Source organism: Oncorhynchus kisutch, linkage group LG5, assembly GCF_002021735.2.
Source record: "Oncorhynchus kisutch isolate 150728-3 linkage group LG5, Okis_V2, whole genome shotgun sequence".
Classification (NCBI taxonomy): Eukaryota; Metazoa; Chordata; class Actinopteri; order Salmoniformes; family Salmonidae; genus Oncorhynchus; species Oncorhynchus kisutch.
The window spans coordinates 33,080,952-33,153,040 of NC_034178.2; the positions used below are offsets into that span (position 1 = coordinate 33,080,952).

Here is a 72,089-nt window from a genome sequence, read left to right on the forward strand (position 1 = left end):
TGGAATTTTGGAAATGATGAGTAAGGTGAACATTTGTAATCTAAATACAAATGATCATTCAAGGTGAATGTTTAGTGTCTGAGGTAATCCTTTCTTTGTTCTACGTCTTATTTGAAACATAAGGCAATTTCCTTTGGTCCTTTCAAATGTTAGGCAGTGTGGGCACACTACAACCACAGAAGATGAAACAACTGAAACATGTCCGTCTTAATGCAAAGACAGTAGGCTAATCTCACGGACAGGTATGATAGGGACAAAAGCCCTACAGGCTAAATTGACTGGACTGCTCTGATAGCACTCAACATACATTTTTGCATTTGGTTTATTAGTAGTCCTAGACATTTTGACTCTTACACCTGTCACGATTGAAAAGAGATGATGGGGAATAACTTTCTATGCACCTGTGTCCCAAGATGAACTCCACCAGCTACATCTTCAATGTGTGTAGGGATAAAATGCAATGACACCAGCTCATGCTGTGGTACTGCACAGTATGACACTCACGAAACCTGCGAATACATTGGGCTGGCACTCTTATTCCTCAATTTCGACTATAAACCGCATCATCTCATTTCGATACAGAATATTTCGGGGAAATATATAGCGAGCTACCTATTTCTCTTATTTCCAACCAGACTTTTAAACCGAGGCATGCGGTGATTGGGCGTCTTGGAGTCACGCGGTGTGCAGTCGCCCTGCCGCTGAATGCGAGCTTAACTGCCAGCTTTAGCAGCGGTTCTATCTGGATCCTCCGCGCAGAACCTACAACAATTACTGATTATTACTGAAGACCTTTTCTTCTTTTGGAAGACAGTTCTTCACCATGGGCGACAAGAAAAGCCCTACCAGGTATTTAACCGTATACCCCAGTCGGTTTTGTGTCGATTTAGACTTGTTTCGCGATAATTCCATGGCGTTTGCGGTTGATATTCGGATGATTTCTCAAGGAGTGTTTCTCCCTTTTTTCAGTTTGTATGCCAGAGCTAGAATAGTGCACAGGCACTATGGCGGCTTCTCGCTCCCTACTCTCTACCAGTCACTCTCAGACAAAGGGAATTTTTCAGTGGATATGCCTGCCATTCTAGAAAATTATATTAAATGTCAACAGAAGTCGTTCGAAGATCAATGTCGAATGGACATTATTTGACATTCGTTTTGCTAGTTAACATGCTTAGCCCCGAACAGACATTAGGCTAAGCCGCGATACAATCGAATGTTGTAACGTTAGCTAGCTAGCTAACCGAAATTCGAGCTAGGTCGCTTGATTCTAGGGTTAGTGCTATCCAGAATCCTTGGGTCAACCCTATCCTAATCTTAACTCCTACCCAAACCATAACAACCCTTACCATAACAATTTTAAACGTCAACTTCAATGGGATAGGGACGTCCCAAGGATCCCAGATAGCAAGGACCTTGATTTTAGCTAGTGACTGATCTAATCGAGAAACTCGCGCTGCGTAGGTTATTCGGGATTCGAATGGATAACCTGACAGCGATTTTTGTTTCTTCTGTATTGGTTTAAGTTAGACGATTTTTAATTTGGGTGGTATTGCATGTCGCCAGCACTAACAACAGTCATTATCAAATTAATTATATGTAATAAACTAACTTGACTTTACATTTTTATATTTCTAAGGCCAAAAAGACAAGCTAAACCAAGTGCTGACGACGGATATTGGGACTGTAGCGTCTGCACCTTCAAGAACAGTGCAGAGGCTTTTAAATGCAGCATATGCGATGTGAGGAAGGGCACATCCACAAGGTATGTCTGAACGGGTGTTGTTTTACTCCTGCAGTAAAGCATCGCAATTGATTGAAATCAACATTAATCGTCTACCAATTTCCGTAGTAATACTTTGATTTATTGATTGACGTAGGCATGTTGCATTGTGTGGCCATGCATTTCATTATTGTATGGATAGTGAGTGAATTGAGTCGTCTAGGTGTGCTGTTGGTAGCCAGAGAGGGGGATGGGGTGGGAATGAGGGACCTTACATCTTCATAATAGCTGTACGAAGCTGCTAGAATAAAGCAGCTCCCAAGTGAATCTCTGAATTTGACATTAGTATCACCAGATTGAAACAAGACATCTGTAGCTTGAAACATCTGTTAGAATATATCACTTAGGCTACCTGTAGGATTAAAAATTAGTAGTTGGCATAGCTGTGGGAAGTAGCTAGGTGTGCTGAGGTGCTGCAGCACCCCCTGAAAAAAAAAAAATATATATACAAATAAATTGAATTATTCCCTCTCCCCCACCAAATTAGTGCACTAGGCCTTTATTACTCCTGTATGAGTGGAGCATAAATACTTCTCAGCAGAGTGGGAGAAATGACCCCCCACATTAGAAACCTATTTCTGGGCTGTCACTGCAATGGGAAACTAAGATGACATCATCACGATATGCATTCAGAATTTTTTACGTGATTCCCTTTAAATTTCATGTTTATCACTCCAGCCTGAGTTCTTGGTACTGCTGATCAGTTGTCAGTGTGAGTTTACAGGCACTTATCATCAGCTGCCTGATAAAATCTAGAGATAGATGAGTCATTTGTGAGCCTGCAGAAGAGTCCCTCCATGCTCTAACCTTTCCAGCTGTGGTTTTAGAATGAGTGTTCTGCTGACACCTTTGGTCTGCCACTGGGAAAACACTGACCGGTTTACTGCTATTCGAAATGTGTGTTGTGTACTGGGCAATTCCACATTAACGGAATTATGCTTTGACTCAGATTTTTTGTTTTAAAATGTATGCCAAGCAAAAAACATTGATTTCAAAGTTTAACAAACCATACAACTCTAAGCACAAGACCTACTTTGATCAAGTTACACAGAGAATGTCATAACACATTTACTGGAAGAACTGTGTAGATGAGAAGTTTGGTAACAGAATTATATCAGAATCTCAGATTGTACGACATGATACCTTGAGTTTAAAAAAAATTATTTTGGTTATTCAACTATAGGAGGTGAATTTACATCTGGTAACGAAATGACGGCAACGGAATGACATCATAGGTCCCTTATCTGTACTATACAGAAATGCATTATAATGAATATCATTCTCTTCATGGTGCTGTATCCTGAATAGGTACAAATATGTAATATCCTTCTTTTGCGTATTTGGGTATTATTCTACACACTGGCTATTGTTGTAATGAGCTCCGCTCCCAAGGCACAGGAGGCTGCTGAGGGGAGAACCGCACATAATAATGGCTGGAACAGAGCCAATAGAATGGCATCAAACACCTGGAAGCCATGTATTTGATACCATTCCGCTCCAGTCATTACCATGAGCTCGTTTTCCCCAATTAAGGTGCCACCAACCTCCTGTGTCACAAAGACCACATTTGGTTGGTCCGTACCAGACCAAATCGGAACCAATCATGGACGTCCATGTTTCACAATTTTGGACATCACAGTGCAGCAAAGTAGATAGCCTATGTATAATATAGTACATTATACTGTTCTCTACTGTGCTGTCCAAACTTGTGAAACATCTACGTCTGATTGGTTCAGATTTGGTCCGGCCCGGGCAAGTTAACAGATACTGGTACGTCACAGTGGGGGTTAGCATGCTTTATGTTAATGAGGGGATGTCATGAAAAGTATGTCCAAGCCCCTTACCATGGAGCTTTTGGCAACAGCCCAATTGCCTCTATTTGGTAAATGGAATCGCATGACATCATTGAAGTGGGTTGTCACATTCCCATTTGATATGAATTGTTAACCTTTGATGCAGTTGTTTGCTTGTTGAAAGCCTGGCTCTTATTGTAATGAGTACTAATTAGGCATATTTTCTCTCTGTTTGATGCAGTATGCTCTCAGCCAAATCATTCACACTTTAACAGTGTGTTTGTGGTAGGGGTGGGCGACATGAACTGAAGTTTATTTCACAATATTTTCCACTTTCTGGACGATTACGATATATCATGATATACTGTACTTTAATAAAACAAACATTTTATGAGCCCTTTAAAGTTAATAAATGACTATTGCTTTTAACCCTATAGAAACAGAAAGCATTGCACTTTTTTTTTTACTTCTATGGTAAACCTGTGCAAACACGAAACTTATGCAAAGGTATTAGTTAAATATATATGCAGCACAATTAAATAAAACAAATATTTAAAGTATTCAGGATGTAAAGGAAATTAAATGATTTTTTTAAAGCTTTGTCCTGCCAAATATAAGTGCAGTCTGTTTTTTTCAGCATAATACTGGACATTATGAAGTCAAGTTGTAAACCTTCTTCAAGCATTCACCAGACTGTCTATGTTTCTCAGTTCAACATGTAACAATTCACTGCCTCCCTCTTCACAAGTTCTGTGCCAGGAACACCAGCCTATTGACAGTTTCTGGCTTCAAAGTTGCCTTGTGGCATGTGACCATATGAAGACAGCCATGCAATCTTCATAGACAAACATTGGCAGTAGATTGGCCTTACTGAAGAGCACAGTGACTTTCAACGTGGCACTGTCATAGGATGCCACATGTCCAACAAGCCAGTTCATCAAATTTCTTCCCTACTAGAGATGCCCCTGTCAACTGTAATTGCTGTAAGTGGAAACGTTTAGGAGCAGCAACAGCTCAGCTGCAAAGTGGTAGGCCACAAGCTCACAGAACGGGACCAGTGAGTGCTGAAGTGCGTAGTGCGTACTCGGTTGACACACTCAGTTCCAAACTGCCTCTGGAAGCAACGTCAGCACAATAACTGTTCGTAGGGAGCTTCATGAAATGGGTTTCCATGACCGAGCAGCCGTGCACAAGCCTAAGATCACCATGCGCAAGGCCAAGCGTCGGCTGGAGTGGTGTGTAAAGCTCGCCACCTTTGGACTCTGGAGCGGTGGAAACGTTCTCTGGAGTGATTAATCGCGCTTCACTGTCTGGTGTATGAATCTGGGTTTGGTGGATATCAGGAGAACGCTACCTGACCCAATGCATTGTGCCAACTGTAAAGTTTGGTGGAGGAGGAATAATGATCTTGGGCTTTTTTTCATGGTTTGGCTAGGCATCTTAGTTCCAGTGAAGGGAAATCTTAACGCTACAGCATACAATTACATTCTAGACAATTCTGTGTTTCCAACTTTGTGGCGACAGTTTTGTTTCAGCATGACAATGCTCGCTGTGCACAAAGCGAGGTCCATAAAGAAATGGTTTGTTGAGATCGGTGTGGAAGGCCTGCACAGGGCCTTGACCTCAACCCCATCAAACACTTTTGGTATGAATTGGAACGTCAACTGCGAACCAGGCCTAATCGAAGTATGTGGCTGAAATAATAAGGTGACGGGGCATCATATTGTTTTAGCTTTCTGCCATGTTGAAGTAAAAGCCTTTTGCATGAGTTATCTGTACAGCTGCCATTGCTATGTTGATTTCCTTCCATTTTTTTATTCTCTGTTCTCGGCCCACCTGCTCTGCCCCCCTCTTCTCCAACCAGAGCAGACTCCACACAGACGCAGTGTGTTGACACAGATGGGGTTAGTTATAAAATCTTTGGTGTAGACATGCTGCTCGAGAGCCAGTACTGCATGCGTCTCAACTTTCTCTCGTTCACATTCGCTTGTAAATGTCTAAACTCACCAAGAATGACATTCGGTATCTCCTACCTATGTGTAAAACTTTGTGAGCCGGATTGCCTGTCTTTGCAATTTATCACATTTAGCTAGCAGGCTCCATGGAAATTTGCTATTACTTGTGCTAATTTTGTTAGCATTCTGGTAATAGACCCCCAATTGGGTTTTGGGCTTTTTTTTTTACTGTCACATTATTACCATTTTAGTACACATGCATCTCCCGGGGTGAGAGCATGATGGATGGTATGACGATATGAAAACCAGGATACCACCCAACCCTACTCCTGACCGGGCCCTAATCTCTGATTTGAAAGAAGAAGCAAGAGAGGCAGATGAGCTGGCATCCAGACGAGACTACTTTGATGAGACTACTATACCCTACGTTCTATTGCCAAATGTACAGCCACTAGAGAACAAACTGGACGAGCTCTGTTCGATACTATTCTATCAACAGGACCTAAAGAAATGTCATATTCTATGTTTATCTGAGTCGTGGCTGAACAAGGACATGGCTAACAAATCTAGCTGTTTTTTTCCATGCATCGTCAAGACCACTCAAGACGAAGAGAGGAGGGGTGTGTATCTTTTAACAGCTGGTGCATGATCTCTGTTAAAGGGTATGTAGCATAAATATAGCATATGTATTTGAATTAGTATACACCTCAAAAGTCTTAATGCAAAGTCACACCTCACTTTTCTATTTGAGTTATTACATAAAACTGATCAGAATGCCGAAGTCATGTCGGAAAATATTCTTCCGTAAGGTGATGTTATGTGGAGGACCTGGCAAGCCGGCCTGTCTTCTATGATGTGAACTCCAACAGAAATAACTTAAAATTAAACCAAATTGTTTGCGGTCATGAATACTGGTTTCAGTGTAATTTTCAGGCAACTTACAAGCAATTGCTAAATTAATTTATTGTTACAAACCAACTTGCAGGGCTGATAGCCAACTAGCCTGCTAACGTTAGCCCTACTTGCCTGCTAATGTTATGTTAGCACTACACGAGTCAGCCAGTTGCTATCAACACCTAGCTTACAGCTACATTAAAGTAAACCAAAGTTTTGGGAATGCATAATTATTTTTGGATCTGAGTTAGCTACCAAAGCCAGGAGGAGGTGGGTGCTTCACTGGCTGATGGAGAGTCTCAGGGAAATCCCAAATAGATAGATTCCAGATATCCGTCAGCTATCGTGCTCGCACTAAGCCAAGGTGGAAAAGTTACACAACTCCTATAGCGTACTAAACAGGGAATATGCTGAAAAGTTGACAAAACAAAAAGGAGAACCGATGAGGTACTATAAAATTTGATTTTCTGTATCGATTTGAGCCCACGGGAAGAAGGCACCAGGGCCTGCCATGCTAACGGGTTCCAAATAGATAACACAGCCACAAATTCTGTGAAGAGCATGCTTCATGGCCGCATATGCCCCATCAACTTCTTGTTTACATCACACTTCCTGCGTTTGGTGGATTGTAGCTCACCACCGCCAACACTTGATTTGGAATGAAATTACATGCTGTCATTGCTAGTGGCTAATGTTGGCCAGCTTGATCTAGCTGCTCAGTAGCACAAAGCAGATCCTCCACTTGATGTTGAGAAATAGTGCATTGTGGGTAGTTTAGAAGATATCCAGAAATATTGAATATGTAACAACTTTTTGCACATATAGGTAACCAGATCATGACTACATCTTAAGTTACTAAGTCTTTGACTACACTGTGTTGCGTGTTTCCTACCCTTTAAGGAAGTATGATGTTTTTGCTTGCCTGATTTAGAATACCTTATGACAGGCTGCAGACAAAACTATTGACCTATTTATCTATATTTTTTTGTAGCTGTATATTTACCACCACAGACCGATGCTGGCACTGAGACCACACTTGACAAGCTGTGTAGGGCCATAAGCAAACAAGAAAATGTACATCCAGAACCGGCGCTTCTCATGTCCGGTGATGTTATTGCAGGGAAACTGATCCGTTTCACAACATTTTAACATTTGCATAATTTAGCAGACGCTCTTATCCGGAGCGACTTACAGTAGTGAGTGCATACATTTTCATACTTTTGTCGTACTGGTCCCCTGTGGGAATTGAACCCACAACCCTGGCGTTGCAAGCGCCATGCTCTACCAACTGAGGGACCAGCGTGAAAGGCTCGCCCTCCCTTTGGCAAATCTGACCTTAACTCTATCCTCCTGATTCTTACAAGCAAAAATTAAATGCCTTTTATGCTTGCTTTGAAGCAAGCAACACTGGATCATGCATGAGATCACCAGCTGTTGCGGATGACTGTGATCTCGCTCTCCCTAGTCAAGGTTAACATTCACAAGGTCGTGGGGACAGACGGATTACCAGGATGCGTGCTCAGAGAATGCGCTGACCAGCTGGCAAGTGTCTTCAGACATTTTCAACCTCTCCCTGACCCCGTCTGTCTCCCTGATACCTACATGTTTCAAGCAGACCACCATAGTCCCTGTGCCCAAGAACGCCCAGATAACCTGTCTAAATCACTACCACCCCTTATCACTCAGATCTGTAGCCATGAACTCATTTGAAAGGTTGGTCATGGCTCACGTCAACACCATCATCCCAGACACCTTGGACCCACTCCTTTTTGCTTACTGCCTCAACAGATATTCGGATGACACAATCTCTATTGCACTTCCCTCTCCCACTTGGACATCCCAGACACCTTGGACCCACTCCTTTTTGCTTACTGCCTCAACAGATATTCGGATGACACAATCTCTATTGCACTTCCCTCTCCCACTTGGACAAGAGGAAAACCTATGTGAGAATACTGTTCATTGACTACAGCTCAGCGTTCAACACCTTGGTGCCCTCCAAGCTCATCACTATGCTCAGGACCCTGGGACTGAACCTCTGCAACTGGATCCTGGACTTCCCGACTGGCTGTCCCCCAGGAAGCGAGGGTAGGCAACATCTGCCACGCTTTATCGTCCTACACAGTTACATACAACTCCATTCAGAATATAAAGTAGCAGCTGACATTTTAATTCCATCTTCCTCCATTTATTAGATACAGTGTATATACAAAAGTAGGTGGACACTCCTTCATATTAGTGGATTCAGCCACACCCATTGCTGACGGGTGTATAAAATCGAGCATCCACCCATGCAATCTCCATAGACAAACATTGGCAGTAGAATGATCTCACTGAAGAATTGAGTGACTTTCAACGTGGCACTGTCATAGGATGCCACCTTTCTAACAAGTCAGTTCGTAACATTTCTGCCCTGCTAAAGCTGCCCCGGTCAACTGTAAGTGCTCTTATTGTGAAGTGGAAATGTCTAGGAGCAACAACTGCTCAGCCGCGAAGTTGTAGGCCAACCAAGTTCACAGAACAGGACTGCCAAGTGCAGAAGCGCATAGCATGTAAAGATTCTCTGTACTCGGTTACAACACTCACTACGAGTTCCAAACTGCCTCTGGAAGCAATGTCAGCACAATAACTATTCGTCGGTGGTGCTTCATGAAATGGGTTTCCATTGCCGAGCAGCCGCGACAAGCCTAAGATCACAATGTGCAATGCCAAGTGTCGGCTGAAGTGGTGTAAAGCTAGCCGCCATTGTAATCTGGAGCAATGGAAACGCGTTCCCTGGTGTGATGAATCACGCTTCACCATCTGGCAGTCCGACGGACAAATCTGAGTTCGACCAATGCCAGGAGAATTCTTAACTGCCCAAATGCATAGTGCCAACTGTAAAGTTTGGAGGATCCGAATGCTACAGCATACAATTACATTGTAGACGATTCTGTACTTTCAACATTGGTAATAGTTTGAGGAGTGCCCATTCCTGTTTCAGCATGAGTACCCACCCCCACCCACCACCACCACAAAGTGAGGTCCATACAGAAATGGGTTGTCGAGATCGGTGTGGAAGAACTTGACTGGCCTGCACAGAGCCCTGACCTCAACTCCATCAAATTGTATGAATTGGAACACCAGCTGCGAGCCAGGCCTAATTGCCAAATATCAGTACCCGACTTCACAAATGCTCTTGTGGCTGAATGTTCCAACATCGAGTGGAAAGCCTTCCCAGAAGAGTGGAGACTTTTATAGCGGCAAAGGGGGACCAACTTCATATTAATGCCAATGATTTTGGAATGAGATGTTTGATGAGCATGTAGTGTTTCTCCTAACTTTTGCCCCACGTGGAGGATCTATGTCTAGCCTAACGTTGCTTTGATGATTTGTGATTGCCGCGTGTAGCTTGTTGTTGGTCATTCTCGTGAAAAGCACAGAGCAGCAGCATGATTTATACAAATTCTCTCTCTACTGCAGCAGGTGCATTCGGCTCTGTATGGGTCCTTCTGGACAAGTCAGTTAAAATTACTCATACCCATGACAATTAAATCAGGGTTTTGGATCTGGTCTCGGGTACAGGTGAATCCGTGAAGACCTCTAGTGCTAACATGTGCTAGAGAACCAATGTCAACATGCATGGGGAGGCCCAACTCTCACCCAATCTCACACAATGCCCAAGTAGGCTAAATCTGTGCACTGCCACTGCACTCACTTTGGTTCTCCAACAAGAAAGCACTGTGTGTTGTGACCTGACCTCCCGAGTTCTGCTGTTAATAGTTGGAGTACGTTTTTGAAGCATTCTTATACCAGAAGAGGCACATCTTTGCGTTAGCAGCATACACCTGACACCAGTGATCAGCTATCGTATTCTAAAGTAGCCAGCACATGAAACCAATCAGTGCTAGATTGTGACATCTTGCTGCTGGATCAGTACAGTTTTCCTGATGGCTGTGCTGTGTGTTGGTATGCTGCACCGTGAGCTGCTCCAGCTCCTGGCGGGGCCTTTTTGACTTGATTAATGGTCGGGATCAGGTGCTAATGCTCTTTGGTTGTTGTGACGCCTCAGGCTGTGGTTTTGGGGGACGTGACGTTCCTTGTTGATTGTTTCTTGCCACTTTGTTCCAGACATGTTTGTGCAGAGGTAGGATTTTTGGCTCACTGCTGTGCGTCGCGCTGGTGATTCTCATATTCCAAACCAAATTATTCGAATTGCGATAACTCGGCTACTGTTTGGTATGCAGACTAACCTGTTGATGCCTAGCATCGACATTTTGATGTCCAGATTAGAGGTCGACCGATTAATCGGAATGGCCGATTTTAATTAGGTCCGATTTCAAGTTTTCATAACAATCGGAAATCGGTATTTTTCGGCGCCGATTTGCCCTTTAAAAAATGTATTTAAAAAAATATATTTTTAACTAGGCAAGTCGGTTAAGAACACTTTCTTATTTTCAATAACGGCCTAGGAATGGTGGGTTAACTGCCTCGTTCAGGGGCAGAAAGACAGATTTTCACCTTGGAGCAAGGAGAGGGACGGAAGCTATACTGTTACACTGGCAATACTAAAGTGCCTATAAGAACATCCAATAGTCATAGGTTAATGAAATACAAATGGTTTCGAGAGAAATAGTCCTATAATAACTACAACCTAAAACGTCTTACCTGGGAATATTGAATACTCATGTTAAAAGGAAACCACCAGCTTTCATATGTTCTCATGTTCTGAGCAAGGAACTGAAATGTTAGCTTTCTTACATAGCACATATTGCACTTTTACGTTCTTCTCCAACACTTTGTTTTTGCATTATTTAAATTGCATTATTTAAATTGAATGTTTTATTATCTACTTGAGGCTTAATGTATTTTATTGATGTATTATATTAAGTTAAAATAAGTGTTAATTCAGTATTGTTGTAATTGTCATTATTACATTTGCAAAAAATATATACATTTAATCGGTATCGGCTTTTTTGGTCCTCCAATAATCGGTACCGGCATTGAAAAATCATAATCGGTCGACCTCTAGTCCAGATGTTTGAGTGTTTGTCAGTTTAGTGTGATGGTGTTAAACTGAGGTTTGCAGTAGCACTGACTGAACTAGCACACTCACAAATGCTCTGCTCGGCAAGAATATGCTTCACCTAAGTGCATGTCTGTTAAAATGATGGAATAGTCATTTAGGGCGATATGGCCAAAAAGGTCATTTCATATCACGATATAGCACATTTTCTGTAAATTCAATGAATAAGTAGTTTATATAAAATGACTACATATAAAGGCCTATTTCTTATTACATGTTGAATTATACTCAACAAATAAAAGGTTCTTACTCTTGATTATTATTTCTCCTTTTATTTAGAACCTTTGCAAATTAAATTAAGCGTGTAATAAAATTATTAATCTAAAAAGGTAAATAGAAAACACTTAAATTATAGTTGCAAAAAACATAAATATTGGCCTGTTGCATGTTATTTTGGCATTAATATGCGTCGCATATCAATTTGCATTTGGTGCCTTGGGTCGAGTGTTAGCACCAACTCACGAAACCCTCGTTTCTCCACCGTGTAAATTGGGGCCATGTCTTTGCAGATGTAAGTTGTAACAGCAGCTGTTACCTCCTTCCGTCTTTTGTGATTCTTTGCCATATGGTTTGCCGCGGGCAAAAGTATCTTGCAACGTTTTGAACACTCGACTGTACTTTTTTGTTTATCATCCATAGACTTTCTCTGTACTGTTTCACATGATTCTTGCGTAGGTGTTTTGAGCCTGTTGTCGGGACTGGCCTGCGGCATATTTTGCAGAGGACGGTTTTCTGGTCCGTGTCAGACTTTTCTCTTAACCAAACCACGTCTATGTGACTGAAGGAGCCACTCTTCAAGGTACGAGCTCCGTGTCACGTTCACTGTCCTCCATGTTTGTTTGTGTTGCAAATTTCCTTCCAATTGATTACAAATATTTCCGTAAAGAGTAAGATTCGCGACATGAAATAAACGATAGTGCATAATATGAAACGATAGATATTTTTCTATCATCACACGATATACATCGTCATATCGCCCAGCCATAGTCATTATAATCTGTGGATTTTACCGCTGTCACATTAACACAAATTGTCAAGACTAATGGAATTACTTAAGAAGGACGTGCTTGCACACTCCATTTTGTATTTGTAAAGGCTTATGCTTATCAATCATTATCAGGATCTGCATTAATCCTTAAGCATGAGCAGGTAGGCCCTAATCTTAATGTGTTAATTGGCGGATTTCAGAGTATTTAATTACTTCATGAGATTTGAGAGAATGTGAGTGATTTTGAATGGCCCATTTGGCAGTCTGACAAATGGCGAAACGTTGATAGAACGAGCTGTTGACTTGAACTTGTCCTCAGAGGGTGGAGTGAGGGAGCGAGCAAGTGAGAGAACGAGACAGAGAGACGTGTAGAGTGACAATGGGGAGGCAAAGTAGCTGGAAGAAGAACCGAGAGCAGAGGGTACGGAGGGACAAGGGGATTCGGAGGGTACGGAGGGACAAGGGGAAGCATACGGGATACAACAGTGTGAGCTGGAGTGGCTGGGCCCGGTCGTGCTGTGACGGGGGCTGCTGGGCGTGATGGACTGTGGAGGGGGGATGTGTTCACTCAGCCAAGAGTCTCCTGGGGATGACAGAATGGAGCACATAATTACCCAGGGAGCTAAGGGAAGGTAAGAGCTGGGCTGGCCCTCACACACGCCTCTTTCCACCATGGCCATCCCTCTGGATCACAACTCCATCCGTGTATGTCACGAGACGGGGAAAGAAACAGCTCAGCGGTAGTGTCATCTGGGGAAGAATATATATATTTTTTATTTTACTAGGCAAGTTAAAAATTGTCTTTTTATTCAGGTAAGATTGTGACATGATTGTCTTTTGTGTATAGAATATTTTGTAATTGGGAGACTGACTGTGGTATTTCCATCAAAGCAAATTTGTGACGTCCTCAATGTTACATGTAATTTTTGGGGGCACTGAGCAGTGTAGGTCTTGTGAGCGGAAACTTGAATGTTGTGAGAATTTTGCAGTGAGGCTGTAACCTTACAGTTTTAGACAGTAGCCAATAGGTGATTGTGGCTATTTGAGCATAATGTAGGTCTACCAACAAAACCAATGGAGCAAATCACATAACATTTTTAACTTGGAAATAGCTTTTGATTTCTATGATATAGCCCATAGTAGCCTATATGTGGTGTTGAATGCAGGCCTACATTGCATACTTAATTTTTTTAATTTTTTTACTTGTCTGTAATACCATGGGCCAAATGGGTGACTAAATTGCTTTGTACCTTGTTGTATGATGCAAGAAATCACTTTACAAAATGCAATTATTATTACCATATAGTGAATTAGACAATGTAGGCTTCCCCTTTGCCTATTGGCTTATTTGCATATTCAAGCCTGTCTTAAAATACAACACTGCCGCTTTAATTAAGGCATAAGCTTTTTACCTGACTGGCTTTTCAAAGACCACTTGAAATGTGCTCTTGTTGGAAGCAGTAGCTTCCCATTACTGACCTATACTTACCTATAACTGGGCTAATAACTCTTTAACTAGCAAATAATAACAAATGTTCACGTGTGGCTCTGATCTGAAGAACACGTTCATTCACTCGCTGGTGATTGAAAGACCCCTAGTGTGCTACAGTGGTTCCTCTAAAAGTTGCGAGCTTTGTAATGCGGGACTTGGAGGTACCCAGCGTCACGGCTTCAATGCTCCAGACCACCACAAGGGGGAGTTGGAGCACTCGTTATGCAAGGTTTTTATATGACCAATCATATCGAGTGGTTCCAATGATGAATTTTGTCGCGAGCCAGACTTGCCTTGTGGCGTTCTTCAACAAAGATGCTATGCTAGTTAATGTAGAGACCAACGTTTGTGCATATTTTTTGGGGTTATAAAGCTAATTCACAAATCACTATTTAGCAAGTTATCTGACTAGCTAACATTAGCCAGCTTGTTAGTGTTAGGATAATTCATTTGTATTTAATGTTTTAGGGACTCCTAAGAACCAGCAAACCAGGCTGTCGTCTTGTGAAACAGTGGATGTAAAGAATCTAGCTAGTTAAAGCATTTCCTGCAAATTGAATGTACAATTGTATACGCTTGCCTTGCAATGCAGCTGAAGTAACACAGCTAGCTAACTATTTACTTGCTTATTGTGTAGTGAAGGATGAAAATAACTGAATGCCCTAGGATTCGTAGCTAGCTACAGTATGTAGCCAATCTGTGTATGGACCCTAAAACATTAGTTCTGAACTCCTATTCATACCAATCAATGAACCACAGCTATTATAGTTGTATCAATTTCAAGTCTGAATGGCATTAATGAAGCCTATGGATAGAGTAGATTATAATAACTTTATTGTGCCAAGGATGCAAGTCCTATATACACATGTACTGTAGTTATTACCACGTATGAGATTCCCACATTGTAGCCTGTACATTGAATACATTCACTGATCATGTACTCTTCCTTGGCAAATAAAGGTGTGGTTCAGGTATGAATCTCGGAGACATTCTTTTTCAGTTATATCAAACTCCATTATTTGAATAATGCTGTGTCTGCATGAATGTTTTACAATTATACACTTCAACAGTGTTGCTGCTCCTGGGACATCACTGATTACATATTGTAACATGATTGAGTTGTAGTTCATATATACAGAAAAAAACTATGCATAACTCCCTTCATCTGCATTTAATCTGAGGACACAGGATAGTATTTCAACCAGTGGAGAATGTGAAAAGCTTTACTGAAAAGTTCATTATCCAGGTGTTATAATTATAATGCATTTATGATAATTGTAATATTTATAAATACAAGTTCAAACTGTACTTCAATGCACATATGGTGTGCATTATAAAATGCGGAAAGACGAGTTGGGGAGAAGTGTAGAAGGGAAAGGGGTAAGAACAGCGGCAGACAGAATATGATTCATTAATTACAGCGCTACCCTAATATTCACTCAGTTCATCACAATTGCTGTGTCTCCTAACCAGCCTTGGGCTCCCAGTTGGCCCGACGGTTATCTTAGGTGGTGAGGATGGGACTGGCTTCCTCTCTCACATCAAAACATTCCTGCAGACGAGTGACAAATGGATAGAGAGCCAGCATGATTTTTTTTATTCTGACACTCATCTTAAATCAGAAGGTGAAATGCAAAACTGGCCTTGCATCATTAACTCTGGGACTAAAACATCTGTCTGTATTTCAATGTAAAGCATCTCTTTAATAATACTTCCTGTTGACCCGACCAAGTGACATCTCACCTATGATCATGCTGCCCTCTGTCAGCCTGTTCAGATGCGGGAGGGGTTCACCAAAACAGCTGATATAACCTAGAGGATTTAGGGAGAATGGGCAGAGGGATGAAGTGAAGAGAATGTTATTGTGTGGTACTTTATGCTGAAAAACAGACACATGATGGCAAACAATAAAGATAATGTCAATAGAAGATACTGTATGTGACGCAGACACCTATCAGAGTGTACCTGAAACAATTAAATATAGAGGGCTATGTGTCTCACCACTTGGTTATTGCAAGGCTAACCCCCAGGAAAATCATGAATTGGCTGCAATGGATAGTCCGGTGAAAATGGCTGTGTTTATGTGGTGTAAATCTGAAAATTAGCAGCTGACATCTTAAGGTACTTTTTTTTTTTTTTTATCCATGTGAGGCAGGTTCCATGTACAACAAGACAGGCAGAGATGGAGAAAAATAACAACAGTTTAACTACCTCTGGTTATGGACACTTGCCAGCCATAAAGCCTCCACGGCCTGTTCCTTGGACAGTGAACATCTGGCAATAACTACATTTTCGACCCCTTGGTCAGCTCGTTCTCTGAAAGTAAAAACTGCTTGTTTTTTTATAGATATGTAAACAATAACTGAGATGACCGTTAAATCTAAAGCAGCAGATGCCATTTTTAGGATGCATCAATACCATCGATGCCATCTTCGCAGGTGTCCGCTTTGACTGACTTTGTGTCGGAAAAAAGTTGCTTTCAGAACAATTATTTTTGATTGAAAATAAAAAAGGTTTTGCTCTCTACAAAAATACATTTACCTCCATAGAATATAACAATTTGCCTATGAATAACCACACCTTCATACAAACGTGCTACTATATGCAGAATTCTTGACGCACAACCGAAGATGCTACCATATCCTGCCATCACGCCCACAAGCGAGCCACTCGGGAGCAGAATGATGACGCGTGAAAGAGGGAAAGGAATGAGATGGGAACAGCAATTTTGTTGCAACTTGGGGAGGAGGGCTAATAGCTGAACAATAGACTATTCAACCTTTACTAAAGAATAGCCTAATAGCGGAGCGAGGTGTGTGAACCCCCCGCCTATCACAGACCAGATTTGCCCTAACGACCAAGGGGTAGCTTGCTACTCAATGTAATAAAGTAATGACTTCAATTACGTTACCTTACACGTTATGTTGGCTGACAATTTGTTAGCAACGCTGTCCTTACGAACCACAGCATATCATTACAGCAGTATGTGCCGGTATGTTAGCTAGCTGCCTAACGTCAGTAGTCATACATCAATCTTGTTAGTAATGTTAACTATAGCCTAATCGAACTACCCAACGTTTATTGACTTATTCTCGTCATTCTTAGCTTAGCTAAATGGTATAGTCGTTGTGCTTTCTCAATGGATATTTGAGTGCTTTCGTAAATTTGCTCTAGCTATCTATAGGCTGGACAATAGAACGGGTCAAAATTCACCCAAGGCTGAAAAACGTCTTAAGAACGTTGGCTAAACTGGAACACTAGCGCGAGCCCATAGCAAATTAATTGAATTTAACATTCGCAGAGCCTGCCTTTGACAGTAGTGATGCTAAGAATTCTATTTTAAAAAATGTTTAAAAAATTCTGACTATTTCTGGTCTAGCGATCGATGACAAATGAGCTCGCTGCCCAGATTTACGTAATTACAAAGAGGAGATTATCCAGATTTTTAAAATAGTGCCAGTGTAACATTATAGCTCCAGTCCCTCTACTCGCTCAAACCAGGGACCCTCTGCACACACAGACAACAGCCACTCTCGGAGCATCGTTACCCATTGCTCCACAAAAGCCGCAGCCCTTGCAGAGCAAGGGGAACAACTACTTCAAGTTCTCAGAGCGAGTGACGTCACCGATTGAAATGCTATTAGCGCGCACCCCGCTAACTAGCTAGCCATTTCACACCGGTTACACCCGACATGAAAAAAACTAAATATATTGCCAACAATAGTGAAGCAGTCATTGTGACGTTGAACAATAAGCTGGGAATAGAAAGTTCAGAAGGTGAGTTGGTGCCACGGTGCTCAAAAGAACTAATAGGAGCTGGCAGGGTGAGAAATACACTAAAATAAGGCCTGTTTTTTCGCGATTACTTCAAAACGACGGCAAGCAGCTGGGAAATATGGTCATATTATGGAACTGGGCTCCACGGCGGATGCAATGAACTAGTTATCAGAAAAGAACGTTGTTAAAAATGTCATGTGTCCAGCCTACTTTCTACACAGATTTCAGAACACTCCTCTGAGTGTACCAGAGCGCAGAATAATTACTTTATGAGCACTCAACAGCTGTTGAATATGGCCGGTGTCAGGAAAAATTCAGAAGAAAATGGTAATTAAATTGTTTCCAGCAGCACATTCAGTCACCAACACTCTGGTTAACACAAACTGCCTTTCCAGCTCTGCTAGGGTGAGTAAAATGTTCAAAGTGGTCTCATTTGTGTCTGGAAGAAGCTAGACAACGTTAGCTTCGGTGCTTGACTGCCGTTGTAAAGCAAGCACGCAGGGTGTGCCGCAGTATGACGCAACTTTTAAAGGAGTATACTGGAAATACTGTACCTGCCAATAGAATTCTACTCTGTTGTGCTCTGGCTCTGCCTACAACAAAATCAGACTCAATCTTGCAAAGTTCGATTGGTTTTGTTTTGCATCGAAAAGGGGCTGATATAATGTTGATACGATCACAGAAAAAAAAACATATCTATATAGGGCAAACTAATAGGGTGAACTCAGTGAAGTTCAATCTCTTGGGTCTTCTCTGTGCTGCTTGACATTTTCTTCTGTGCGGCAGTCCTAGAGGTGCGCTTAGAGTGAACATTGGAAGTCACCCAATTATTGCAGTTCGTGTAGTGTTTGACTAGCATTATGAAGTGTCAGGATAGGTTTCTCTGATTGTAATGTTTTTTTCCCCTTTTGTATAGTTTACGCTGCATTCGGAAAGTATTCAGACCCCTTTCCCACTTTTCTTTTCTACACACTATAATGATATTTTGCAAATATATTAAAATAAAAGTGTTAAGACCCTTTGCTATGAGACTTGAAATTGAGCGTCTTGTTTCCATCCTTGATGTTTCTACAACTTGATTGGAGTACACCGGTGGTAAATTCAATTGATTGGACATGATTTGGAACGGTACACACCTGTCTAATATAAGGGCCCACAGTTGATAGTGCATGTCAGAGCAAAAAACAAGTAATGAGGTCTAAGGAATTGTCCGTAGAGCTCCGAGACAGGATTGTGTCGTGGCACAGATCTGGGGATAGCTAACAAAAAATGTATGTAGCATTGAAGGAACACCGTGACCTCCATGATTCTTAAATGGAAGAAGTTTGGTATCTCAAAGACTCTTCCTAGAGCTGGCTGCCCGGCCAAAATGAGCAATCTGGGGAGAAGAGCCTTGGTCAGGGAGGTGCCCAAGAACCCGATGGTCACAATGACATAGCTCCAGAAGGACAACCATCTCTGCAGCACTCCACCAGAGTGGCCAGACGGAAGTCACTCCTCGGTAAAAAGCACATGACAGCCCGCTTGGAGTTTGCCAAAAGGCACCTAAAGGACTCTGACCATGAGAAACAAGATTCTCTGGTCTGATGAAACCAAGATTGAACTCTTTGGCCTGAAGGCCAAGTGACACCATAAGGAGGAAACCTGGCACCATCCCGACGGTGAAGCATGGTGGTGGTGGCAGCATCATGCTGTGGGGATGCTTTTCAGCGGCTGGGACTGTGAGACTAGTCAGGATTATTTATATATATGTATATATAACCCCCCCAAAAATTGTACAACTTTATTTAACGAGACAAGTCAGTTAAGAACACATTCTTACTTTCAATGACGGCCTAGGAACGGTGGGTTAACTGCCTTGTTCAGGGGCAGAATGACAGATTTTTACCTTGTCATCTCAGGGATTCAATCTTGTAACCTTACGGTTTAACTAGTCCAATGCGGTAACCACCTGCCTCACGAGGAGCCTGCCTGTTACGCGAATGCAGTAAGAAGCCAAGGGAAGTTTTACGTAATTATGACATACATTGCACAACCTTCAATGTTAACAGCAATATTTAGACTTATGGATGCCACCCGTTAGATAAAATACGGAACGGCTCCGTATTTCACTGAAAGAATACACGTTTTGTTTTCGAAATAATAGTTTCCGGATTCGACCATATTAATGATCTAAGGCTCGTATTTCTGTGTTATTATGTTATAATTAAGTCTATGATTTGATAGAGCAGTCTGACTGAGCGATGGTAGGCACCAGCAGACTCGTAAGTATTCATTCAAACAGCACTTTCGTGCGTTTTTCGTCAAGCATTGCGCTGTTTATGACTTCAAGCCTATCAACTCCCGAGATTAGGCTGGTGTAACCTATTTGTAATGTTTAGCTGGGTGCGTGCTAAAAGCGTTTCAAACGTCACTCGCTCTGAGACTTGGAGTAGTTATTCCCCTTGCTCTGCATGGGTAACACTGCTTCGAGGGTGGCTGTTGTCGATGTGTTCCTGGTTCGAGCCTAGGTAGCGGTGAGGAGAGGGATGGAAGTTATATTGTTACACTGGCAATACTAAAATGCCTATAAGAACATCCAATAGTCATAGGTTAATGAAATACAAATGGTTTCGAGAGAAATAGTCCTATAATAACTACAACCTAAAACTTCTTACCTGGGAATATTGAAGACTCATGTTAAAAGGAAACAACCAGCTTTCATATGTTCTGAGCAAGGAACTTAAACGTTATCTTTCTTACATGGCACATATTGCACTTTTACTTTCTTCTCCAACACTTTTGTTTTTGCATTATTTAAACCAAATTGAACATGTATCATTATTTTTTTTTAGGCTAAATTGATTTTATTGATGTATTACGTTAAAATAAGTGTTCATTCAGTATTGTTGTAATTGTCATTATTACAACAACAACAAAAATTTGTCCTCTAAATCGGTCCTCCAATAATCGGTATCAGTGTTGAAAAATCATAATCGGTCTACCTCTAGTCAGGATCGAGGGAAAGATGAGCGGAGCAAAGTACAGAGATCCTTAATGAAAACCTGCTCCAGAGCTTTCAGGACCTCCGACCGGGTCGAATGTTTACCTTCCAACAGAACAATGACCCTAAGGCACAAAGCCAAGACAACGCAGGAGTGGCTTCGGCACAAATCTCTCAATGTCCTTGAGTGGCCCAGACTTGAACCCGTCCGAACATCTCTGGAGAGACCTGAAAATAGCTGTGCAGTGACTTTCCCCATCCAACCTGACAGAGTGTCAGAGTGTCTGCAGAGAGGAATGAGAGAAACTAAATACAGGTGTACCAAGCTTGTAGTTTCATACCCAAGAAGACTTTGTTGAAGCACCTTTGGCAGTGATTACAGCCAAGTACTGAGTAAAGGGTCTGAATACTTATGCAAATGTAATATTTCCGTTTTTCAAGGGTTCTGAATACTTTCCGAATGCACTGTACAACATGAAACGCCTACTGTCAACCACTGTGTTCCCCTGAGCAGTATTGCTTGATGACTTGTTGAGCTAATTTGAAACGGGCCATGTTTACACAAGCGCAAGTATGACAACGCATGACCGCTGCAGGGTGACTGGTTCCAACAGACACGGGCAGACACCCCTCACATAGCAGGGAGGCAGACTGACACAGAGGAGATGAGCTTGAGGTGAGAGCCACGGAATGAGAAACAAGGGAAGAAAGAGTGGAAAAACAGTGTTACTGACAGCACAGAAAAGGCATAGCAGGGAAACAATGGCTACATATTTAGAATGGGGACTGGAGACAAAGTGGATGATACATTTGACTAGAGGTGAAGAGACAATGATTCAGCAGGGAAAGCGAGGGCGGAGAGAGCACAAGTGATACAAAGAGGACTGTCATGGAGCCTCTGATGGAGGGAGCTCATGCATGCTTAGTGCTGTCACAATGGCGGCTGTCAATCACCCTGATGGGAAGCAATTTGTAGCCTGGAGGTCAGACATTGGGGGGAATATCTCAGTGGGAGGCCACACACACTCAGAAGCCCCACACTGGTTTAGGTTAAAGGGTTCTATTTTTTTTTAAGGGTGAGGAACTTATTTCTTTCCCCATTTTTGTTTTTAAGATTTTCATTGATTTGTTTCTCTTTTGTCAACTGTCCCAAATAGTTGTCACTGTACATCACCGTAGGACAGAAATGTCATGCTCAGCTGCCTTGTTGTGCTCTTTTCCTCTGAGGGAAGATGACGGAGGGCTGCGGAGGAGGAGGGCTCTGCTGGGGCCCACTGTGCTCACTGAGTACCCGGGGGCATGGGGAGGCATGCAGGGGCATCCCCCTTGGGGGTGCAGGATTTTGTGTCTGGATGAATGTTTAATTCAAAAAATGCCCTTGGCTCTAGCCAGCAGTGAGTCATGCAGACAGTGCTGCAGTCTGGAGCTGCTCTCCACTCCAGGTTCGGTTGCACGATGTCTAATAGCAAAACATTTCTTTTGGGCGGGGGGCACAGATTGTGATTTTCAAACACTTGGGTGAAAACTTGGTAATATCATTAGACATTGTAAAACCATGTCAGGGTAGAGAAAATGACTTGTAAAATGAGATCCTATAAATACATACTGTGCTAACTGAATACAAAACCAAATGAAACTAATAATCTTTCTCAACATTGTTTTATAGGCTACATACAGTACCAGTCAAAAGTTTGGACAAACTTACTCATTCAAGGGTTTTTCTTCATTTTTACCGTTTTCTACATTGTAGAATAATAGTAAAGACATCAAAACTATGAAATAACACATGGAATCATGTACTGTAGTAACCAAAAAAGTGCTAAACAAATCAAAACCTTATTTATATTTCCGATTCTTCAAAGTAGCCACCCTTTGCCTTGACAGCTTTGCACACTCTTGGCATTCTCTCAACCAGCTCATGAGGTAGTCACCTGGAATGCATTTCAATTAACATGTGTGCCTTGTTAAAAGTTCATTTGTGGAATTTCTTTCCTTAATGAGTTTGAGCCAATCAGTTGTGTTGTGACAAGGTAGGGGTGATATACAGAAGATATCCCTTTTTGGTAAAATATCAAGTCCATTTTATGGCAAGAACTGCTCAAATAAGCAAAGACAAATGACAGTCCCATTACTTTAAGACATTGTCAGTCAATTCTGAACATTTCAAGTACTTTGAAAGTTTCTTCAAGTGCAGTCGCAAAAACCATCAAGCGCTATAATGAAACTGGCTTACATGAGGACCGCCACAGGAAAGGAATACCCAGGGGTCTCTGCGACAGAGGATAAGTTCATTGGAGTTACCAGCCTCAGAAATTGCAGCTCAAAAAATGCTTCAGATTTCAAGTCACAGACATATCTCAACATCAACTGTTCAGAGGAGACTACGTGAATCAGGCATTCATGGTTGAATTGCTGCAAAGAAGCCACTACTAAAGGACACCAATAAGAAGAAGAGACTTGCTTGGGCCAAGAAACACGAGCAATGGACATTAGACTGGTGGAAATCTGTCCTTTGGTCTGATGAGTCCAAATTTAGATTTTTGGTTCCAACCGCTGTGTCTTTGTGAGACACAGAGTAGGTAAACGGATGATCTCCGCATGTGTGGTTCCCACCGTGAAGTGTGGAGGAGGTGTGATGTTGTGGTGGTGCTTTGCTGGTGACACTGATTTATTTAGAATTCAAGGCACATGTAACCAGCATGGCTACCACAACATTCTGCAGAGATACGCCATTCCATCTGGTTTGCGCTTAGTCCCACTATCATTTTGTTTTTCAACCGGTCAATGAACCAAAACACAAGGAGAGTGATGCTGTACTGCATCAGATGACCTGGCCTCCACAATTACCCAAGCCTCAACCCAATTGAGATGGTTTGGGATGAGTTGGAACGCAGGGTGAAGGAAAAGCAGCTAACAAGTATTTAGCATATGTGGGAACTCCCAAGACGGTTGGGAAAGCATTTCTCATGAAGGTGATTAAGAGAATGCCAAGACTGTGCAAAGCTGTCATCAAGGCAAAGGGTGGCTATTTGAAGAATCTCAAATATAAAATATATTTTGATTGGTTTAACACTTCTTTGGTTACTCCATGATTTCATGTGTTATTTCATAGTTTTGATGTATTCACTATTTATTCTACAATGTAGGAAATAGTAAAAATAACAAATTCAAGGGTTTTTCTTTGTCAACTTTTGACTGGTACTGTGATAATACATTGTATTATTACACCTACCTCTTAACTAAAATACATTTTTAACATGATCATCAAAATGGTGCTCCTCTATCCCAGCACTTATTAATTCATATCATTGGGTCCTATTTCTTATTTTACCATTTAGTTCTTAAATTACCTAAGATAATTGTTTATTCAGGCAGCCATAGGCTGGTTATGGAATAGGAAACTTGTTTGTGTGTAAATTATGTATAAGTATGCCCAATAATTATTATAATTGAAATTATGAGTCAAAGTGCCATAACATGTAACACGTAGCCTACCAATTGCAAGGTGCAGCCTGTGTCCAAAAACTGTCTGGTCCAGTCATTCTACTCGACATGTTTCAACTTTTACCCTTTTTAAAATTTTATCTTATACAGTGTTGGGGTGGCGACTTGGGGATATGTGCAAGATGGAATCTTGTATGTCCTGTCCAGCTTGTTTATATTCTTTTTGAAGCCATCTTTGCTGACAGTGTAAATAGGAACCATGTCTTTGGATATGTGATGGCCTCTGTTTTCTGTGTGTCTGCAGGAAGTTTTTCATAGGACGTTACACTTGCAAATACATGGACAATCGATGCCTGTTTAACATAGGTGGTTGATTGTGGTTTAGGGTGCTTTGCTGCTGTCCAGGCACTTTAAAAAAAGGTGAACGGAGGATCTGCAATCATCGCAAAGTGGGTGTGGTTATTCTTCAAATGATTGAATACATTTGTTGTGTTACCTCTTGTCACCACAGCTCGGGGTTATTTTTGCCAAAATACTGCTGAAGATGAGCCCTTCTTTGGCACCAAATTGAAATTTTAATTAGCACTTGCAGCATTCATGTTTGACACACACTTTGAGGTAAAGCCACAGAGTTTCTGAACCTCATACTGTACTGTCTTTGGTGAAGCCCCTTCTCTCCTCACCAGCGCGGATGCTTGTGATTGGCCAGCATGTGCATGCCGTGCAGAGCGTGGGAGAGCCCGCTTGTGATTTGGTCAGCATCCTTTGTGCATGTAGAGGGTGAGTGAACGGAGTCTAGCGCCTCTCATTGGAGGTGGTACCATAGTCTAGTTTTTCTTGTGTTAAGTGTCAAAGAAAGGAGAAAATTGTGATATGGATATTTGCACATGTCAAAATCGTAATTCTGATCTGAATACGATTAATCATGTAGTCCTAAAGTGCACAGTATTTTTTTATATATATATATTTTTTAGATTCAGATGAAATCTTACTGTCTAACTACAGTTGGCTGTCCCTGTTAGAGGGGACCTTTTTGTCTAGGCCTCTCTCTTTGAGCTGCCGCTGCTGCATGCTCTGGGTCTGTGGCTGGCTGGGAGTAATTGCCTGTCCTCCAATTATCACTCAAAATAAAGAGCCGTGTTAATGAGGGCTTTCCTGTGGTCACCCCTCTCTCCGTGTCTCTCTACAGAAGTACTCAATATCTCAATTCTGTCACAACACTGCTTGGTTTTAAGTTCAACAGTATGTTATTGGCATCTCTAGGTCTCCACTTGCTATGCTAGGCTAATATTGACATGCATGAGTAGTTCCTTGGAAGTACTTCTTATGATTGACAATATAGTGGGTGTGGCTGGCAGCATAACCATAGGTCTCAGTCTGCCTGGGTTTAGTGTTTAGTGCTGATGACAGTCATTTCATAGCCGCCTGTGGGGTAAGAATCCACACCCCCATATCAAGGGGAGTTTAAGGGGCAGTCAGCAGAGACAATCATTATCTATGGAGGTGAGAAAAGGAGGAAAAGCCTAGACCGATTTATCTGGCGTTTCTCAGTGAGAAGTGGCTTGGAACAGATGCTGTTTTCCTGCCTACCAGCAAGGTGAGTGTGGCCAGCCCAGTGGTGTGGATCTAGCCAGCCAGCCGTGTTAATGGGTCAGAGTGGTGGTGTTCAGAGCAGCAGTGACGTAGCTGGTAAGTGTAATAATACACTGTAGAGTAAGCGCACCACAGGGCAGGCCAACAGGGATCATGCTGGCAACAAGTCCATGGCTGAGTTACAGCTGGCACTGAATCACAGCTTAACTACTGGGGCTGTTCCTGCTGCTTCCCTCTCTCTGGACTGAGCTCTGCTGCGTCTGACACAAATCTCTGGGTCTGGGGTGATGGGCCAAGGAGGCGGTGAGCCAATCAATCAATCAATCAATCAATCATGCTCACTTTCTACCTCCAGCACTTTGCTGACAGCTTAACCTGCCACGGGAAATTATTTCTGGGCCCGTCAGACGTGGGCTGCGCTGAGAACCCGTTTACGAGTGTTTGGTCTGCATGCGTCCTGCCAAATCCTGTGATTGATTGGCGACAATATTCACTGCCGTTGGAGACATAGTTTTGGTGTGTTTGAGTGCTTGTTGCAAAGTGACCTCGGGCGCCAGTCTGAGAGTACAAGTGAGGCTCCTCAAGGGTATTGAGAACTGCCATTGATATGAAGTTGCTCAAACCTTGTCAAGTCACTTAAGTTTTTTTTTGAGTATCTCATCATCCAGGTGCTGCTGAACGTGAGCATGTCAATCCCTCCTCTCCTGTGGAGTGTGACTGGCATTGATTCTGCAAGAGTGAGTGAGTAGGCTAGCTTTATGCAGCAGCTCCAGAGCCATGCCAGCTGTGCTGGGTGGAGTCACTACAAGGTCATCAGCATTCACCACAGCCTGCCTATTGATTGGAGCGTGGCGCGAGCGCTACGACATGATGCCATATTATGAAGCGATTGATTGCCTTCTGATCGACTGGTCCCCCCTGAGGGAGAGACGGTGGGTTCTCTATCTCCTGCAGAACAGGGATAGAGAGACAGGGAGAGGGCGGGAAAAAGTAAAAGGGTTTATATCTAGGATGTGCTGTTTCTAAGGTAAATCACTCCAGCAGCCTTGTGAAAAACACTCTCCTCTCCACAAATAGACCTCATCAGCCATGCATCATAATCAATGTACCCATCGTAATCAGACAACCACATCTGAAATGAACCGTAAGTAAAGCCTGGGGGCCATGTTGTCTAAAATGTCTTGAGCAGCACCAGCTGTATCAGAACAGTCCCACTCAGTATTGTCATCAAGTTTCTGCTCATGTTCTGACCAACTTAATGATAACAGACTCTCAAAGAACGAGTCAGCACCTCATTGGTATTCTAGTCAACAGGTAGGCTCCATTTTCTAGGAGCCAGACAGAGCTTGTTTATCAGTTCAGTCTAAGGCTCAGGCAGGTGGATCAGAAAGCATGGAAGTGCCCATCTGCCCTCAGACCCGCAGAGTTTCTTTAAACATGACACACTCTGAACAGCTAGACAATAAACAGGACCTCTTGGCAATGCAGTAGATGAGATGTGGAGGCTATGCCATAGTTGGATTGTGCCCCCTGAGTAGCTTGCAAACCATGTACCTCTCAGACGTGGTTGAGTGTATATGTGTGTGTGGTATACTCTGGTATTTTTCACTGATCTGGCCCAGTCCAGTGATGTGATTATCTGTGCTGGTGAGAGCCAAATCTAGGCTAACCTTGTGTCTGTGGCACTCTATTCTCTCGCTCTCTCTCTCTGCCTGCCCCTGAGACCCCCCCCCCCCCCCCCACTGCTGCCAGCTGTTGTCCATTAGGGAGGCAGGCGGGACACGCAGCACTCAACCCTGACATCTTAGACGTCGAACTGTGTGTGTGTGGTGCGACACTTGGGGGTGGGGGGGGGGGTGATATTGGGACTTAAAATCTGTTGTAAAACAGGTTGTATGGATGCTGATTGGTTGCTAGCAGGAAGTTTTTCACCACAAGCCCCGGGTAATGCCTGTTAACAGTTCCACTGTCCCACAGCCCAGCCAGGCAAATCATAAACTTAATCTCCCCTGGAAAAATGTGTCTAGACATTATTTCCCTATGCTTCTAGGTTAGCATATGCTTTTCAACAGTTGGGATTAGTCTAAATTAGAGGTCGACCGATTGTGTTTTTTCAACACCGATACCGATTATTGGAGGACCAAAATCAGGCAATTTTTATTTATTTATATGTAATAATGACAATTACAAGAATGCTGGATGAACAATGAACACTTGTATATTTTAACTTGATATAATACAGAAATAAAAATAAATTTAGTCTCTAAATAATGAAACATGTTCAATTTGGTTTAAATAATGCAAAAACAGTGTTGGAGAAGAAAGAAAAAGTGCAATATGTGCCATGTAAAAATGCTAACGTTTAAGTTTCTTGCTCAGAACATGATGACATTTATGAAAGCGGTGGTTCCTTTTAACATGAGTCTTCAATATTCCCAGTTTAGAAGTTTTAGGTCCTAACCGGCTTGCCAAAACTACAGTTTGTTAACAAGAAATTTTTGCAGTTGCCCAGAACAACAGCAAAGGACCTTGTGAAGATGCTGGTGGAAACAGGCACAAAAGTATCTATATACAGTGGGGCAAAAAAGTGTTTAGTCAGCCACCAATTGTGCAAGTTCTCCCACTTGAAAAGATGAGGCCTGTAATTTTCATCATAGGTACACTTCAACTATGACAGACAAAATGAGAAAAAAAAATCCAGAAAATCACATTGTAGGATTTTTTATGAATTTTCAAATTATGGTGGAAAAAAACTTTTTATTGACCAAATACTTAATTTCAATACTTTGTTATATACCCTTTGTTGGCAATGACAAGAGGTCAAACATTTTCTGTAAGTCTTCACAAGGTTTTCACACATTCCTCCATGCAGATCTCCTCTAGAGCAGTGATGTTTTGGGGCTGTTGCTGAGCAACACGGATTTTCAACTCCCTCCAAAGATTTTCTATGGGGTTGAGATCTGGAGACTGGCTAGGCCACTCCAGGACCTTGAAATGCTTCTTACGAAGCCACTCCTTCATTGCCCGGGCAGTGTGTTTGGGATCATTGTCATGCTGAAAGACCCAGCCATGTTTCATCTTCAATGCCCTTGCTGATGGAAGGAGGTTTTCACTCAAAATCTCACGATACATGGCCCTATTCATTCTTTCCTTTACACGGATCAGTCGTCCGGGTCCCTTTGCAGAAAAACAGTTCCAAAGCATGATGTTTCCACCCCCATGCTTCACAGTAGGTATGGTGTTCTTTGGATGCAACTCAGCATTCTTTGTCCTCCAAACACGACTAGTTGAGTTTTTACCCAAAAGTTATATTTTGGTTTCATTTGACCATATGACATTCTCCCAATCTTCTTCTGGATCATTCAAATGCTCTCTAGCAAACTTCAGACGGGCCTGGACATGTACTGGCTTAAGCAGGGGGACACGTCTGGCACTGCAGGATTTGAGTCCCTGGCGGCGTAGTGTGTTACTGATGGTAGGCTTTGTTACTTTGGTCCCAGCTCTCTGCAGGTCATTCACTAGGTTCCCCCCGTGTGGTTCTGGAATTTTTGCTCACCGTTCTTGTGATCATTTTGACCCCACGGGGTGAGATCTTGCGTGGAGCCTCAGATCGAGGGAGATTATCAGTGGTCTTGTATGTCTTCCATTTCCTAATAATTGCTCCCACAGTTGATTTCTTCAAACCAAGCTTCTTACCTATTGCAGATTCAGTCTTCCCAGCCTGGTGCAGGTCTACAATTTTGTTTCTGGTGTCCTTTGACAGCTCTTTGGTCTTGGCCATAGTGGAGTTTGGAGTGTGACTGTTTGAGGTTGTGGACCGGTGCCTTTTATACTGATAAGTTCAAACAGGTGCCATTTAATACAGGTAATGAGTGGAGTACACAGGAGCCTCATAAAGAAGTTACAGGTCTGTGAGAGCCAGAAATCTTGCTTTTTTTGTAGGTGACCGAATACTTATTTTCCACCATAATTTGCAAATAAATTCATTAAAAATCCTACAATGTGATTTTCTGGATTTTGTCTGTCATAGTTGAAGTGTACCTATGATGAAAATTACAGGCCTCATCTTTTTAAGTGGGAGAACTTGCACAATTGTTGGCTGACTAAATACGTTTTCCCCCCTGTACACAGTAAAACGAGTCCTATATCGACATATCCTGAAAGCCGCTAAGCAAAGAAGCCACTGCTCCAAAACCGCCATAAAAAGCCAGACTACGGTTTGCAACTGCACATGGGGACAAAGATTGTACTTCTTGGAAAAATGTCCTCTGGTCGGTCTGATGAAATATAAATGGAACTGTTTGGCCATCATGACCATTGTTATGTTTGGGGGAAAAAGGGATGCTTGCAAGCCAAAGAACACCATCTTAACCGTGAAGCACGGGGGTTTCAGCATCATGTTGTGGGGGTGCTTTGCTGCAGGAGGGACTGGTGCACTTAACAAAATAGATGGCATCACGAGGCAGGAAAATGATGTGGATATATTGAAGCAACATCTCAAGACATCAGTTAAAGCTTGGTCGCAAATGGGTCTTCCAAATGCATAATGACCCCAAGCATACTTCCAAAGTTGTGGCAAAATGGCTTACGGACAACAAAGTCATGGTATTGGAGTGGCCATCACAAAGCCCTGACCTCAATCCCATAGACAATGTGTGGGCAGAACTGAAAAAGCATGTGCGAGCAAGGAGGCCTACAAACCTGACTTGGTTACACCAGCTCTGTCAGAAGGAATGGGCCAAAATTCACCCAACTTATTGTGGGAAGCTTGTGGAAGGCTACCTGAAATGTTTGACCCAAGTTAAACAATTTTAAGGCAATGCTTCCAAATACTAATTGAGTGTATGTAAACTTCTGACCCACTGGGAATGTGATGAAATAAATAAAAGCTGAAATAAATCATTCTGTCTACTATTATTCTGACATTTCACATTCTTAAAATAACGTGGTGATCCTAACTGACCTAAGACAGGTAACTTGGCTCCTTGCATTCACAATGTCCTTTTGATGCTGCACTTGCGTAACAGGTGGTCAGCCTTCCACGCAGTCTCCTCGTGGATTGCAATATAATCGGTGACCAAAAAGTCAGATTACCGATTTGTTATGAGAACTTGAAGTCGGCCCTAATTTAATCGGCCATGCCGATTTAGACCGCTAGTCTAAACCTTGCTGCTTGTCTCGTTGACCTGTGCAACAACGTTGCATTTTTTTTTTGCGATCTCCAACTGCCATAGAAAGAATGAACGTGAAGAGACTGACATCTTCTGATCCGGATGAATTTATTTATCAGGATGATTATAATGGATATATCCAAAGAAATGGCAATCGAAACTAAGGTAAAATAAATTTGCTGTCATTTCAGCTGCTTGCTGTGATTGTGTTTTGATCTAGTTGGCTAGCTAGCAATGGATGAGTAGCTACTATAGCCTGCCTGGCTTCCTTTTTTGTTTAGAACATTTGGAATGGACAACCAGTTCATTTGGCTAATGACTTTCCCCGGACAATATTGTGGAAGGATGGAAAAAAATGAATTTACTAATTAAAATATATTTGTACTTTTTGCACCTTTTTTTCTCCCCAATTTCATGATATCCAATACGTAGTTAGTTTTGTCCCATTGCTGCAACTCACGTACGGACTCGGGAGAGGCGAAGGTCAAGAGCCATGCGTCCTCCTAAACACGACCCTACCAATCCACACTGCTTCTTGACACACTGCTCGCTTAACCCAGATGCCAACCGCACCAATGTTTTGGAGGAAAAACTGTCCCAACTGGCGACCGTGTCAGCATGCATGCGTTCGGCCCGCCACAGGAGTCGCTAGATTGCGATGGGACAAGGCCATCCCGGCCGACCAAGCCCTCCCCTAACCTGGACGACGCTGGGAACGTTGTGCGCTGCCTCTTGGGTCTCCCAGTCGCGGCCGGCTGCGACACAGCCCGGGATCGAACCCGGATTTGTAGTGACGCCACTAGCATTGCGATACAGCACCTTAGACTGCTGCACCACTCGGGAGGCCCTTAAATATTTGAATGAAAACATGTAATCTTTAGAAAAATATGATAGTAACTGTTTTATAAAAGCAATAACCTGGGAATTATTGTTAATATCACCCTCCAAAGGGCTGTTTCCCTGGCCCTCTGCTTCGTGTCGGACTAAGAACAGCCCCTAGTCGGGAGTTATTCACACGATAATCCTCGCATTCTCATTCAGTTGCCTGAAGTGTTTGGTTTTTTCCCCCCCATGAAGTACCTCTTCTAACCTCTCAGGATGAAGAGTGATGAGCTCCCAATGAGCCCTTTATCCTAGATCTTTTTATTCATCCACCAAGGCACTCATTTGTCTCCACCTCTCACTCACAACGCATTTGCCTGCTGAACGAGAATGGTTTGGCTCAAAGAGAATAGGCTAGGTGTGTCTGTGTGTGAGTGACGACAGAGAGCCACAGAGAGTGACTTCTTTCTGCTCTGGTGGGCTAGCCAGCTAGTAAGTGAGCGGCTGCACGTCTCTGTGTATCCCAGTCTGTGAAAAATGGGGCCAACGCTGCAGTAATCAGATTAGAGGACGTAAATGACATGCTGCAACTGTCCCACCTTGTGATCCCCACATTCATTTTATTATAGCACTGAGCTAGTGAGATTACTCTTCAAACAGACCAGCCCGACCAAGAGCTGTCACTTGCATCCAGTCAGCCAGCCGTGTGTGTACATTAACCCTTTCACTCCACAGAGGCACTGTGACTCAATCCAGCAAACTCCTTATAAGATGATGCAGAGAGGGTGTGTGTGTTGCTATGTGGTCAGGCAGGGGCTGCTCATGGTCATCTTGTCCTGAGAAAGCTGAGCCTGGAGTCTCTGCTGCCTGCTAATCCCTATTTGTGCCCTGGCCTCTACAGGAAACCCAGGATCAACTCCCAGCTGGTGGCCCAGCAGGTGGCTCAACAGTACGCGATGCCTCCCCCGCCCAAGAAGGAGAGAAAGGAGAGGCCTGAGAGGGAGCATGGCCCGGACGGGGAGCTCTTGGACGGGGAGGGGGAGCACCCCGAGGGAGAGCTTCTGGAGAGAGTGAAGCCAGAAGTAGAAGGAGAACCTCCCCTGGATAAAGACGAGAGCAATAAGGAGAAGCCGGAAAACGACCAAGCAGAAAAGCCAGAGCAAGAGGAGGAGAAAGAAAAAGGGAAAGAGATCAGCCTAGCCAGGCCCATCGCCAAGAAGCCCAGCATCAAAGAGATCAGCCTAGCCGGGCCTATAGCCAAGAAACCCAGCATCAAAGAGAGCAGCCTAGCTGGGCCCATCGCCAAGAAACCCAGCATCAAAGAGAGCAGCCCAGCCGGCCCCATTGCCAAGAAACCCAGCATCAAAGAGAGCAGCCCAGCTGGCCCCATTGCCAAGAAACCCAGCATAAAAGAGAGCAGCCCAGCCGGGCCCATCGCCAAGAAACCCAGCATCAAAGAGAGCAGCCCAGCCAGCCCCATCGCCAAGAAACCCAGCATCAAAGAGAGCAGCCCAGCCAGGCCCATCACCAAGAAACCCAGCATCAAAGAGAGCAGCCCAGCCAGGCCCATTGCCAAGAAACCCAGCATCAAAGAGAGCAGCCCAGCCAGGCCCGTTGCCAAGAAACCCAGCATCAAAAAGATCAGGTCAGTGCGTGTTTATAAAGGAGTAAGATGTCTGTTCATTGTCTGTGTAAGCATCTTTCCTCTCCAGACATGAACTTTACTAATAAACTCCTCTGTGGTCAGACCATCAAATAAGCTGAAAGAGACATTACATTACTCTTACTGAATTTCCACCTGGGTGAGTATATTGGAAATTGAATCAAAGCCTATTGGATGATAACTTGTTTTTAACTAGGACAGAGGAATTTATAACATGGCTACAGCAAATCCGCTTATTGTATGGGCCACTTAAATATGCCTTTAGAGGCCATGCAATTCAGTACTCCTTTCTAAAACAAAAGCAATTTAGGTCAAAGGCATCCATACTAACAAAGGAAATTGAAGGTCTAACAGAACAGATAGATGGCAATGAAAACTGTACCATAGAGGCTCAGAATAAGTTGGAGGAAAAAGAAATGGAATTGGAAGTGTAATATATTAATAATAATAATAATAAAGCAAACTGAATGGAATATGGGGGAAAATGCACCAAATAATTGTTTAATCTTCAACATCGAAATGCTCCCAAAAATAATTTACTGTAACTTGTTACAAATGACGGAGTCACCAATGATTCACGAAATGATATTTTGGAAGAGGAAGCAAAGTACTTTAAAGCATGTGTTTTCATTTGTCTCCTTCAGCGCCTTTTAACCGAAGCTAATTGTATGGACATTTTTTCTATTAATAACTTTAAATGAACAGCCATACAGAAAGACTCATGTGAAGGTGAAATTATAGAGAAGGAACTTCTTGATGCAATTAAAGCCTTTAACTGGGATAACTCCAGGGCTGGATGGCATATACCATTTCAGGTATACCAAACCTTTTTTGATATACTCAGAGGACCGTTATTAGCATGTTTTAACCACTCCTATGTAAATGGTAGATTATCAGACACTCAACAAGGTCTGATTTCATTATTACTGAAACAGGATACAAGTGGGAAATATAAAAAATTGAGGCATCTTACACTTCAGTGATTTATTGTCAGACATTATTTATTGTCAGACATTATTCATTCTAATCAGACAGGTTTTTTTTTTTTTACATTGGAGATAATATAAGGCAAGTACTGGAAACACTATGAAAAATCTGGGAAACCAGGCCTGCTATTCATAGCTGACTTTGAAAAGGCTTTTGATAAAGTATGACTGGAGTTTTTAGAGAAATGCCTGGAACATTTCAATTTTGGAGAATCTCTTATAAAATGGGTTAAAATTGTGTATAGTAACCCTAGGTGTAAAATAGTAAATAATGGCTACTTAGAAAGTTTTAAACTGTCGATAGGAGTAAAACAAGGTTGTCCACTATCAGCATATCTATTTATGGCCATCGAAATGTTAGCTATTAAAATCAGATCCAACAATAATATCAAGTGAATAGAAATACATGGCTGAAAAACAAAGGTGTCATTGTACGCTGATGTTTTTTAAAGATCCACAACTTGGATCACTCCACAGCCTCAGAGGATCTATATCATTTTTCTAACCTCTCTGGATTACAACCAATTGATAAGTGTACTAAATTACATATCGGATCACAAAAAATACAACTTTTACATTACCATGTAGTTTACCAATAAAATGGTCTAATGGTGTTGTGGATATACTCTGTATACATATCCCAAAATAAATCATCTTACTCCAATACATTTTTATAAAAGGTTATAAATTCATAAAAAATCCTACAATGTGATTTTCAGGATTTTTTTTTTCTTCTAATTTTGTCTGTCATAGTTGAAGTGTACCTATGATGAAAATTACATGCCTCTCTCATATTTTTAAGTGGGAGAACTTGCACAATTGGTGGCTGACTAAATACTTTTTTGCCCCACTGTATATACAGTTGAAGTTGGAAGTTTACATACACTTAGGTTGGAGTCATTAACTTGTTTTTCAACCACTCCACAAATTTCTTGTCCTAACCGACTTGCCAAAACTATAGTTAACATCTACTTCGTGCATGACACATGTTGTGGGGGTGCTTTGCTGCAGGAGGGACTGGTGCACTTCACAAAATAGATGGCAACATGAGGAAGGCAAATTGTGTAAATATTGAAGCAACATCAGTAGATGCCTACTGGAGAACTTATTTGTATTGCTTTTAATCTTTTTAATGAATTTATCTTATTAACACTTTGTTCTAGCTAGCTATTTGTGTAGGTAGCTATCAAGTAAACGCAATGAGTTAAAGCTTGGTCGCAAATGGGTCTTCCAAATGTACATTGACCCCCAAGCATACTTTGAAAGTTGTGGCAAATGGCCTAAGGACAACAAAGTCAAGGTATTGGAGTGGCCATCACAAAGCCCTGGCCTCAATCCCGTAGAAAATGTGTGGGCAGAACTGAAAAGGCGTGTGTGAGCAAGGAGGCCTACAAACCTGACTCCGTTACACCAGCTCTGTCAGGAGGAATGGGCCAAAATTCACCCAACTTATTGTGGAAGGCTTCCTGAAACGTTTGACCCAAGTAAAAAAATTTAAAGGCAATGCTACCAAATACTAATTGAGTGTATGTAAACTTCTGACTTACTGGGAATGTGATGAAAGAAATAAAAGCTGAAATAATAATTCTCTCTACTACATTTCACATTATTATTGTGAAACTGATTTTAAATGTATTTGGCTAAGTTGTATGTAAAACTTCCGACTTCAACTGTATGTATGTGTATTTGCAAAAAAAGATAAGGAGGATTGGAAGTGATGCAGACAATTACATTGATGGAAACGACAATCTGCAATATTAAAGCTGATCTACCCCCTAAAGAAAAAACCCATATATTTATATACACTGCTCAAAACAATAAAGGGAACACTAAAATAACACATCCTAAATCTGAATGAATGAAATATTCTTATTAAATACTTTTTTCTTTACATAGTTGAATGTGATGATAACAAAATCACACATTATCAATGGAAATCAAATGTATCAACCCATGGAGGTCTGGATTTGGAGTCACACTCATAATTAAAGTGGAAAACCACACTACAGGCTGATCCAACTTTGATGTAATGTCCTTAAAACAAGTCAAAATGAGGCTCAGTAGTGTGTGTGGCCTCCACGTGCCTGTATGACCTCCCTACAATGCCTGGGCATGCTCCTGATGAGGTGGCGGATGGTCTCCTGAGGGATCTTCTCCCAGACCTGGACTAAAGCATCCGCCAACTCCTGGACAGTCTGTGGTGCAACGTGGCGTTGGTGGATGGAGCGAGAAATGATGTCCCAGATGTGCTCAATTGTATTCAGGTATGGGGCACGGGCGGGCCAGTCCATAGCATCAATGCCTTCCTCTTGCAGGAACTGCTGACACACTCCAGCCACATGAGGTCTAGCATTGTCTTGCATTAGGAGGAACCTAGGGCCAACCGCACCAGCATATGGTCTCACAAGGGGTCTGAGGATCTCATCTCGGTACCTAATGGCAGTCAGGCTACCTCTGGCGAGCACATGGAGGGCTGTGCGGGCCCCCCCCCCCAAAGAAATGCCACCCCACACCATGACTGACCCCCTGCCAAACCGGTCATGCTGGAGGATGTTGCAGGCAGCAGAACGTTCTCCACGACGTCTCCAGACTGTCACGTCTGTCACGTGCTCAGTGTGAACCTGCTTTCATCTGTGAAGAGAGCACAGGGCGCCAGTGGCGAATTTGCCCATCTTGGTGTTCTCTGGCAAATGCCAAACGTCCTGCACGGTGTTGGGCTGTAAGCACAACCCCCACCTGTGGACGTCGGGCCCTCATACCACCCTCATGGAGTCTGTTTTTGACCGTTTGAGCAGACACGTGCACATTTGTGGCCTGCTGGAGTTCATTTAGCAGGGCTCTGGCAGTGCTCCTCCTTGCACAAAGGCGGAGGTAGCGGTCCTGCTCCTGTGTTGTTGGCCTCTTCCACGTCTCCTGATGTACTGGCCTGTCTCCTGGTGGCGCCTCCATGCTCTGGACACTACGCTGACAGACACAGCAAACCTTCTTGCCACAGCTCGCATTGATGTGCCATCCTGGATGAGCTGCACTACCTGAGCCACTTGTGTGGGTTGTAGACTCTGTCTCATGCTACCACTAGAGTGAAAGCATCTCCAGCATTCAAAAGTGACCAAAACATCAGCCAGGAAGCATAGGAACTGAGAAGTGGTCTGTGGTTACCACCTGCAGAACCACTCCTTTTATTGGGGGTGTCTTGCTAATTGCCTATAATTTCCACCTGTTGTCTATTCCATTTGCACAACAGCATGTGACATTTATTGCCAATCAGTGTTGCTTCCTAAGTGGACAGTTTGATTTCACAGAAGTGTGATTGACTCGGAGTTACATTGTGTTTAAGTGTTCACTTTATTGTTTTGAGCAGTGTATATAATATACTCCTCTGTGTTTTCTGTTTCTGTGCAGACCCAAGACAGACATTCATCAGAGCTTACCCAGCATACAGTCTGGGGAGTCAACAACCAAGATCAACAACTCTCACATCTCCAGGTGGGTGATTCTCCTCTTACAGATGTCTTCCACTATTAGTACTGACCTTATCTTCCAGTTGGACATTGTGAGAACCTGTCATGGCACTTTTTTCATTGGAACTCGTACAAGATATTCTAGAAGGGGTCCATCAGCAGTTGTTACATGTTCCCATGGATGCTTGAAGAATATAACCTATAAATGTCTCATAAGCTTGTTTTACTCCAATGTTTGTAAACAAAGTAAATGTGAACAAAAACTATAGTCTCGATACATGGTTAAAACTCATTAAAAAAAATATCATGGATCCATAGCTTTGTATATGAGTTTGTGCTTACATTTCTCCAGCCCCATCTCTCAGCTTTTTCCCGAAACGGAGGTGGGGAGAACACTGTTATTGTTTCAACTGCTGATTGCCGCTTTAAAGGGACACTTCGGAATTTTGCCAGTTACCTACTTTATCTACTTCCCCAGAGTCAGATGAACTCATGGATACCATTGTTATGTCTATGCATCCAGTATGAAGGAAGTTAGAGGTAGTGGGCCAATGCTAACTAGCATTAGCGCAATGACTGGAACTCTAGGGGAGCATGCTAGCTGTTACCATATACTTCCAGGCATTGCACTAATGCTAGTAAGCAATTGTGCGAACACTAGTTAGCTACTTTCTTCGCACTGCACACTGAGACACAAAAAGGGTATCCACTAATTCATCTGACTCTGGGTATGTAGAAAGGGACTTCATTGTCAAAATCCCTAAATCAAACTCAAGTGATTCATAAATGCTATTTCATGTTCTACTCTCTTTCTCCCTCTTACTCCTCTTGGCCTTGTAGTATACATTGAAATGAGCGGTTGGGTCTAACCACCCACACTGTACTACACACCTTAATGTGGTTGTATCTTAGTAAGGCAGTTTTATCAATGTAATCCTAACCCTGTGTTTCCCTCCTGCTGACCAGGCCCAAACTGAAGAACATTGACCGGAGCACCGCTCAGCAGCTAGCCATAACGGTGGGAAATGTGACAGTCATCATAACGGACTTTAAGGAGAAGACCCGCTCCTCGTCCACATCCTCGTCCACCGTGACGTCCAGCTCGGGCTCCGAGCAGCGGCACCAGAGCTCCGGCTCCGAGAGCATGGACAAGAGCTCGTCTCGCGCCTCCACCCCCAAAGGAGAGCTCTCTGTGGGGCACGACGAGTCCTTCTGAGCCCTCCAGTCCAGGTGCTCCGTGATGACTCTGTGGATGGGATCCCTTAGGGGGAGATATTTCACCTTCCTTCCTCCTGCCTCCGCCTTCCTTCCATCACCGTCCCAGGATGCTGAGAGAGCCAGTTGATTGGAGCAGTCTGCCTTCTGATTGGAGCAGCCCATGGCATGCGCCTAATGGAGAAACGTCCAATCATGGGTACACGTTGAGCATGGCCCAGGCGGGAGAGTGGGGCTGATGGGAATAGCGCCCCCACTGGTGGCATCCTGACACTTGTATGTATTGTTTGATATTTGTACGTGGATGTGCGGCCGACATTTTGTTTTTGTGTAAAGAAATGATCTACTGTACACAATAACCACCACCATTTTAGCAACTCTGAAACATGACCCTTATTTATTACTTGTTGCACCCTTATACTTTGAGAGACTTTTCTTTTGTTGAGGCTTTGCTGTGTAGTTGTACCCCATCTCTCACTTTGACACTTGTTTTGATGGTTGAACTGGTAGGATGGGACAAGACACTTGAGACCACAACACACTGGTGCTACATCGATACACTGTGAAACAGTTTCCAACGTGGGACTGTCATTCACACGATCCAACAAAAGTGCTAATAACCCAGAAATTCTCGCTTGCTCTCTTTCTCTCTGCCTCTTTCGCACACTCTCTCTCACTCTCTTACACTCGTGTCTGATTTTAGTTTGAACCTCCATGTGGTCTTTCAGGTTGATGTGTAGAGGTGAATGTGCAGCATATAAAGGTCACCTGCTTTGTTTTGATTTGAAGGGCCTACAATGTCAACTCAACACACACCCAAACCTTTGTCTATCATTTAGTCTGATAGATGCTATATATCTTATACAGTCTGTGTCTCCTGTCCTTAACTCTATAGTGTAGGCTATTGTGAAAAACACTAAAGTTGTTGATGTTTTTGCATTCCGTCGCTTTAATATTGGGTAGCCAGTTGAGGAAAGGTGTGGTACCTTTTTTTATTTCTGTAATGACTGAAGGAAAGGTCATGTTCAGATCCACCTGTCAAGACCACAGTTTGAACTGTAATATAGTGATGCCATATACTGTTTATGATATCCAACTGATGCTAAGGGACTTCAGGTTTTTAGAAGTCCTAGCGAACGTTTACTAATGTTTTTTTTTTTTTTTAATGCTCTGGTTTACAAAGTTGTGATTTTTCCGGTTTATTTAGTGCAAAGGCCTGGACAGTTCATGACAATTTGAGAATTGATTTGAGTGACTTTTTCTGCTAAGATATATTTAAGACTCCAATATGTAGGTTAATTGAAGGCAGAAACATTGCAAGTAGATGATATAGCTAATAGAATAATATTGCATTTTTGTTTTGCATTTTCAAAGCAGTAAACACTTACCTAAATAACCAATTAAATGGTTCTAATTCTCATTCTCCTTAGATGAAAATAGACCATTTCCTCTTTAACTGTATTAAATTGTATAAAGAATAAATGTGTATATCTTAGTTTTATTTATTGAAGGACCAAAGGAATTTCATAATGACATGATAAATAGACAAATGAATAACAATTTGAGATGCAATTATAAAATGTGTGAAATGAAATACATTTTAAATAAAGACTAATATAATCCATTTAAATGGTGTAATTCTTGTCCATTTTATAAGGAACTTACTTAGATAAACCTGAGAATAAGCAGAACAGAAAATAACCACACTTTTAACATTAGTTCAATTACAAGTCAGTTTCTCTACTTGGAGAACAATGAAAGGCAATGAAAAGCATTCAATGGGCAGTAAGCTGCAGGGAACTCTGCAGTGTTCAGAAGCTCTTGGAGCCATGTAAAGCCCTGTGCTTTGAGCCTCTGCTCCACTGTCCGCTGAACAGTATCTCCCCCTGCAGAGAACCAGTTGGCCTGAGCAGGCCAGTTCAATCTATCCCTATAGACTTCTCTAAAGCAGGTCAGGCAAGGTAGGCATACCCTTCTAACTTACCGTGACCATGAGTCTACCGGCAAGTGTTGTAGTAAAGGCTTTACGATCTATTTAGTGTAGATACGATAATCACATTTATGTGTTGTGAATAAGCAATGTTCGTTGTCCAATAAGCCAATACAAAGTTGATTGACTGTTTTAACGGATGCCTGCTTCACATTTCTCAACCACATATATATATTATTTTTTTTGAAAGATTCATTTGATTCATATGTATCAATTCTTTAAAATGATTTGTTGATGAAATAAAATATCCACTTCACTATTGTTGGGATCTGGTTCAATTGCTGTGAATCAAAATAATAATTTGAGAATTGTGAGCAGTATTTTTGGGGCTAAAGATGAGCTATAGCCTTCCTTTCTGGATTATGTGGTTACAAAACGTGTTTTGTCGATCAAGTAGAGTTGGGCATTCAATTTATGGAACATTAGGACTCAATAGATGCTAGTCAACCTGCAAAGTAAACATTTCTAACATTTCTAAATATGGCAACTAGAAAAGGCACATTTCCCAAAGAAAATGTGTGCTTGCTTCAGCTGTCTAAAAATCCAATTTGTATGTTAGTGGGAGATGTGAAGAATGTAGAATTCAAGCTAAATAGAAGCTGAAGCTGATCATAATAGGGAGAGTAGGTCTGATTTCTTTAGGAGACTGCTATTTATTTCAGATGGCACATCACTTATTAGTAATGGCTCAACTATGCCTCTGAAAAAATGTACTGTGTCTAAAACTGAATGAACTGTGCCAGGACAGGTTTTCAAGGGTGCTGTCCAGCTTCTGACATGGGGTGGGTGGGTGGGTGGGTGGGTGGGGGCCTGTGACTCATTCTAAAACCGTTTTACCAAAAGGCTGAAATCTGTTGGTAATGTTGCAAGGTGTTGTACTAAGGTTGCTTTTTTTTTTTTTTTTTTTTTTTTCACTCACTCGCCTCAGTTTACTAAAAAATGAAATCCGTTCAAAGTTAATCAACTTTGTATGGCCTAAGCATCAGTTGTAACTTCTTCTGACTCCTCCCCGAGTTTTGTTTTTGCTGTTCAGCTGTATGATTATGATATGTAATAAGTATCTATTTAAACTCTATATTTTGTGCAAAGATATGGAGTCTCTAGGCTACATTGAATGAGGAAGAAGATCAGATTTACTCAAAGAAAATGCAATGTGAACAGAATTAATGAGGTGTCTGGCTGAGATATGAAGAAAAATATGCTATCGGTCACATTTTTACTGAGAATGTTAACTCTTTGCTTTGTAATGCAATCCAGAAGAAATTGGCTTCAAAAGCCATATTTTCACATGCCTTACCCGCAACCATATTCACATGACTGACTTCTGTAACATTATTATAGAATTGATTCATTGTATGTTAAATTATTGAAAAGGGCCATTTGCTGGGTATATAAAACTTTGCTTGTATGTATAATCTGAAATGGTGCAAGAGCACACTTTATTAGAATGGCATTGTTTTATTTGATATATTTTTCCTTTGTTTTACGCGCAAGCAGTTCTGTTCTTGTGCGACCAGTAACCTTAATTTACTGTGTAAAGATGGTTACATTTTTTTTTAGCTTTGTTTGGCAGACACCTAAATATAGACTGCTTGTTTATTGACTGAGTAACATTAATCTCTTGAATTTCCAATTTAAATGTATTATACAAGGGCAATTCCACAGTAAAAGAGTGACGCTGAGACTAACTTTTTTCACTTTAAAATGTATGTCAAACATAAACCAGTGATTGCAAAGTTAAACAAACCATATAACTCTATCCATAAGGACTACTTTTAACAATTTCCACTGGAATTTTACAAAACACATTTACATGAAGAACAGTGCCGATCCAAAGTTTGCTAACCGTCATTGTTCTCCCAGACTTTCCCACTGGGCAAAAACTGGTTGAATCAACGATGTTTCCACAAAATTTCAACAAAAACATTCAATGTGATGATGTTGAATCAACATTGTTTCCACATAATTTCAACAAAAACATTCAATGTGATGACGTTGAATCAACGTTGTTTCCACATAATTTCAACAACAACATTCAATGTGATGACGTTGAATCAACGGGGAAACTGGATTTGCAAAAAGTCCAACATAAGGGATTTGTTTTTCATTTTTTCACCCAACTTTATTGACATGGTGAATATTTTATTTCGATTTCACGTTAAATTTATCTTAGTTGACAACTCAACCAAATGTAAATCAAGACTAGATGTTGAAATGACATCTTTTCCCAGTGTGTTGCATCTGCACTGCTCTTCAAGTAAATGTGTTTTAAAAATGGTAGGAAATTATTCACAAAGTTGTATGGTTTGTTTAACTTTGCTATCATTGGTTTTTGTTTGACATACTTTTTAAAGTGAAAAATCTGTCCCGGCATCACTTATTTATTGTGGAATTGTCAACAAGCTCTTTTCATTTTCCCATATTACAATGTCTTGTACAATGCTTTTAAAGTTAATGCTCAGTAAAAGTATGTATGGTCAGTATATTAATCAATTTTTTTGTTTAATCTCATTTGCGTTCTGTTTTCTTTCTTACTACTTGCTCATGTGTCATTGGTCACCCTGTGAGATGGTCACATTACTTCACTCGTGTGGAAATGTATGGAGCGAATTTCAAAGGATCACCGCTTCTTGTCTACTAGCTTATACAATGTTGAATAATACATGTTTCCTGGCATGTGCACGTCTTAACGCTTATAGGCTACCTTATCATTTCCTCCGCTTCAAATAGAAATGTATATTTATGAATTTTGCTTGTAATTTTTCACAAATAAAATTGTTAAAGTTATCTATTCCTTGGGAATTTAGTTTTCTTTATTTCCCCCTCTGACGGAGCAGTGTCCTGAGCTGTGGCTTCCATGTCTTATCCGTTATCTCTGGCTGCCGTCACAGATCAGCCGTCACGCCAGCCTGGTCGTCTCCCGCTCTATCACTCAGACCTGATTGAGATGTCTGAGTGTATGAAGAGGGAGGGAGGTGAGGGGGATTTCCTTCTACCCAGTGCAGTGACACGAGACACGGGGGATCCTTACAGGTAGACACCCCCCAGTCATCTCTGCTGGGGAAATCCTTCCTACTCAGTGGCTGGTTAACAGAACAGCAGGGCAGCAGAGCTCTCTGACAGTAGGATTTGGCGGGGCAGCAGCCCTCTGCTGTCTGTCACAACCTGGAAGACTGGACACCACAGATGAGTCAAAGACACATGATGATTAGAAGAAGCATTTTGCTGCACCTGCTATGACATCTGCTAAACTGTGTACCTGACTAATACACTTTGATTTGAACAAGTTATACTTAAAGGTAACTTGAATTGCTATCCAGTTGCTTGCTATGTCGTCATCTGCTTGCACTATGTTGCAAAACCGGACTCTCAACCGCTCCTCGACAAAATATAATGACCAAGGAAGTATAATTTGACACCTTGTAGAATCATAACACCTTGTTCCTATTCTACCTCTGTTGTTGTGGCTCTAGTCTCAGATTGTGCAGTAGTTCTTGTGGCTCTAGTCTCAGATTGTGCAGTAGTTTTTGTGGCTCAGTACAATCCTTGTAATGTCTTTGGGCTATCCAGTGACAGGGTTTGGCCTTCCCTGCTGCTTAGTCCACTTCCGGACTCTCCCCTAGAGAGAGACGCTCTTCAGAATGACTTCTGCTCCACTCAGGTTCTAACAGATGGCTCTCTTCCACTGGAGACCCGGTCTTCTCCTCCAGCCAAAACTTAACCGCACTGCACTGTGAATGAGTCCATATGGTGAGGAACGATTGTACGTTGCGGATAAGAGAGCAGCTTTGATAAAAAAGAGAAAAAAAAGACACTTCATGATTGTGTCCCACTTGTTGTTGATTCTTCACAAAAAAATACAGTTTTATATCTTTATGTTTGAAGCCTGAAATGTGGCAAAAGGTCGCAAAGTTCAAGGGGGCCGAATACTTTCGCAAGGCACTGTACGTGCTGAGATATTCCACTGAAAAGTTTTGCGTCGCTTATCCTGAATACAAGTCACACCACACTCACGTCTCATTTCTCCACTGCAATCAGTGGGGGAAACCATTTAGTTTGATAGGTAAGAGTCAATACTTCATTGATCTCCGGTTTGTGTGAGTATGCTGTTCATTGACTTACAGCTCAGTGTTCAACACCATAGTGCCTTTCAAGCTCATCACTAAGCTCAGGACCCTGGGACTGAACACCTCCCTCTGCAACTGGATCCTGGACTTCCTGACGGGATGCTTCCTGGTGGTGCGGGTGGGCAACAACAAAAAACTCACATGTGCGCATCCACTCCCCACCTGTGCTCCCTGTTCACCCACGACTGTGTGGCCGCGGTTGACTCCAAAACCATTATTAAGTTTGCTGACGACACAATGGTGGTAGGCTAGATCACCAATGACGATTAGACCGTCTATAGAGAGGAGGTCAGTGACCTGGCAGGGTGGTGCCAGGACAACTTCTCCCGCAACGTCAGCAAACAAAGGAGCTGATCGTGGAGTACAGCAAACGGAGGGCTGAGCATTAAACATGGTCCCAACACAGCAACAAAGTTGTGAAGAAGGCACGACAATGCCTCTTCCCCCTCAGGAGGCTGAAAAGATTTGGCATGGGCCCTCAGATCCTCAAAAACGACATTTATTGGATATTTCAAACTTTTTTAACAAATCAAAAACTGAAAAATTGGGCGTGCAAAATTATTCAGCCCCTTTACTTTCAGTGCAGCAAACTCTCTCCAGAAGTTCAGTGAGGATCTCTGAATGATCCAATGTTGACCTAAATGACTAATGATGATAAATACAATCCACCTGTGTGTAATCAAGTCTCCGTATAAATGCACCTGCACTGTGATAGTCTCAGAGGTCCGTTAAAAGTGCAGAGAGCATCATGAAGAACAAGGAACACACCAGGCAGGTCCGAGATAGTGTTGTGAAGAAGTTTAAAGCCGGATTTGGATACAAAAAGATTTCCCAAGCTTTAAACATCCCAAGGAGCACTGTGCAAGCGATAATATTGAAATGGAAGGAGTATCAGACCACTGCAAATCTACCAAGACCTGGCCGTCCCTCTAAACTTTCAGCTCATACAAGGAGAAGACTGATCAGAGATGCAGCCAAGAGGCCCATGATCACTCTGGATGAACTGCAGAGATCTACAGCTGAGGTGGGAGACTCTGTCCATAGGACAGCAATCAGTCGTATATTGCACAAATCTGGCCTTTATGGAAGAGTGGCAAGAAGAAAGCCATTTCTTAAAGTTATCCATTAAAAAGTGTTGTTTAACGTTTGGCACAAGCCACCTGGGAGACACACCCAACATGTGGAAGAAGGTGCTCTGGTCAGATGAAACCAAAATGGAACTTTTTAGCAACAATGCAAAACGTTATGTTTGGCGTAAAAGCAACACAGCTCATCACCCTGAACACAACATCCCCACTGTCAAACATGGTGGTGGCAGCATCATGGTTTGGGCCTGCTTTTCTTCAGCAGGGACAGGAAAGATGGTTACAATTGATGGGAAGATGGATGGAGCCAAATACAGGACCATTCTGGAAGAAAACCTGATGGAGTCTGCAAAAGACCTGAGACTGGGACGGAGATTTGTCTTCCAACAAGACAATGATCCAAAACATAAAGCAAAATCTACAATGGAATGGTTCAAAAATAAACATATCCAGGTGTTAGAATGGCCAAGTCAAAGTCCAGACCTGAATCCAATCGAGAATCTGTAGAAAGAACTGAAAACTGCTGTTCACAAATGCTCTCCATCCAACCTCACTGAGCTCGAGCTGTTTTGCAAGCAGGAATGGGAAAAAATGTCAGTCTCTCGATGTGCAAAACTGATAGAGACATACCCCAAGTGACTTACAGCTGTAATCGCAGCAAAAGGTGGCGCTACAAAGTATTAACTTAAGGGAGCTGAATAATTTTGCACGCCCAATTTTTCAGTTTTTGATTTGTTAAAAAAGTTTGAAATATACAATAAATGTCGTTCCACTTCATGATTGTGTCCCACTTGTTGTTGATTCTTCACAAAAAAATACAGTTTTATATCTTTATGTTTGAAGCCTGAAATGTGGCAAAAGGTCGCAAAGTTCAAGGGGGCCGAATACTTTCGCAAGGCACTGTATATCCAAGTTATTGTTACTCATTGTGTATTTATTCCTCGTGTTATTATTTTTCTATATTATTCTCTCTGCATTGTTGGGAAGGGCCCGTAAGTAAGCAGTTCACTGTTAGTCTACACCTGTTATTTTTCCAGCAGCAACAGCTGAACTGGTGAGAATACCGGATTGCCACCCACTCCTCATGAGTTGACAAAAACACAAATAGCACATTAGGAGCAGACATGATTTGTGATAGACACATAACTACTAACTATATTTCAATTATTGACAATTATTATAGTGCCCGTCAATATGGATGGCACCACATCTTGGTTCAGTCAGAATGATTTTAACACAATCCCCATCTGTCTGCAGAGAAGAAATAATCTCCCAATAAAAGCCCAATGATAAAGGATTTATTGAGCAGCAGCCCCCAGTGCTCTTAAACTGGAACTGTAAATCTCTGTTCAAGAACTTGGCTCCTTTTCCCCACCATGTCTGTGGGAGGACACATTTGCTTTTACAGCTGCCACGCATTGTCTTCATATTTGTTCCAGGAACTGAAATGAAATGGAGTTTAATTTAGACTTTCCATACTTTCTAGGAAATTGGACAGTCTTGAATCCTCTTTCTTATGCTGACCATATTGTATGATCTTTGCCTGCCATTATTGTGTGCAAAATTACACCTTCTCATGATGACATGAGATAATGAGGATCATTTCATAACATTTCATATCATTTCATAACATTCACACTATCTGTGTGTGTGTGTGTGTGTGTGTGTGTGTGTGTGTGTGTGTGTGTGTGTGTGTGTGTGTGTGTGTGTGTGTGTGTGTGTGTGTGTGTGCGCCACAAGAGGCTGCTGAGGGGAGAACGGCTCATAATAATATCTGTAACGGAACAAATGGAATGGCATCGAACACATTTGATGTATAAGATACCATTCCACTCATACTGCTCCAGTCATTACCATTAGCCCGTCCTCCCCAATTAAGGTGCCACAGAACCTCATGTGGTGTCCGTCCGTGCTCATGCGTACGTTCGTGTGTGTGTTTCTTATACATAATGACTGCGCTTAAGGATAGTGTTAACACGAGCAGCCGCGCGGTAAATTATTGATGAACTCTGGCGCCTTGAGAGGCTTGTAAAGCAGACATGCCCGGAGGTCAGAAACCCAGCCTCTGATAGCTATCATGTTTCTATCTGTCATGTCTGCACCTCAGGGCCTGGCTTCAGCTTCACCTGCTCGCTGGGACCATTTACACGGCCTGACGACCTGATACCTGGCTCTGTCTAAGCTGTTTTACACCACGCTAGCTTAAAACCTTTACCGTTGTCTCTTTATACTGAATACTTCCTTGATTGATGTCATGCTGAAATGAATGAGTTAAGAACAAAACCGGGACTAACGATTGCCACGTGCAATTATCTTACAACGGCATTTGTTTGACCGTTACCGTTATCAGAGGGTGAAAAAGATTGTGTTGTCTTCATAGGAATTGGCCGACCATTATTGTCAATTATCGTCTTAATTTCCCAGTGTTAAAGGGATTGAACATGTCCTATCCTCTCTCGCTTAATGCAGTGCATTGCTCTATCATTGGGGCTAATTACTACTGAACAAATGGCTGCTCACCGCCTGTCTGATGCAGTGTGTAATCATTCTTGACCTACTCACTGAACTCCAATTATTAAGTATGTGAACTGTATAATACTCAACATCGCCGGCTTAATAATTAATAGGACTAAATTGCAGTGGATGCACCATCCATTTAAGACTGAGGCCTTAGTCACTGTGGTCACACAGAGGTTGGTTGGTTGTGTTCTCCAACCTGCCTTGTTGCTGGATGGACTATGGTCATGTTTTCATGTGTGCACAGGGTGTTTTTCAATGTTGCTGCATTTTGTGCCGTTAATGTACGATCGTGCGGATATAGGGAGAGGTGATGATGCATTGGTCCTGTCTGTTTAAAAGCATGGTGCTCGAAAGTTGTGCTTTTGTCTTAGAGTCAGAAATTCTTCTGCAAACTCATCGCTAGGATAATGTAAAACTCTCCCTGAATGAATTCAGGACTCTGGGTTTTTTCACTCAGTTGGAGGATTCTGACTGCCCTGTACTGCGTGATTGTCCTCTCTCTCCGACGAGCGGCCATTCTTCACACTGCAAATCATGCAAGAAGCTGACAACCTGGCACCACTCCAAATGTGCGTTTCCATTTGGCAGCCATCCAAACAAAACCCTGAGTGCTCGGCAAGGCAATCCTAATGAGAGATCCAGGGATGAGGGGGGTTGGGGAGGCGGAGTAGGGGGAGCCAAACATGAATTCATTCACTCAATTGACCAAAGGCTTAAGAGAATTTCCATTGGAATCAACACATCACAGCAGAGAAGAGTCCTTTATTGAATTTAGATTTTTTTGATTTGTCCATGTTTAGTTACACAGGAGGATGCATGGCTAGTGTACACATGCAACTTCATCTGTGTTGCTGTTCTTTTTGGTTTTCAAATGATCCTCTCATCCCCTCTGTGGACTAGCAAATGTATATTTTCAATAGCGCAACAATACAGTATCGGTGTTTTCCTCCCCTGATGAACTAGTCTACTCTACACGCTGACAAATGTTTGGTGACGAGCCACTGATGTGATTAATTCCTACTCTAGACCTCTTATTCATTCACCAAGACTGAATTATGAAAGAGACCGTACACATTATCTCTCAGGAGAATAGAGTTTCTATTTCATCAGCATGCCAACTGGCACAATGATGAGAGGGAGAGGAGAGAGAGGTGAAAGAGGAGAGAGAGAGAAGCAGAGAGAGAGGGAAAAAAACGAATTTCTTTCCACAGGGCATTGGTGAGACAGGGATGCAGCCCCACCCTCTTCAACATATATATCAACGAATTGGTGAGGGCACTAGAACAGTCTGCAGCACCCGGCCTCACCCTACTAGAATCTGAAGTCAAATGTCTACTGTTTGCTAATGATCTGGTGCCTCTCTCCACATCCACGGAGGGCCTACAGCAGCAACTAGATCTTCTGCACAGATTCTGTCAGACCTGGGCCCTGACAGTAAATCTCAGAAAGACAAAAATAATGGTGTTCCAAAAAAGCTCCAGTTGCCAGGACCACAAATACAGTGCCTTGCGAAAGTATTCGGCCCCCTTGAACTTTGCGACCTTTTGCCACATTTCAGGCTTCAAACATAAAGATATAAAACTGTATTTTTTTGTGAAGAATCAACAAGTGGGACACAATCATGAAGTGGAACAACATTTTTTGGATATTTCAAACTTTTTTAACAAATCAAAAACTGAAAAATTGGACGTGCAAAATTATTCAGCCCCCTTAAGTTAATACTTTGTAGCGCCACCTTTTGCTGCGATTACAGCTGTAAGTCGCTTAGGGTATGTCTCTATCAGTTTTGCACATCAAGAGACTGAATTCTTTTCCCATTCCTCCTTGCAAAACAGCTCGAGCTCAGTGAGGTTGGATGGAGAGCATTTGTGAACAGCAGTTTTCAGTTCTTTCCACAAATTCTCGATTGGATTCAGGTCTGGACTTTGACTTGACCATTCTAACACCTGGATATGTTTATTTTTGAACCATTCCATTGTGGATTTTGCTTTATGTTTTGGATCATTGTCTTGTTGGAAGACAAATCTCCGTCCCAGTCTCAGGTCTTTTGCAGACTCCATCAGGTTTTCTTCCAGAACGGTCCTGTATTTGGCTCCATCCATCTTCCCATCAATTTTAACCATCTTCCCTGTCCCTGCTGAAGAAAAGCAGGCCCAAACCATGATGCTGCCACCACCATGTTTGACAGTGGGGATGGTGTGTTCAGGGTGATGAGCTGTGTTGCTTTTACGCCAAACATAACGTTTTGCATTGTTGCCAAAAAGTTCAATTTTGGTTTCATCTGACCAGAGCACCTTCTTCCACATGTTTGGTGTGTCTCCCAGGTGGCTTGTGGCAAACTTTAAACTACACTTTTTATGGATATCTTTAAGAAATGGCTTTCTTCTTGCCACTCTTCCATAAAGGCCAGATTTGTGCAATATACGACTGTTTGTTGTCCTATGGACAGAGTCTCCCACCTCAGCTGTAGATCTCTGCAGTTCATCCAGAGTGATCATGGGCCTCTTGGCTGCATCTCTGATCAGTCTTCTCCTTGTATGAGCTGAAAGTTTAGAGGGACGGCCAGGTCTTGGTAGATTTGCAGTGGTCTGATACTCCTTCCATTTCAATATTATCGCTTGCACAGTGCTCCTTGGGATGTTTAAAGCTTGGGAAATCTTTTTGTATCCAAATCCGGCTTTAAACTTCTTCACAACAGTATCTCGGACTTGCCTGGTGTGTTCCTTGTTCTTCATGATGCTCTCTGCGCTTTTAACGGACCTCTGAGACTATCACAGTGCAGGTGCATTTATACGGAGACTTGATTACACACAGGTGGATTGTATTTATCATCATTAGTCATTTAGGTCAACATTGGATCATTCAGAGATCCTCACTGAACTTCTGGAGAGAGTTTGCTGCACTGAAAGTAAAGGGGCTGAATAATTTTGCACGTCCAATTTTTCAGTTTTTGATTTGTTAAAAAAGTTTGAAATATCCAATAAATGTCGTTCCACTTCATGATTGTGTCCCACTTGTTGTTGATTCTTCACAAAAAAATACAGTTTTATATCTTTATGTTTGAAGCCTGAAATGTGGCAAAAGGTTGCAAAGTTCAAGGGGGCCGAATACTTTCGCAAGGCACTGTATACATTAATTTAGACACCATTGCCCTAGAGCACACAAAAAACTATACATACCTCGGCCTAAACATCAGCGCCACAGGTAACTTCCACAAAGCTGTGAACGATCTGAGACAAGGCTAGAAGGGCCTTCTATGCCATCAAAAGATACATAAAATCGACATACCAATTAGGATCTGGCAAAAAATACTTGAATCAGTTATAGAACCCATTGCCCTTTATGTTTGTGAGGTCTGGGGTCCGCTCACCAACCAAGAATTCACAAAATGGGACAAAAACTGCATGCAGAATTCTGCAAAAATATCGTCAGTGTACAATGTAAAACACCAAATAATACACACAGAGCAGAATTAGGACGACACCCGCTAATTATCCAAATCCAGAAAAGAGCCGTTAAATTCTACAACCACCTAAAAGGAAGCGATTCCCAAACCTTCCATAACAAAGCCAACCCCTACAGAGAAATGAGCCTGGAGAAGAGTCCCCTAAGCTAGCTGGTCCTGGAGCTAGCTGGTCCCCTAAGCTAGCTGGTAGAATTAACAAAATAACTGAGAATACTAGAATGCTATTTGTTCCTAAACAGAGAGTGCAGTGGCAGAATACCTGACCCAAAGTTAGGAATGCTAACTTTGGGTCAGGGTAGCCTAGTGGTTAGAGCGTTGAACTAGTAACCGGAAGGTTGCGAGTTCAAACCCCCGAGCTGACAAGGTACAAATCTGTTGTTCTGCCCCTGAACAGGCAGTTAACCCACTGTTCCTAGGCTGTCATTGAAAATAAGAATTTGTTCTTAACTGACTTGCCTGGTTAAATAAAGGTAAAATAAAATTTAAAAAACTATGTACAGACTCAGTAAGCATAGCCTTGCTATTGAGAAAGGCTCTCAAGAGAAGACAGGCTATGTGCACACTGCCCACAAAATAAGAAACAAACTGAGCTGCACTTTCTAACCTCCTGCCCAATGTATGACCATATTAGAGACACATATTTCCCTCAGATTACACAGACCCACAAAGTTATTTAAAAACAAACCCAATTTTGATGAACTCTCATATCTATTGGGTGAAATACCACAGTGTGCCATCACAGAAGCAAGATTTGTGACCTGTTGCCGCACAAAAAGGGCAACCAGTGAAGAACAAACACCATTGTAAATACAACCCATATTTGTGTTCCCTTTTGTACTTTAACTACTTGCACATAATATAACATTGTAAATGTCTTTATTCTTTTGGATCTTTTGTGATTGTAATGTTAACTGGGATTTTTTTTTATTGTTTATTTCACTTTTGTTTATTATCTATTTCATTTGCTTTGGCAATGTAAACATATGTTTGCCATGCCAATAAATCCCCTTAAATTGAAAGTGAAATTACATTGAAATTGAATTGGGAGAGGCGGAGAGGGAGAAAAAGGCACAGAGAGAGAAAAAGTAGGGAGAGGGGCAGAGAGAGAGAGAGAAAGATAGAGGCAGAGAGAGAGAGTAGAGAGATAGGCAGAGAGATAGAAGCAGGGAGATAGGCAGCGAGAGAGACAGAGAGAGAGGAGAGAGGCAGAGAGAGAGAGAGAGCTCAGTGATTGTGATGAGCCATCTACTCTGCCATATGGCAACACTGCTGCTGAAGTGTTATTTTATCAACTCACCGATAAGGACTCCCCTTTTTCCTTAGGGATTTCTGAGTGTTTGTTTGTCTGCCTGCCTGGGAGATTGTTTATAGAAGCTTTCAAATCAATATGACACCCTGAGTAGTATGATTATGTATCCGCATTTTTGTGTGTGTGTGTGTGTGTGTTTATAGTGTGATTGGTTTTCGTGGTGTTCATGATGGATGTTGACAATCATGTAGACAGTTGCATTCGCTGCTGCTGTTGATCATGACAATGATGTTAATTATAATGAGAGTGGTGAGGATGTCAAAAGCTCAGTAATGTTCAAATAAGGACAAGCTTCCTTTTACCTTTATCTTTACTCTAATTGCCATTTTGGTACATAAGTGTTGACTTATGAATGTAGTGAGGTGATGGGCTTCAGACCTGAATGTTTTGCATCGCTCCATGCATGTCACGCTTATATTTTCCCAAGGCCATTCTGACCCAGTCAGTCCGACAGGCCCACACTCTTCATTCCAGTGGGAACTGGGAACCATACTTGGATGCAGAGTTGTTATGTACAGTATGGATGAGCTCCAGTCTTATTGCAGGCTCCGCTGTGGATCGCATCACTCCCATTGAATGGATTTTATGTCAGCCAGAAGCCGGGGGAAGGACAGGTTATGATCCTGTCTGATGTGTCATACCTACAAGAGGTGTGATGGGTGCCAAACTGCCCCTCCACTTTGCCAGCTGGCATGTCTCTGACTCTGTCTCTGCATACTGAGTGTCTCTACTAGAGAGCAGCCAGAGAGCACTGCAGGCACCCACAGTCAGCAGTGGGCTGGTGAATCATTCATAGAGTAATCTAGCAAGCCCTGTGTGATATAGTCTCTACATGTACGGGATGTTAAACAAGATAGACCAAATGAACTGAACAAATTTGATTAATACACTGGGCTGAGCTTAGACCTTTGGTCTTTTGGATAGGCGATATACAGTTTGAAGTTGTAAAACCTCTAAATTAGCATTCTCCTTTTGCATAACTGGTCAGATATTTGACATCAAGTTATTGATTCCATTGATGGAAGCCTATATGTGTTCACTCTGTTCCTGTGTCTAGATGTCATATGGACATTAGAGGTGGATTGTGAAAAAACATCCCACCCACCTTGGCCAGATTGCTGTTTTCTCAGTCTGATTGAGATGCAGGAACTCAAAGCCGGGGAAAAAAAATGATCACCCACCCTCCACATACCCCAACCAGCCCCTGCCAGCCAAAACAGAATGAACTGAAGGTGTCTGTTGCCTAAAAGATTGCTTTTGCTCCTCCTCGCACATAAGTATTTCATCAGTGTGGAACTTATCTCGGGTTCTTGGAAATTAATGGGCAGGATTTCTATGAATGCGAAAGCAGATTGCTTTGCTGCCTTGGAAACAGGGATGGAAGCAGCGACTGCAGATAGATCAACGTACTGTAGACAGGAGCCTCCGGAATGAGTTGTGTTGCTCTTGCTCTGGTGCCGTGGCTTGGTGCTCATTTGTGATCTTCCTATGGAATGCTCTAACAAGATTTCAGTAATAGTGTTGAATTATAACAAAGAGATAAGACGATATGAACTGTTGTTAATTTGGAGGCTTTTTATGACATTTAGAAAAATGTAATACATTGTCTCATCAGCCAAGCAATTTATGAACTTGATCTCCACTATAAAAAGCATCTAGACATTAACTCACATTTCTTTTAGACTAACATTTAGTTGTGAACAGCAGAGATTTGTATAAACTTTGCTGTCTGTCTCTCCGACATTTGCAACATTTTTCAATATTCAAATTGGATCTCCAGCTGTCCCATAGTAATGAACGTGTCGAAAGTCGGGACGAGACAGACAGACAGACAGGCAATCGAAGTCATGAATCAGCTGGCATCATTTGTATGGATGTATACAAAGAAATGTCAGTTGAAAAAAGGTCAAACAAACCGAAGGGTATTTTTGGCAATCTCCTCTGAACCACAGTGTCCTAACGAGAGAGCACATTTTCTATGCCAGGCGAAATCATACCTCATTAGCTCATTGCTATGGATGTGTCCAAATAAATGTCACTAGAAAACAGCTTAAACAAATGCAAAGGCAGCTACTTTCCTGTTATTCTGGCGGCACTTTTTGATGTGACTGTAAGTTAAGCGTAGTTGGCTTGCTAGAAAGCAAGGTATAAGAACATTGCCAGCCAGTATGGCAATGGAGCATTTAGATAGAATGAATTTGTGTGTTGGAGGATATATTGGCACGGTTTTATCTTGGGCCTAACAACACCCGTGCCAATATATCCTCCAAACACCGACTTCTCGGGCATTATCACTTAAATGTGATTATGTAATTTTTGTATTTTATTAGGATCCCCATTAGCTGTTGCAAAACCAGCAGCTACTCTTCCTGGGTTCCACACAAAACATAAAGCCTCAAGGGTTCTGATGATGACCTTAGTTATATCACTTTATATCACAAGCCCAGAGAAGTGTCAAAGAAGAGGGCAGACATATGCTGAATGTAAACATCCATGGACATGTTGAATTTCCTGGCCCAGGGGGAAATGTCTCGGAAGTCCGGTAGGAGTTTAAAAAGAATACAAGCCCATGTTTCCCTCCCATGCTATTGTGTTTGGGTCCCTCTGTCATGTGACCCCTGTGAACCTGGACAGGGAGAGGTCAGAGGGCTCGGCGAGCGATTCCACTCTTTTCTAAATATGGGCGTAGTCTGCATTCCTGACTGTGTTGCCTGAGAAAACGTGCATCATGCACTGTACAGTACAATATAGAACTCCCACACGGATGGCAATATTGATTAGTGTTTACACTCAAATCATACCAAAGTAGATGGCCCTTCTATGATGACATTGAATATTAATTCATTTCTCCCTCCTCAATTTGTGTTTATATAATGAATTACATGAATTAAGTGGTGAGACAGAAAACCAAGTTTGAAACATGAACTCCTGTCAACGGATGATATATTAAGTTGCTTGACTTTTTGTGGTCTAACTGTGCCATCTTGTGGTCAAACAAAAGTCCTTGGCTCCCTCACCGTCCTCCCGAGGTTGTCCCTGAATGATAACTGGTTAATCATAAATCACAAGCCCTGGTTGGTTGCCGAGTCCTGAGTGTTTAATACTGGTGTTACAGTGGCCATGGTGCCGGTCAATTACATCATTGATTTAGTTGTCAGAGGGAGGCTGTGATGTGATTGGTGCTGACACCCAGTGGTTATTTAAGTGCCACTTGTGGTGCTCACAGCTCAATCCAGCTCATTTGGCTTCTTATCTCTCTTCACTTAATCAGATATGACAAGCTCCACGGGCACCTCTTCACAAAACAATCAAACTCCACTCCCCTGCCCATCACTATGAAGCCCATCGCCCTGTTGATCGCTGCCCATTAAGGGATGATGTGTGTTTCTTTGCTCATTTGATCACTTTACTTCAATTGTAAACAATTTATCCTCACTACAGCGCTGGAGATAGAACAGATGTCTAATTGGTGTGTTAATTATTATTAATCATCACTTATGTGTCAGTGAGCACGCTGGAACTAAACTGGCACAAAGCGGGCACTGCTGTCAGACGGCACTTATTTGTCCTGCTTCAGAGACTCCCCAAAATTGCCAACATATTATAAAAGATCCATGAAACATAACCAAATACGGAACATAACATAGTCGTTCAATTTTGGCAACTTAAAAGAAAACTTCAATTTCAGAAAAACGTAGTTTCAGCTTGTGATTTTATAAAATGTTATGTTATGTAACGTTATGTTCCTTCAGTTAATGAAACCTGGAGTGTACAATGCTTAGGGGATGTAGTTTTACCTGTGAGCATGTGCTATACATATGAATACAGGTATAAACCTTAAACCAGCAGTGCCTGGAGTGTGTCTGTAGGAGGCTGGACTCCTGCCATAGTGTCTTTCTACTGCTTTACCAGCAGAGGAACTAGTCCTCATTTTTCCTCCACGTTGTCATTCACTCATTCAGCTTATTTTCTAAAAGAGAATATATTATATTGAACATACAGTTGAAGTCGGAAGTTTACATACATTTAGGTTGGAGTTATTAAAACTCGTTTTCCAACCTCTCCACACATTTCTGGTTAACAAACTATAGTTTTGGCAAGTCGGTTAGGACATCTACTTTGTGCATAACACAAGTAACATTTCCAACAATTGTTTACAGACAGATAATTTCACTTATAATTCACTGTATCACAATTTCAGCAGGTGAGAAGTTTACATACATTAAGTTGACTGTGCCTTTAAACAGCTTGGAATATTCCAGAAAATTATGTAATGGCTTTAGAAGCTTTTGGTAGGCTAATTGACATAAATTCAGTCAATTGGAGGTGTAATGTATTTCAAGGTCGACCTTCAAACTCTGTGCCTCTTTGCTTGACATCATGGGAAAATCAAAAGAAATCAGCTCAGAAAATAATTGTGGACCCCCACAAGTCTGGTTCATCCTTGGGAGCAATTTCCAAACGCCTGAAGGTACCACGTTCATCTGTACAAACAATAGTACGCAAGTATAAACACCATGGGACCGCGCAGCCGTCATACCGCTCAGGAAGGAGACGTGTTCTGTCTCATAGAAATGAACGTACTTTGGTGCGAAAAGTGCAAATCAATCCCAGAACAACAGCAAAGGACCTTATGAAGATGCTGGAAGAAACAGGTGCAAAGTATCTATATCCACAGTAAAACGTGTCCTATATCGACATAACCTAAAAGGCCGCTCAGCAAGGAAGAAGCCACTACTCCAAAACCGCCATAAATAAGCCAGACTACGGTTTGCAACTTCACATGGGGACAAAGATCGTACTTCTTGGAAAAATGTCCTCTGGTCTGATGAAACAAAAATATAACTGTTTTGCCATAATGACCATCATTATGTTTGGAGGAAAAAGGGGGAAGCTTGCAAGCCGAAGAACACCTTCCCAACTGTGAAGCACTGGGGTGGCAGCATCATGTTGTGGGGGTGCTTTGCTGCAGGAAGGACTGGTGCACTTCAGAAAATAGATGGCATCATGAGGTAGGAAAATTATGTGGATATATTGAAGCAACATCTCAAGACATCAGCCAGGAAGTTAAAACTTGGTCTCAAATGGGTCTTCCAAATGGACAATGACCCCAAGCACACTTCCAAAGTTGTGGCAAACTGGCTTAAGGACAACAATGTCAAGGTATTGGAGTGGCCATCGCAAAGCCCTGACCTCAATCCTATAGACAATTTGTGGGCAGAACTGAAAAAGCGTGTGTGAGCAAGAAGGCCTACAAACCTGACTCAGTTACACCAGCTCTGTCAGGAGGAATGGGCCAAATTTCACCCAACTTATTGTGGGAAGCTTGTGGGAGGCTACCCGAAACGTTTGACCCACGTTAAGCAATTTAAAGGCAATGCTACCAAATACTAATTGAGTGTATGTAAACTTCTGACCCACTGGGAATGTGATGAAAGAATTAAAAGCTGAAATAAATTAAATAAATTCAAAGTATTCTGACATTTCACATTATTAAAATAAAGTGGTGATCCTAACAGACCTAAGACAGGGAATTTTTACTAGGATTAAATGTCATGAATTGTGAATTGTGTTGGGTTTTTGGGTGAAGCTTTCATATATTTTTTTGCTCAAATAAATAAATATAAGAAAGTATACATTAAAGTGTCTGTAATATAAACAAATGTGTCAAAAACAAATGTATACATTAATTCATGTATTTCTTTAACTTCCAAAATATATTTTACAACATGGGGGAGTAGCAAGATGGAGGCGCGGTGGCTTCAAAACAGTGCCCCCTGTTAGCCATCTAGTGTATGTATAAACCATTAGCAGTAGCGTTGTGGGGTATCTCCTCAGTCCTCACTCCTTTTAACAGAGTTATATTTATAGGAGATACATCTGAATAATTTATCTGAAAGTTGAAGTAGCCAGCACCTGCGTCATAAAGCCACAAAGCCTGATAACTGTATAAATGGAGTTATTGGAGCAGAAGCTTTTGACAAAGAAGAACACAGTGCAGGGCTCTTCACTATTCACTCAGAAGTTAAGAGCTATTTGGAGCTTGTCCTTGACTTCCTTCACCCGCCATTACTCTCCCTAAATGATAAGATTTAGATCATATCTGCTGTGCTGGAGCAAATTTGCACTTAAAAATAACATTTTACAAACAATTAACACAGCTTTTTTTGTCCAGCATTATGTTCCCATTTAATTTAAACATTTGGAAAGTGGAAGTCTCAAGGAAACTAAGGGGTTTAGAATGAATTGTGGGTTAGAGTCAAACATGCAGGTCATTCAGTGCAGAAACACAAATATATTTCCCTATGATAGCAGAGGGACATTTCCTGGGCTACGGTGACCTTTGTTACTCATAGGGCAATTGAGTTCACCATCTAAATCTGCCTCCAAATCTCTCTCTCTCGACTAGCATCACTTTCATAATGAAATCTCACCTGACAAACCCTCCTGAACTCAGCAAAGATGTCAAGCATCTAGGCTATACACATCATGCAGAAATATGTTTTTTTTTTTAAGATCCACGGTTTGGTACAATAATTGTACAGTAATTGCATTTTTTCTTTCTCATACTGAAAGAAATTGAAGCAGTGAGAAATATTTATTGACAATGATGCACATAATGACGGTGATGCAGGTATGATGCACGTATGTAGCCCACACATATTCATTTTGCATTGCCCCATGAATTCCAGTGGACTGTGACTTATACGTTCTTTTGAATCCAGTGTAGTTCTATGTATAATAAGCCAAAATACAAAATCAGTCTGTTTACATTTGTCTTTTGCCTTTTTAAATGGCTTATTCACAGCTGTGCCCTTACATCTTCATCACCACCCCCACCACATCATTAGAATTATGCGGATATGTTAATTGACAATCTGTTGCCTGGAGTCAGATGTGTATGTTTACTTTTTTGTTGTTTTCAGCTCTGTGCCTAGTTTCCCTAGTTTCTCTGTGAATGGCCTGTCTCTGGACCTGGAGGAGGGCTGTAAAGAGGGCTGTGTAATGCACTCTCCGAGCATACGCCACAGAAAGAGATGAAAGTGCAGCCCGATAGAAACACCTCAGATGTGATTCCTGTAGAGCCTGCTGTGCTGCTGGGGCTGCAACAGGGGACATACGGATGTGGTGTGAATCTCCATCAGCTGAAAGGGCTCTTATTATCATGTCAACATATAGAGCAGTGAGACAAACTGTGAAAATGATATACAATTAAGCAAAACGGATCTCAAGGAAATACATCTCCGAGGGGAAAAAAATGCAATTACTGTACAATTATTGTACCAAACCGTGGATCTTAAAAAAAAAACGTATTTCTGCATGATGTGTATAGCCTAGATGCTTGACATCTTTGCTGAGTTCAGGAGGGTTTGTCAGGTGAGATTTCATTATGAAAGTGATGCTAGTCGAGAGCCACTATTGTGATAAATGTGCATCTTAGGCTTCCCTCCCTTTCTTCACCTCTCTGAGTATCAGCTCCATGAGTGAGAGGAGGAGAGGAGGGATAGGGGAATGGTAGGCAGGACACATCTTCTCACAGGAACCAAGGTGATTGTCAGGAATGGTTAAAAAACATGAGCTAATGGGCGCGTTCCCCTGCATATGATGTGGTTAGCTGATACGTAAAATACCTATCAAGGCATTGTAAGATCTGGCATGTGTCAGCAATGGCTGGGCACAGGACACGCCAAGTCTCTATGCCACAGGGGGAAGAAGTGCTGATCCAAAAGATTGATAGTAAAACCATAATTGACATAGTGAGAAAGGAAAACCTGCTGTGGATTTTAGTGAGGATTTTGGTGATTGCTGAGTGTTCAGGGCAAGAGCCACCTCAGAATCAAAGAAGATTCTTGACCTCTAACAAGTTATAAACCGTTTCTCTTCTCTTTCATACTTCCCTTTGTATTCTTTTAGAAGAACGACACCTTGACTTCAGCAGAAGCCTTCTGCTGCTAGGTGTCAATGGTAGAGCTGGGCTCATGTGGGTTTGTGATGTGAAGGTCCCTCATTAGCACTCTCTGAGGAGACATCTGCTGCTCAATTACCCCTGGTGGTGCCTTGCTAACGCTTCATGGAAAAGCCAGACAGGCAGGCAGGCATCCAGGCAGATAGGTAGGCAGCATGGGAGCTGGGGGCCCTTTATGACTCATTGCTACGCCTCACTGCCCACACGGAGGTGTGAGGAATAGCAATGGGAGACCCAGGCCCACTCATAAGTACGAGAGAGTCCTTGAGAAATGCTGTCGCATTCTTTCGCTCTGCACTCCTGTGATGTCAAGGATTTCATTTACGTCCCAAATGTTTTCTGAGAGGTCTATTCGTCAAGGTCGTCACCCATTTCAATTACTTTTTTGTTTAGATAGACCCAGCGAGTGCAGATATGATTCACAAACAAAAAGGTGAGGTAGTTCAAAGAATGTAGATTTCAAGTCTTAAATATTATTGGCCGTATATTGCATAAGCAATCTGAGCATAATTTAAGAATTGTATTGAGGGGGTTTGACATAAAGCTTTAAAATGTGTTTAGCCGTCTGGCCTTGCAACATCCTGAGGAACATCTCAGCTGCCTGTTGTTCTCTCTCATGAAACAGACGTCACCATGCGACTGATATAAAGTCAGATAGTTGCTGGCAAAGCTACTGAGAGACACGGAATTCTGTACATGGGAAGCTCTAATGCCCTGTAGTCAAATCCTCCAAGCATCTGCTCTGCAGCATCATCAGAGAGGATCAGGGAGATGGACTGGTCATCGGCTCCATGTTGACCCCCAAGGCATTTGCAGAGTGTGGCCAGTCCATATCTGGTGAAGGCAGCCCTCACGTTGCCTGAAATAAGCAGGCTACACAGATTGGGCCGATGTGCAGTCTATTTAATACAAATTTATTTATTGATTACAATTGAATTAAATGCATGAATTGCTTAATTTAAGCATTTAAGGTATTTAGGGAACATAATACATTGTATCAGAAAGACAATCAAGTTGTTACTATCCTACATACATTTTTAAAAGAGAAACTGTTAAGTTTCTCATATGTCACATACACTTATTTAAGCATTTAAGACTTCATCATTGGCAGTATACAAGATAAAGAGAAATTGGGCGTCACACAACAGAACACGAACTGCAACAACTCAGTAATGTGCACAAAAAGAACTGTGTGTAAACCACGCCCCAAATATTCTAATGAGCAACCTTGTCTCGCTGGGCTGTGTGTGGACTGTTCTTTGTTGGGCTGGTGTGGGCTGGTGTGGGCTGGTGTGAGCTTGGTGTGGGCTGGTGTGAGCTTGGTGTGAGCTTGGTGTGAGCTTGGTGTGGGCTAGGTTGGACTGGTGTGAGCTTGGCGTGGGCTAGCCTGCGTTGGGCTGGTGTGAGCTTGGTGTGGGCTAGGTTGGGCTGGTGTGAGCTTGGCGTGGGCTAGCCTGCGTTGGGCTGGTATGGGCTACCCCGTGCCCACCTTGCCCACCAAATACCTACATGGGGTTAATAGAGTCATGCTTGCTGGGTTCCATCAACTACACATCAACTACACATGGTTTCCATGTTCTCTGACTAGAAGATATTAATGCCCTAGACCCATTATGGGAACGTTGCAAGAACATTCCTGTGTATCAGTTCCTTGAATAAAAGACGCACATCCTCTTCTTGAAAGATGACAATTCATTTCAGTAGACGCGGAGAAATCAGGTAATAGTATATGCATTTAGGCTAAGCAGGCCCTGAAACTAAAGAAACCCCAATGAAGGCTAGCCCTGGGCCAAGCTGGTATGACTCCCACCAGTACTCTGCTTGATTCTTTTGAAAACACTTTCATTTAATCTTTGAATTTCTAATGTGTGCTTATGTAACCGGTGTGAAATGGCTAGCTAGTTAGCGGGGTGCGCACTAATAGCGGTTCAATCTGTGACGTCACTCACTCTGAGACCTTGAAGTAGTTGTTTCCCTTGCTCTGCAAGGGCCACGGCTTTTGTGGAGCGATGGCTTATGATGCTTTGTGGGTGTCAGTTGTTGATGTGTGCAGAGGGTCCCTGATTGGAGCCCAGGTTGGGGCGAGGAGAGGGACGGGAGCTATTACATTGATGCTGTTGACCCGGATCACTGGCTGCTGCAGAAAAGGAGGAGATCAAAGGAGGGTGAGTGTGTTGGTCAATTTCTTCAACAAATGATCAGGTCTATATAATTATCAAACATACATTAGTAATGGAAAGGAAACACAGGCTCTTTGTTTAAGTATTAAAATACTCCTTTTAGTAATACAATTGTAGGCAGAAGTTGAAGTTGATAGTTGAAGTTGATACAGATACAGTATAACAGTATATGATAGTTCTCCCCAAGTTCTGCAAAATGTCTAAGACATCCTGTAACTCATATAGCCACCCCAATCCCCCTTACCTAACTTCCCCTAGCAACAATATTTTAATACATCTAACCTCCCCCTGACAGCAGGAACCATCTTATCAGCAAGTAAAAACTCAGAAGTGGGTTTGACCGAAACTTGACCTTTCATCACAAGTATAGAGTCATGACAAGGTGAACGAGTGTAAGCATCTTCTGACAGGGGGCTGGTTTCCTCAGGTCTGTGGCAGCCTTGTGTTCTCAGAAAACCAGATAACCACGGTGGGATCCAGACTGGAGGAGTCTGAATGTAGAAGCCTTCTGATAGGTCAGTGATCAGGTCACAACACTCAAAACAGGTTTTACCACACACACAAAGGTAACATAACATAATTTATTAACCCTTTAAAAAGGTATAAGGCCTTTGTTTAACCCCCTTTATTCCCACCTTTGAGGCCAATAGGCCTCAACAAAAGCAAAGCAATTTAAGCATAGTAATTATGTAATCCTCAAGTAATCCTCAGGAGATTGAGGATAGAAATAAGGGTCTGGGGGATGAGGAACATGAAGCATAAACATGCCTGGCAGAGCCTTATGAAGTACACATTTGCCAGCTGCACAGAATGCACAAATGCAAATCAGCAGAACAAGCACGAGGGCCAATAATGGGACTCAAATGGAAAACAACTTAAATCCAAAATGTCCTATTTTATCTTTCAACCACCCAAACGGGAACCAGGAGTCTTCTCCTGTGGGGGTGTAGGTGTCAGCCAACTGTGTTAATTCTTTCAAAATCTCTGTCATATTATCAGAGGAGTCAGGGAGAAGCATAACATAACAGTTGGGGAAATGTAATTTAGGGCCCTGCAATATCCCCCCTTCTTAGCTAGGATATAGTCTAATGCCAGCCTATGCCTGGCTGTAACAGCTTTAAGATTCTGAACATCAGTGGAAGAAGGGAAAAACCAGCAATAGTCAAATTCATATGGGCCTGTATGGAGTAGGTGATGTTGTTAATCCAATCCCATAACACTTTAATTCCAAACAACTCACTCTGACGGTTTTTCAAAACAACTACATACTAACCACTAGGCGTGGCTCATCTCCTCAGATTTTGGACCATGTCTACCCATCGATTGTTGGTTTTCAATTGATTCCCTTGGATCTCTTTTCCTCCCAACAGAGGCTGCTGGTGGATGATAAGAAGTATCAAAAACATGTACCTCAAAAGGTTTTGTCGTGGCAGAATCAGAATTCTTTAGGTAACATTTATAAATAAGATGTTTTATTCATTTTATAGCATGCTTATGTGGAAAAAGTTACATGGGCCCAGAGACGGGAGAGGTCTGGTTAGTCTTATCTGTGAATGTGTCATGTGTAAATGTGTCTTCTAAACCGTGAAGGGATGATTGAGGGGGAACCAATTATCTCTTGGCTCCACAATGTCTGTGTGCTAGTCACTGTCTCTCTGTGATCTTGTCCAGGAGGGGGTGTATTTGATATATGCCATTGTGTGTGGTAATGGTGTTGGTCCTGAGTGGTACCAAGAGCGAGATAAGAACATAGTTTAGGAGACCAAAGCTGAACGATAATTTATAGCAAATGCTGTCTGGCTATGTGTGTCTTTGCTATAAAGGATCTCAGTTGCAATGTGTAAGCACTCTCAGAGAATTCATTTATATACACTGAATTGATCTGAGATTCACAGGGTTGTGATGGAGCTCATATAATTAAACATTGACTTTATGATAACTCTGACTTGTGTGTGGTTTCCTCTCTCAAGATTTGGTAATACAGTGGTCATGTGTAACAACATCTGAGTCTGGCTTTGCACTCTTATCTGTTATGACGGTTGGGGCGTCTTCTGGCAGTGTGATAGGTGGTGCCACTCCTGGCGCTCCTGGACATTCACTGCTGCGATGACCTGGTATGGATCCATCCATCTGGGGTGGTTCCATTTTCTCTTGTGGACTTTCAGCTTGATCCATCCTCCAACGTCAACAGGCAGGCTGTCTGGGTCATCCTGCTCTGGAACTTCCTGGGCTTTCCTGTATTGGGAATACAAGGACCTAACAGTTCCTTCATATGAACTCAGCAAAAAAAAGAAACCAGGACCCTGTCTTTCAAAGATCATTTGTAAAAATCCAAATAACTTCACAGATCTTCATTGTAAAAGGTTTAAACACTGTTTCCCATGCTTGTTCAATGAACAATAAACAACTCATGAACATGCACCTGTAGAACGGTCGTTAAGACACTAACAGCTTACAGACGGTAGGCAATTAAGGTCACAGTTATGAAAGGACACGAAAGAGGCCTTTCTACTGACTCTGAAAAACACCAAAAGAAAGATGCCCAGGCTCCCTTCTCATCTGCGTGAACTTGCCTTGGGCATGCTGCAAGGAGGCATGAGGACTGCAGATGTGGTCAGGGCAATACATTTCAATGTCCATACTGTGAGATGCCTATGGCAGCACTACAGGGAGACAGGATAGACAGCTGATCGTCCTCGCAGTGGCAGACCACGTGTAACAGCACCTGCACAGGATCGGTACATCCCAACATCACACCTGCGGGACAGGTAGTGGATGGCAACAACTGCCCGAGTTACACCAGGAATGCACAATCCCTCCATCAGTGCTCAGACTGTCCGCAATAGGCTGAGAGAGGCTGGACTGAGGGCTTGTAGGCCTGTTGTATGGCAGGTCCTCACCAGACATCACCAGCAACAACATCACCTATGGGCACAAACCCACCATCGCTGGACCAGACAGGGCTGGCAAAAAGTGTTCTTCACTGATGAGTCGCAGTTTTGTCTCACCAGAGGTGATGGTCGGATTTGTGTTTATTGTCGAAGGAATGAACATTACACCGAGGCCTGTACTCTGGAGTGGGATCGATTTTGGAGGTGGATAGACCGTAATGGTCTGGGGTGGTGTGTCACAGCATCATCGGCGCTGAGCTTGTTGTCATTGCAGGCAATCTCAATGCTGTGCGTTACAGGGAAGACATCCTCCTCCCTCATGTGGTATCCATCCTGCAGGCTCATCCTGACATGACCCTCCAGCATGACAATGCCACCAGCCATACTGCTCATTCTGTGCATGATTTCCTGCAAGACAGGAATGTCAGTCTTCTGCCATGGCCAGCGAAGAGCCCAGATCTCAATCCCATTGAGCACGTCTGGGACCTGTTGGATCGGAGGGTGAGGGCTAGGGCCATTCCCTAAAGAATGTCCAGGAACTTGCAGGTGCCTTCGTGGAAGAGTGGGGTAACATCTCTCACCAATAACTGGCAAATCTGGTGCAGTCCATGAGGAGGAGATGCACTGCAGTACTTAATGCAGCTGGTGGCCACACCAGATACTGACTGTTACTTTTGATTTTGACCCCCCTTTGTTCAGGGACACATTACTCCATTTCTGTTAGTCACATGTCTGTGGAACTTGTTCAGTTTATGTCTCAGGTGTTGAATCTTGTTATGTTCATACAAATATTTACACATGTCAAGTTTGCTGAAAATAAACGCATTTGACATTGAGAGGATGTTTATTTTTTTGCTGAGTTTATTTATTGATATCATCATCCAGTGCAGTCAGATCAGTCAGTTTTGGAATCATTGGTCTGTGTAAAGGAATGTTCATTGGATTGCCAGTTAAGAGCTCATGTGGGCTAAGCCCTGTTCTGTGGTTTACACGATTGTGCATTTTCATCAGGACTAAGGGAAGACATTCTACCCATGACATCCCTGTGGAGTGGCATGCTTTGGCAAGTCTCTCTTTTATGGTTTAATTAGCCTTCTCAGTAATCCCATTACTTTGTGGGTGGTAGATACAAACAAACTTCTAATCTATTCCCAATTGGGCAGCCACCAATGTCTGCAGAGAGAACTTCCTCTATACCAAATCTAGGAATGATTTCTCTTACCAAAGGTTTTACTACTGTTTTTGCATCACAGTGCATAGTTGGAAATGCTTCCACCCACCTGGTAAAGCGATGAATTATTCCCAGGCACTATCTATTTTTTTCCTTTCATTTAGTCATGTCTATGAAATCCATAGCTAAATGGATGAACAGGCCGGCCGAAGCTGGAAATTTCCCTGGTTTCAGGGGGTACCCTTACCAATGTTGTATTGCATGCATGTAGTACATTTATACACGTGTGTTTTGCAAATTTCAATCAGATTTGGCCAAAACCATGTGTCAGATATTAGTCTAACCATCTCCCCCTTGGCGCGTCAGGCAACACACAGAGGAGACAAGAGGCAGAACTGGTTTGCCAGAGAGTGATTGCCTCCACAGGCCATCAGGGCCTCTGGAGCTACCTCTAGACTCCCACAAAGGGTGATTAAGTGCATCCGCAGCCTGGTGTTGATCCAGATCAGTGATTTCAGACGTACACGGGGAGGCAAGCAGAACAGCATGAGTATGCCAGCGGGAAGCAGCATTCTTAGCAGCAGCATCAGCAGCTGCATTACCCAAACTAATTCTGTCAGTGTTACCTGTGAATTCATGGACCTTAAGAATAGCCAACTTGGCTGGAAGCAACATAGATTCAAGCAGAGCTTCTGTCTGTAAACAGTGTTTAATAGGGGTACCAGACGCGTTAACAAAGTCCCTACCTTTCCAAACCCCTATCCAAGACAGGCAAACGTCAATGGTGTATGCAGAGTCAGAATAAATGTTAACCTTCAAACCACTACCTAATTTACATGCTTCAGTAAGTGCTAGAAGCTCAGCTTGTTGTGCTGAGCAATGTTCAGGCAGGGGCTGTTCAATCAACAATGACCTATCTAGTGAAACTATACCAAACCCTGCATGTTTCCTATCAGTCTCCCTATCAATAAAGGCAGAGCCATCAACAAAGAGAGTAACATGAGGGAGCTCAAGAGGTTCATCATAAAGGTCAGGTTGGGTGTTGGAATCATGTTGGACTTGATCAGGAAAATGTCTCTACCCAGTAGGCTAACGGTAGTGGCCGGAGAGTTCAGAAAGGAAGCCTTAATAGTATTACCTTCCCCCAGGTCAATTGTTGTATCTTCAGTCCAGTACAGCTTTTGAGATATCCCAGCGACTCCCATCATCCTCACTGACTTATATGTGAGTCCCAGGCCGAGGTGTTGGCCTGTAGATCCAATGCAGGAGGTGTGAGATCCAGCGTCTATTAAAAATGGTACCTCTTGATCTTTGACCTTCAGAGTAATGATTGGTTCTTTGGTACCATCCAGAAATATTGTACTGGTGACACTGGAGAAGGGGGTCAGGGCATCCCTATTGTTGATTATTCTGTGGTGGGAACCACGCCTGGTTTTTCACAGGAGGCTGTTGGGGCCATCCATATTATTGACCATTCATTGGTTGAGTCAGGTTGAGGCTGTCCAGTGTAGGCTGGTCTTCCACCTACACCCCCTTGGATGTTCCCTCTGCCAGCATTCCCTCTCCATTGACCTCTTCCCCTCTCTGCTGCCGGGGTGGCTGCTGCTGTGGTTGGTGGGGGCACGTTTCTCATATGACCTGTCATTCCGCAATTCCAGCACACCAGTGGTTTTCTCAGTGTTGGTAGGTATGTTTGTGGTTTCCCATATGGTTGAGGACGGAACTGTGCTTGGGTAAACTGTGGAGCAGGTGGTGGAGGAGGCTGTGGTGGTTGTTGCTGCTGGGTCCAGCTGAGCTAGCTGGGTCTGTGTGTCGAGTCCAGCCTTTCTCGCTCTTTCCTTAGTCTTCATCTTTTTCCAGGCTCTGCAGTGGTGTCTAATGTGGTCCTCCTTATTAGGGCCTTCAAATCTCTCAGGTGCTTCTCCTTGCCATTCTGTCTTCATCTTATCCATCCAGTCGAGTATATCATCATCTTCAGTGAAGAGCAGTTCACCCAGTCTTGCAACATCTCTGGTGGTGGGAAACATTACCCTCAACTGTCGGTAGAGTGCTTGTCTGAAATGGGTGAAGGGCAGTTCCGCTCTCGTGTTCAGTGAATTATTCACGTTCTCTCTCCTCTCTCTTCTCCTCCCACTGTCTCCTGTGTTGTTCAGTTTTCATTTCTTTCTTCATATTCCGTTCTCAGCCGTATCAGTTCTTCTTCCTCCCTTCTGTTCTCTTCCTTCACTGTGTGATTTACCACTTAGACTTTGCTCTCCATCTTCATCATTACGACCTCGTCTGATAACCTCCACAGCGTTAAACACTTCTTTCTGTACTTTCTTGAGCTGCCACGAGGTCCTTTGCCGTGGTAACTCTTGCATAGAGAGGTGTTGATTGTGTCTTGGCATCATTCCATATATCTCCTAGTTCTTGATACAATCTACCCGGTGGTGGGGAAGAATTATCGTCTGGAGCTGCTAGTTCGTTTGGGAGTAGTGGATACTTTTCTTTGAACCTATCCCAGCAGTAGGGAGGGGGTGGTGGAGCATATGGTGGAGTGCTACACTCGAGAGGAAACTTCTCTGTCTTGACGGAGGCAGGGTCTTTAATCTTTGTCAATTCCTTTTTCAAACAGGTATCTTTCTGTTGAGTCCAGAATAGGTTACCCTTAGTTTTTAACATCTTTAAAGCAGTCACAGAAAAAAACATGTTTTCTTTCCCTTGGTCTTATTTTCCTGTCTTCCTTTCACAATGTCCTGCACATGTTGATATTTGGTTTTATTAAATGACCCGTCTGTAGGCCATCTATATTCAGTGGCGTCCTTAGTCCAATCATGCCTTTTCATGAAAACCCAGGTTAAGTCCTTTTCCATAGAGGGGTATTTCCCAATTAAAAACTGTAGAGGGGTGGTGGGTTTCATTGTGACCAGCCCCTCAGAGCTCCCGCCTGCAATATCTCAAAAATGTTTATTTAAAAAAAAATTGGCTCCAAGTGTAATGTGAATACAGATAAATGAATGCAAAATAACCCTATATGTGTATAGTCTATCCCTTAACTCACGTAAGTTTATTTAAAGCAGGGTATTAAGTAAATGATAACAGAATACCATGTAATGTATGGGTGGTGTAAAATAATCATCGACTATGGAGCAACCACGAATAGTAATGGATTCAAGATTATTTATAACTGGCATAAACTTTGGTGTAACCTCCTCAACAATCCTGGTATCTCTGAGATAATCTTTTTCTTCCAAGGGAGAAACTATCACTTCAAAACAATAACATGGGTCAGTAACACACGGGTAGTTCTATTTCCTAATACAGCAAGGGTGTACGCATTAAGGTTTATACCCCCACAGGCAACTCTTCCGAGAATCTGATCCGAATGTCGACTCAGTTAATTGAAATACACGGGCATTATATCGTTTACAACTAACTCCTGGTTTAATGTCCCACCATCCAGTCATACCATATGTGATACATAGAACAATGACAGAATATCTTATCAGAATAATCTCAACAATCAGCGTTTATACTTGGAATTTCGCCCTAAGTCCTATCACCAAGGCTCACACAATAATCAACAATCGGCGTTTATACTTGGAATTTGGCCCTAAACCTATCACCAAGTCTCACAATAATAAACACTTAACCCAGGAATGTAGAACCTATTTCCACCTAGGTGGTTTGTGCTTCCTCCCACGGGTTGTGTAACAATAATTTCACACTTTCAATTATTCCACTATTAGGTTCCCTATTAGAAATGTAGGTTCATATACATTTAACAGCGAGGCGCCACTTACATGCCAGAATAACTCATTAACCACAACATGCTTTAGGCAGCCTTTTTCCACCTGTGTTGTGTGGGATCTTGTTTTTGTATTGTTGCTGTTGAGCCCTACAAGGCTGTGCGTTTCATTGTTTTGCTCTTGTTTTGTTGCTGGTGATGCTGCTGCTAAGAATGCTGCTTCCCACTGGCATACTCATGCTGTTCTGCTTGCCTCCCTGTGTACGTCTGAAATCACTGATCTGGACCAACACCAGGCTGCGGATGCACTTAATCACCCTTTGTGGGAGTCTAGAGGCTGCTACAGAGGCCCTGATGGCCTGTGGAGGCAATCACTCTCTGGCCAGCCCCCTGTCTGCACAACTCTGCCAGGACCTAGGATCAAGAGAGACACTCAAGTGTTTTAGTACTATATCTCGACACAATGATGAAAATAATCATGGCCTCTAAACCTTCAAGCTGCATACTGGACCCTATTCCAACTAAACTACTGAAAGAGCTGCTTCCTGTGCTTGGCCCTCCTATGTTGAACA

General features: G+C 42.4%; 1 protein-coding gene across 1 annotated transcript; it reads left to right on the forward strand.

Annotated features, from left to right (window-relative positions):
* The first annotated feature begins 524 nt into the window (after positions 1-524).
* On the forward strand, positions 525-40,706 carry LOC109890931 (RING1 and YY1-binding protein B-like). The gene is made up of 5 exons (XM_020483089.2): positions 525-849; positions 1,637-1,762; positions 32,659-33,402; positions 37,809-37,892; positions 38,834-40,706. The coding sequence occupies exons 1-5, from the start codon at positions 824-826 to the stop codon at positions 39,081-39,083; spliced, it is 1,230 nt and encodes a 409-aa protein (XP_020338678.1). The 5' UTR covers positions 525-823; the 3' UTR covers positions 39,084-40,706.
* The last annotated feature ends 31,383 nt before the right edge of the window (positions 40,707-72,089 follow it).

Excerpts from the sequence above, each read along its gene's own strand:
- LOC109890931 (XM_020483089.2), top strand. The coding sequence starts at position 824 with ATGGGCGACAAGAAAAGCCCTACCAG. Across the intron at positions 850-1,636 it reads GACAAGAAAAGCCCTACCAG|GCCAAAAAGACAAGCTAAAC; the intron begins GTATTTAACCGT and ends TATATTTCTAAG. Across the intron at positions 33,403-37,808 it reads CCCAGCATCAAAAAGATCAG|ACCCAAGACAGACATTCATC; the intron begins GTCAGTGCGTGT and ends GTTTCTGTGCAG.